The 72,089-nt window shown below is 33.0% G+C and overlaps 6 protein-coding genes across 8 annotated transcripts; 2 read left to right on the top strand and 4 right to left on the bottom strand.

Annotated features, from left to right (window-relative positions):
* Positions 1-21,792: 21,792 nt before the first annotated feature.
* Positions 21,793-26,342, bottom strand: LOC121115104 (probable phosphorylase b kinase regulatory subunit beta). Of its 2 annotated transcripts, XM_040709266.2 has the most exons (12): positions 26,177-26,285; positions 25,793-26,118; positions 25,175-25,715; positions 24,608-25,122; positions 24,292-24,548; positions 24,001-24,231; positions 23,737-23,924; positions 23,404-23,674; positions 23,202-23,337; positions 22,597-23,131; positions 22,172-22,532; positions 21,793-22,105 (listed from the first exon to the last, which is right to left on the bottom strand). In XM_040709266.2, exons 2-12 carry the CDS (start codon positions 25,989-25,991, stop codon positions 21,929-21,931), a joined length of 3,411 nt encoding a protein of 1,136 aa, XP_040565200.1. In that variant the 5' UTR covers positions 25,992-26,118; positions 26,177-26,285; the 3' UTR covers positions 21,793-21,928. The 2 variants fall into 2 exon arrangements, with proteins under 2 accessions (XP_040565200.1, XP_040565199.1); XM_040709265.2 differs by having other exon boundaries at positions 25,793-26,342.
* Positions 26,343-29,127: 2,785 nt separating this feature from the next.
* On the bottom strand, positions 29,128-32,953 carry LOC121115102 (kelch domain-containing protein 4). Of its 2 annotated transcripts, XM_071887394.1 has the most exons (8): positions 32,610-32,953; positions 32,271-32,517; positions 32,031-32,201; positions 31,115-31,350; positions 30,452-31,044; positions 30,286-30,383; positions 29,956-30,226; positions 29,128-29,646 (listed from the first exon to the last, which is right to left on the bottom strand). In XM_071887394.1, the coding sequence occupies exons 2-8, from the start codon at positions 32,376-32,378 to the stop codon at positions 29,513-29,515; spliced, it is 1,611 nt and encodes a 536-aa protein (XP_071743495.1). In that variant the 5' UTR covers positions 32,379-32,517; positions 32,610-32,953; the 3' UTR covers positions 29,128-29,512. The 2 variants fall into 2 exon arrangements, with proteins under 2 accessions (XP_071743495.1, XP_040565197.1); XM_040709263.2 differs by lacking the exon at positions 32,610-32,953 and having other exon boundaries at positions 32,271-32,537.
* Positions 29,399-35,095, top strand: LOC121115099 (peptidylprolyl isomerase domain and WD repeat-containing protein 1). The gene is made up of 3 exons (XM_040709261.2): positions 29,399-29,665; positions 32,948-33,299; positions 33,363-35,095. Exons 2-3 carry the CDS (start codon positions 33,042-33,044, stop codon positions 35,013-35,015), a joined length of 1,911 nt encoding a protein of 636 aa, XP_040565195.1. The 5' UTR covers positions 29,399-29,665; positions 32,948-33,041; the 3' UTR covers positions 35,016-35,095.
* On the bottom strand, positions 35,087-39,882 carry LOC121115101 (polypeptide N-acetylgalactosaminyltransferase 1). The gene is made up of 3 exons (XM_040709262.2): positions 36,072-39,882; positions 35,786-35,993; positions 35,087-35,712 (listed from the first exon to the last, which is right to left on the bottom strand). The coding sequence occupies exons 1-3, from the start codon at positions 37,228-37,230 to the stop codon at positions 35,172-35,174; spliced, it is 1,908 nt and encodes a 635-aa protein (XP_040565196.1). The 5' UTR covers positions 37,231-39,882; the 3' UTR covers positions 35,087-35,171.
* A 17,572-nt stretch (positions 39,883-57,454) lies between these two features.
* On the top strand, positions 57,455-58,227 carry Cpr51A (Cuticular protein 51A). The gene is made up of 2 exons (XM_040709653.2): positions 57,455-57,724; positions 57,800-58,227. Exons 1-2 carry the CDS (start codon positions 57,512-57,514, stop codon positions 58,106-58,108), a joined length of 522 nt encoding a protein of 173 aa, XP_040565587.1. The 5' UTR covers positions 57,455-57,511; the 3' UTR covers positions 58,109-58,227.
* A 7,554-nt stretch (positions 58,228-65,781) lies between these two features.
* On the bottom strand, positions 65,782-70,157 carry LOC121115098 (doublesex- and mab-3-related transcription factor dmd-4). Its single transcript, XM_040709259.2, has 3 exons — positions 69,967-70,157; positions 67,546-67,711; positions 65,782-67,479 (listed from the first exon to the last, which is right to left on the bottom strand). The coding sequence occupies exons 1-3, from the start codon at positions 70,150-70,152 to the stop codon at positions 66,830-66,832; spliced, it is 1,002 nt and encodes a 333-aa protein (XP_040565193.1). The 5' UTR covers positions 70,153-70,157; the 3' UTR covers positions 65,782-66,829.
* Between the last annotated feature and the right edge of the window lie 1,932 nt (positions 70,158-72,089).

Below are 72,089 nucleotides of genomic sequence, written 5' to 3'. Positions count from 1 at the left end.
ACTTTCATTGAAATTTATACGGACAATCAAATTATTGTATGATGAAAAATTGTCAACAGATACCTCATTTTATTTTTCAAAATATATCTCGGCCAACAGGTTTTGTTGGTGGAGAGCTGGTTCCAAAGGGGGATCAAGACCTATTTTTGTTTTTGTCTATTTTGAAGAATCTAATAAAATCTATATGAAGTATACAACGGTGTCAACGATTCTAATATAAATTTTTATTAGATCATTACTTGTTACTGTAGTCATGCTGATATGCCCACATTTTATCACGTTCATTCAAATTGTTCATTTGTTTGGCATACATTTTACACATACCTTTACAGAGCCCTATAAGTATAATACCAAAAATAGTTGAGGCCTTTGAGTTGTGTAAAATAACGAGGTTCCTTGACAAGCGGTTCACTTGCATAACTCGTGGGGCGTGGTGTATTATGGTATATTAGAAGGGGTACTTGACACTCAGGATAGCTGCGGCGATAGGTTTGAATCTCCTTACGGGACATCTGTTGGCCGAGGTATATTATGCAAAATGAAGTGGGGTCTCTTGAGGAAATTTTTTACCATAGAATAGTTTGATTGTCAGAATAAAATATATAAATTTCAATGAAGGTGCACACAATTATCAAACTAATTGTAATGAAATTGTATAATAATCAAATCCTCAATGATCAAATTGATAGCAATGAATTGTTTAATAATCAAATTACCCACAATCATTTTAACTGACAATATATATAAACGTAAAATGACCACTCAATTGGAAATTTTATAGATTTCCCGGGTATTTTGCACATTGCCAGCTCTATCGGGTATTCTGCAAAATGCCCAATTTACCATATTGCCCGTAATATATATATATATATATATTAGGTATCCTTTGAATAAATTTTGGCTGTCATACAAAAATAAAGGGTTCATCTTCTATAGTGATACATTTATTATAAAATTTAATAAATCGGAAATTTTTCGTCGATTGTCTTTGTAACTCAAGATTTCTTATGTAAAGTTTTGTTTCAATTAAAAACAAAACAAATGAGAACGATTAAAATAGAGCAAGAAAGGATTGAAATTTTTAAGCTGCTCTCATACGGCATCTCCCCATGGTCATATCCAAGGAGCTCGGGTGCATCTGTACCACTGTTTATCGTACCAAGGACTTATTCAACGACATCATGGTTCTGGGCATTGTGACCAGCACAGGCGAAGTTTACCCTCCCATTTTTAGGGAGAGGAAGGAACGGCTCAATGAATAGGTATGCTTACATCGAACTTCTGCATAAGAAAGTACTACCCTGTGCCAGAGAAATGTTCGGAGACAACTTTAACTTTACTTTCACTCAAGATGGAGCTCTGTATAATCGTCCCGCTAAGAGCCCAGCCTTCCTGAGAGACAACTTTCGGAACTTGTGAGACCTCAACTAATAGCCACCCTCCTCTGCAGACTCGAACCTCTTGGACTACTATGATAATAATTTTGTGAAATATATGTATTTAAAACGTCATTCATTTTAAAAATTGTGGGGAAATAATATGACAAAAAGATAGTCTTGGAATATTTAAGAGATAAAAAAGCAGTTGGTATGATTGACTTATTTGTCTAACTACCAGATTATTCCCGATCTTTTTTTTTTTTAGTTTATTTTTGGGGAAAAGCTTTTAAAATACATTAAGGGTAACAACAGGTGTCGAGACTTGTTTTCAAATCATGAACCAATTTGTTCGTTCTCACACTATGGATATAATTTTTTCGGATCTCACTCTGTGGAGTGATTTTCTACCCTTCCCATTTATATGAGTTGTACAGATAAGAAACATTATTAACTTCATATGAAGTCATTATAGCGATGTTCATACTTTGAAAACCCACATGACATTCGTCTATAAAATCGGTCTACACATAATTTTACTTTGGGGCGAAACTAGATCAATTTTTGTCTATGTGAGCGGTCCAGACTGATCTTCTTAAAAGGATCAAATTAATTCAGTCCAACAAAAATTACTCAGACAGGTTTAGGATTTCAAGATCAAAAATCAAGAATGTGACAAAGAACTTCCAAAGAAAAAAATAAATAGAAATACAACCTTCCAAGGATACATTCTTCCATGATGATCCCAATTATGTTGTTTGTCGGGGTCGACCCTTGTGAACTAAAGATTGACTTGATTACAAAGATTACTGAAAGACATTTTCCCATGTTTGCAATTTTATTAAAACAATTTTAATTACTAGTGAGGTTGTTTATTTCAATGCTATTATGTTTAATATCGTTTCAGCCTTTTACAAAAAAAAAAATGCATTTGTTTACTACTCGTTTATTGACAATTTTCTATTTAATATATAAAAATTTATGACTTGAAAAACAGTTAAATTTCTCTTTGATTCCTTAAGAGAAAATTCATGATAATTTCATTGTCAAAGTAATTATTTCAAAAATATGTATTAGAACATAACAAATATCTCATTCATATATATTTAATGAAAGATTTTAAAAGTAATTTGAGCAAAAAAAAAAACGTCACGCACAAAATGATTTCAAATTTATGTTGTTAGCTTATACCCATAGTTTTGGATATAGTCGTTTACAGGGTGAGGATTTTAAATCCTGCACAAGTTGAGACCTCAATGTCTTGGCAAAATGTACTCATCAGATTTAACCGACAAAACTATATAAGGAAAACTATAAAATTCTGAGATGTTCTCCAAATACGAACGCTGTGTGCCGATCATTGTGTTCCTCCGTGTTAGACTCACGCCCAGGGAGATTATTAAGTTTATGAAGCTACCAATATAAACTGTTTACGATGTTGCCAAGGCTTTCAAGGAGTCTGATGGGTCAGAAACCCCTGCAAGGAAGACTCGTGATCGTTTTGAGAGCAAAAAAAAAACCAAGTCCAGGCTGCTTAAATGCCCTGCATGATCGGCCCTCCCAGTTTACAGGATCTGAACCCCTTAAACTATCTGTAGAGCGTCATGGAGAGAGAATCCAATAAATATGTACACGACACTGTTGACTCCTTGTGGGGTTCCATACTCGAGGCAGTAGCCAACATGGACAAGGAGCTCCTTATCAAGGCCTGTGCCAAGTTCATGACCAGGTTGGAGGCTGGTGTTGAAGCTGGAGGGGTTTGGTTTGAGCAATTTGCTTCACTATGTACCCCTATATGAAAGAGCAAAATATATTTGAATTGTTGGATTAATTTTGGTATATAAATTGTAATATACATTATCACTACAGTAAAATATTTATGATAGAGTCAAAAAGTTATTACCCAAGTGTTCAATCAAAGTTCGTTAGATTCAATTTGTATACATAAATAATTTTCTTATATAAGCCTTAATTTATTCAATTATAAGTTCATTTATATACAGCAAGCTAGATAACTAATATTGTTACAAATGTGAATAGTTTTCTATTCAAATGTTTTATTTTTATATGCTCCGAATTCGAAAAATATATACTTTAGCTAATTCAATTTTAACGTTCAAAATGTTAGATTATAATATTTAAATTGCACAAAAACTACATTAAAGGACAATTATTTCCTTTGAGTAGGTATCTAATTTACAAAAACATTTTTGTATGTATTTTTACGTTTTCAAATTCACCATAAAGCAAATAAAAAGTTGAATCCTATTGAAACTAATTCATGGATATTTATACATGCATTGAAGTATTAGACAACCTGCAACTTTTTATAAATGAATAGCAATTATCCATCCTGGCAATATTCTCTATGATCATTTTCCATACACGATTATTATCATCTAATCCGATTTATTAAACATAATAAAATACTGATTAGACATTTTTCGATCTCTTACATTCAAATGATATCTTCTTGGGTATAATCAGTGGAAGGGCATAATTCTGGTTGGAAAAATTTGATAAATTTATCTACTCAAAAAGAGAAATAAACAAAAATTCTTTTATTTTTAAAAAAGATCAAAATCCTTCCCGTTAAAAAAAATATAATACTGAAAAATGTCAAGGGATCGTAAATTTTATAAATCTATGGAAGGTATATGAACGGCAGAAGCGGGGGCAAAGTCTGCAAATACAAGTCGAGTCTCAAGTCTTTGCATACAAGACCAACTAAGCAAAATATTCTCATCAAGTCCTAATCAAAAAAAAATTGAGCTCATTTCAAGTCCATAGTTATTTATTCGGTCCAGTTCATTTCGGTCTTAGGACCGGAGGGGAGTCTGCAAGATTTATTTTAAGGCTTGGTTTTTTTGATTTTTTGAAGAAAAAAAACTGCTTGATAATTTGATCAATGACCTTTTCTTAAAAGAAATAAATCTTTAAAAAGAATTTATCTTTCTTAATTCAAATTTTTTCCCCCTTTTTCATAAAACATTTTTCTTTGAAAACGGTCATTTTTCAAAAATTCCTTCATTTGGGGGAGGGGGGGGCTAGAGGAGCTTTTGCGTACGCCCTTGGGTCCTATAAGTCTTTGAGACCGATCCTTAAGACTTTTGTTTATAATGAATATCAGTAAGTAACGTATCCTTCTTAATTCATTAAAAAAATTCCTTTAGCATTTAACATTTTTCTTTCAAAACGGTTATTTTTTAAAAATTCCTTCATTTGGGGGGGGTTGGAGGGGCTGGTGAGGACGTTCTTGGATGCTATCCGTCTTTGAGACATGTCCTTAAGAATGTCGGTCATTAGGAATGTTAGTACTAGAAATGATTAAACAAAGAAGAAATAAAGTTGAGTGACGTCATCAAGAATATGTTTTAAGGACTCATATGCAGGACTGAACTGGACCGAGACTGAACTAGAAGGGACTGCATTCTTCAGTCCCGAATAAGAAGGGAAACATCACTAGCTTTAAAGATTTTCTTGAGCTCAGTACAACAGTGTTTTCGAGCTCAAGGCGAGTAGTGAGTCTTAGTTATCGAATCCAAATCAAAACGTGAGTAGTTAATTGTCAAAACAAGTCAACTAAAAATTGCTTAAACATGGACTCATGTCCTAATCTCTACCTCTGAAGTGTACCAATATTTACACATGCCCCCTCTCCTTCAAAAATTTAACGAGTCTTCCAATGGGTATATCTAATTATGTTAATATCCATGCCTCATGTATATATTAACAAGTAAGATTTGTAAAAAAATATAAGATAAAATATTTATATAATAGAATCTCATTAAATATAACGTTTATTTGCCATTTTTGACGATAAAAAATGGTTCAAGAACAGGGATATAAAATGATTTTTTTAGAAGCATTTATTGTATTTTGAATTATATTATACATTATAATTTATTGCAAAAACAAGTCGAGCAAGTTTGAATACATTCAGAAGAGGAGTAAACCAAAAATTTCTTCGACCTTCAATCTACAGAATAAACCTTTTTATGAATCCTTCCAAATTATGATGATTTCGGAAGAGGGACACGAACTTTTTACCATAACATTAATGTTTATAATTACTTTATACTATTTATATTCTTAAATATGTTAATGACCTCATTAATTAAATAAATGCATAAATGAACATTCCTTTGTCAACTCTCATTCAAAATAACTTAGTATTTCATAATAATATGGTTATATCATTTTTGGTCTTCTTTTTCTTTTTTTTTTGCAAATATAATGAAAGGGTGACCATATTTTGATATCCGAAAAGAGGACACCACTTGGTTTAAGGGTAGGGCTTTAATTTCGGACTTATTTTTAAATGGATAATTGATACACGACATTACTTCACAAACAAAACAATTTAAACAGTTTTGTAGTCAAGTTTTCTGCTTCCTTCAATATCAATGTTCTGAACGCTGATTATTTTGAATTTGAATAGGCTCTTGTTCAGTTGTGAAAAATTATTCTATAGCTGGGAATTATTAGCTAACTGTGTCTTTTTGGATGATAGGGTGGGTTATACAATAAAATAACGTCTAGTTAAGAAAAGAGTCTTTTGATTTTTCTTTTTTTTTTCATTTTTTGTACAAGATATTATGTATATTTATTTTTTTAGGTTCACAAACCTTTTTTCCGAAGAGAAACAGACAAAAATGCCCAAAATGAGTTATACAAGGGTCGTTTGAAAAGTCCCAGAGACGGCACTACAGGCGCGTATTAAGGTTATGTTTAGTTAGTAGCATCTTTTGGAAGAATACACACCAACTTTCACCCAGACCATTCTATTTATTTCTGTTTGGCATTCGTTTGAGTCGAGGAATCGGCCGGAAAGATTATGGCAACTGTCTCTTGGATTCGTAAAGAATAATTATCATCGAGTCTCTAGAAAAGGGTAAAACTATTACAAGTGCACGTCAGGAGTTGTGGCCACAAAATTAATGGAAATATGGTTCCAATTCGAGATGCCCACAGCACTAGCAATCTTATGTACTTTCATTCTTCTGCCATCCGCCACCATATCATGGATTTTATCAATGATTTCCGGAGTAGCCCCCAGAACGTTAAGCGTCACTTTTCCCCCTTATGACAACTCTGAAAAGTTTGAGATCACTTATAAACTGTTTTAATTGAAGGTGTAGCGTCCCCATAATATCTATCAAGCTTCTTTTAATCTCCTCAGACGTTTTGTCTTTAATAAATTAATGTTTAATCAACACACAAAATTCTTTTTCGCCCATTTTTTGAATATCCCTTCACTTCCTCTATTCAAACAAATGCCAAACAGAAAAAAAATAGATCGATCCGGCTGAAAGTTGGTGTGTGTTCTTCCAAGAGATGCTACTTACTAAACATAACCTAGATACGTGCCAGTAGTGGCATCTATCGTACTTTTCAAACGACCTTCGTAGTTTGTAAATTCTTCCCCACTTTGGAATTTTTATTCATTAATTGTTGGGAATTGTTCAATTCTTAAAAGGGCCAATATTAAACCAACCAATCCACGTTCAGAACACTGATCAAAGGACAAGAATGATAAATATCAAAGCTCACTACAAAATCCAAAGTATATTTTTATGTTAGCGAACTAAAGCTCTCAACAATTCCCGACATTTACTATTTCTATATTTGAGAAGAATTGGATAACTACCAAATTGATTGTGAGGTTTTTAAAGTTTCTTTTCGGAAGAAAGGTTGCGTGATACAATAAAGATAACGATGTGAAAAGAAGCTATCTTTAATTCAACCAATCAACGTTCAGAACAATGATTAGGATCAAAGAAACAGAAGCATTAGCGGCTGACAGAAAAATACACGATATACTTTCGTTTTATGGAAGTAACGTAATTTTTTAATGCGACAATTCGTTAACTTTAGTGTATATTGCAACATTTCTCCCAAATATAAACAGGAAAAAAAGAACTAAAATCCGTTGGGACTTGGAATTATCATTTTATACAGGGTGCGGCAATATAAATTCCTTTTTTATCATACACGTCAATCAAGCAATAGAAAAGGTTGGCTTTGTAGGCATAATTTCATTCTAGAGGCTAAATTATAAAGATTTTTTTTTGAAAATATAGACTTTTGAAATCATGCGTTTGAGTAGTAAAGAACGTGCGTTTGTCCTTGAAAATAAATATTGGCAAAAATTATTTAACAGAATATATATATTTTTTTTAATGTTCCTTTAATTGGATAGATGGAGTTGCACTGATTAAGCATAATTAAACATTATGGTATTACATTCACTCTATCAAACCAAGAAATCTTCTTTGGAGTCCATATACGTAAAGTATATTTCTTTCTCTAGGAATGACCGGGGCGCGACCCTACGAACATTAAGATCAAGAGAATAATTTATCCCGAGCTCCTTGTCCATGAGCAACTTCGGTCCACAGAATGTTGTATTGAATTTGACTATTTACAATTTAGTTCCTGAGTTTTTATTGGTGCGATTTATAAAAATAAGTGAATTGCTTAAATTTATAATATACAAAAAAAACTATTTTTTTACTCATTTTCATAATTTGAAATTTGCAAAATTCTTTGAACTCAAATTATACCACAGATAATAGTGCTAGAGAGCTAAAATTTTAGTCATTAAATCTTTTGTCAAACAAGAATGTTTAATTGGTGCGGTTTTTCCAAATCTGGATATTAGATTTGGATTTATTTAAGACCTTTGCAAAATTGCAATAACTAAGACCCTTGTAAGATGGAAATCCCACTTTTGACTCCAGCAATGAAAGAACCCCATCCCTTCTGTTGCAAGACTTTTTTGAATTAGTCTTTTGAATTTTTAAACACTTTTGCCCCCCCCCCCCTAGAGCCCTGATACCAACACCCTTGAGTACATCTCTAGGAGGCATGTCGAGGGGAAGGCCTGCAGTGCTCGTCATCCAAGCATCGAGGTCCTCAAAGCTACTGTCACCCTAGACTGGGACGACATAACAGGGGACTAGATCCGCAACGGATGGTAGTCTTTCCGCCACCGCATTGCGGCTAGGAGCGGTTACATTAATGATTAAAAGAGCTAAGACACGAATCTTTTTATAGATTTAATTTTCTTGAAATTATATTTTTAATTAATAAATTATATCTTGCTGAATTCTAAAATTCAAAGTTGTTAGATTTGAATGGACCACTCGGTAATTCGAATTCAAACAATCAACGTTGAGGACATTGATATTGGACGGATCCACATTTTCTCAGATCTCGATCGGTTCGGATCTTTAGACATAAATAACCTGCTAAATTTAGGGTACCCAAACTTTCAGATCCAGATCCGAAACCCAAATTAGACTGATACTTGTCTCTGTATTTTATCCGAAGGTTACATTTTTACTGATTATGGATGCCGAGACAATAAACAAGCCAATTTAATTACTAATACAATATAATTATTAGTTATTAATAAAATTATTGCTATAATAATATTGTATCTCCCAACCTCTCATCCGAAAAGAAACCGATAAATGCCCAAAATCAGTTAGTAGTTGAGTAATTCTTCCCAACTATGGAGTTATCATTCATTGACTGTTGGGAATTGTTCACAGCTTAACAAGAACTAATTATAAGTCAACCAATCCATGTTCTGAACGTTGATTCGATGAATTATAATAAACTCCTTTTAAATTGCAAATAATTGGCTGTCTACCACCTGATTTTTAAACATTTTTTCTGTTTATTTTCGGAGGGAAAGTTGTGTGAGATAAGGTCGTCTAGAAAAACCACAGGACGCAATTGTTTATGTAGACGATGTTCATATGTATAATATCATTATTGTTTATTTTTTTGTTTAAATGGATGTTTCCTTTGAATTTTATTATCGAAATGTGTATTAATATAAAATACATTAAATGGTAGTTTTCTATTTGAAAAATCATGGATCTATGTCCCAAAGCATAATAAGGGAAAACATTATTTCAACATTTTTACAACACATAAAGAAATTATATAATTCGTTTTACACGCTGTTACCTCACTAACACAAAAATACCCAATGTAATTTGTTGTCAGCTATCGATTCCCTCCTCTCGCTTGATACGTCATGGCTATTTCATAATGTATTCTTTTTGATAAATAAACAAAGTAATAAATTATTCTATACTTATTCTCCGTTTCCAAATGCACATGAATAAAATTTCTTGTTGAATCCCTCGTCGTTTATATACTTTATAATGCCATTTTATTATTTATATGAATAAATTTTGGCTATTATATAGAAATATAAATTTATAGTTACACTTTTAATCAAATATTACTAAGCAATGAAAATATGTAGAGAAATTCATAAATGAACTTAAAAGTTATCTCACTTTAAAAAACACAACAATCCATATGTTGCTTGTCTTTAAGTAACTTTCTAAGGCATATGCATATATTTATTAAGAATCTTATGTATATTTACACGTTTTGTCTGTTTTAAAAAGAGATTTAACTGTAATTAGCTTTCACTAGGAACAGTGTTTCAAAAAATGTGCAAACGAGGTTAATTTCCCCTTTACTGACAAGATGTTGTACTCAAATCCTAGAAAATTTAGAATTAGCAATCAAAAAAGATTTTTTCAAACCCCCATTTTTAAAGCAACTAATTAGATATGTTGTACACAAATTGAGATTTTGTACAGGTTGTACAATTTGTTTGCCTTACAGGCTCATCCGTCTAAAATACAACAGTTTTTGAAAATTACAAGAATTGCTATATATCATAAAATATCTTCAAATTTGGAAAATTTAATTTTTAAATACAATCAATGGAGATCACATTTACATTCTCGATCAATATAACCGACTTTTACATTAATAAACAGTTCCAGCCAAGTACGTAACTTTGCACAGCCCGACTCTAGGTTGGCTCAAGCATTGATGACGGCATCCTTCAGTTAGTTCTTTGTTGTGTATCGGACTACCGAAAGCTTTTCTTGAGGTGCCCAAAATTGTTAAAAGGCGTGCCTTTGTCCTATTTTTATATTTCGATGTTTAACCCTAAAGAACGTATTGTCTAAAGAAACTGTAAGCAAAAATTATGCAAAGTCAATTGATAAATAAGAGCTGCATAACCAAAAACATAGAGCAACGCAGAGTTGCAATTCTGAAGCTATCCATGCCTAGAAAATCCCCATCAGAGATATCTAAAGTACTGGAATGTAAACATTCTACTGTGTACCGGGTGACGACGATAAGTAGACCAAGAGCTTCTACAAGGTCCAAATCAAAGACAAAGAGGCCAAAAGAATTAATTGATGCAGTTTAAGGCACCATTGAATGCACAAGAGAGGAAGTGACCGTCAATGGCGTTGCTTGTGAATTTGACAGCAGACAGACCCACCTGGTGGAGCAAAACGTAAACATTAATGCCTACAAGAAAATTCTTCGTCAGGGATTGAAGCCTTTGGATCGAGTAAAGCATATGACACGGTGCAAAATCATACTCAACATGCTTGAAAAGCAAGACTCTTGGTATCCACACTACTGTTCTCTCCTTAACTTGAGTATTTTTGGTGTACCTATAAGGGAAGCTTTCGGGAGTCCGATACAAAACAAAGGACCACCTGAAGGACGCCAACATCACTGCTTGAGCCGACCTAGAACCCATCTTTGTTAAGAACTCCTTTGCAGTTATACGCCAGACTGGACTGGTGATTAAGGCAAAAGTCGGTTATATTCATTAAGAATGGGTGTCCCATGGTTGTATTTAAGAATTAATTTTTCTAAATTGGAAATTTTTTGAAATATAACAATTTTTCAAATTTTCAATAAGTGAATCAATTGATTGTTATTATTATTTGAATCTCTATTTCAATCTATAAACATTGATCCATTAGTTTATAAAGAATCCCAAAATTACATTTGGTTTTGTTGTGAATTTGAAATACCCAGTAATTTCGTACTTTTGAGTACCATTTGAATATAACTTAATTTTTACCTTAAATGGCCTTCCATTTCATTTACTTGTTTTCCTTAGTTTCAAAAAAAATATTACAACTTATTTATAATCTAAGGCTTATATTGAGTGATGATAAAGTTTTTTTTTTCTAAATGGTTATAAATTATAGGTATTAAGTACTATTAATTCATGAGCTTCAAGATTTACTTATTTATAAGTTTACTTCACAAATTTCAAATGTGCTCTATTGTCTATACTATCACAATTCCCCAACATCTCTAAAGTTTAAGTTATTATGTTAGTTAGAGCATTTAGCCTTGCTAGTCTTGTGAATAGTCAATGTCATCAGAGTAAAGTGAGAGGTTGTTTGTATAGCTGTTCTTTGGTTACAAGAACATAAATTACGTTCAGAAACTTATGAATATATTAGCAATGGAGAGATTTTTCCTTGGTTTTTGGAGTTTTTTAGAAAAAAAAATCCAAAAGTTAAAATATTTCGGACAAAATTCCAAAAATTCTCAAAATATCTTTTTGCAAAGAAATTTCAAATATTAAATTTTGTGCACAAAGACATTAAAAAATCCACAGCCACTCTACATTCAAATGATTTTTTTGGAAAAAAAATTCTAAAATTCACAGCTATTCAAATAAAATAAATTTTTTTTCCAAAAATTTCAGTTATTAGACTTTTAAGAAAAAAAATTTAAAAATCCACCACAGCCATTCATATAAAATTACAATTTTAGGAAAAAAAAATTTATTTTATTTGAATAGCTGTGATTAATTTTTTCTAAATAATTTAATTTTTTGAAATTTTTTTCCAAAAAATTTAAGTTTTATAATTTAATATTTGAAATTTTTTTCCAGAATAAAATTTCAAAAAGTCGTAGTTATGCACAATAATTTGTAAATTTTGTAAAGAAATTTCAAGAATTAAATTTGGGCATGTTACCTTTTTTTTAGGAAAAAAAATTACCCCTATTTTCTGTCAAATTTTTTCATCCTGACCAATAAATTTCCTAGTAAAAAACAAAAAATCCGTAATTTGGAGGTACTACAGCCCCTCCAGCCCACCCCCTGCGGATGCTTTTGCCTTCACTAAGACATAACTCAGCATTTGACCTCCTTCTCTAAATATCAAAATTTCCAATGAATAAGTTCATAATTACTAATATCAAGCGTTAGTGAAAGAAAGAGAGAAAAGAAGAGACTTCACTTTTTCATCAAATGTTAAATAAATGTCATATGAAGTAATAATTATAAAAGTAATTTGTCAAAAGGTTAACGATTCATAGCATATTTACCATTTATTAATAGAAGCGTATACCAACATTTCATTGTCAGGAGCGTCTGCAGGGGGAGGGCTAGAGGGACTGTAGCCCTCCCACCCTCAAATTAAAGACCTTTTTATTCTTAGTAGAAAATGTAATATTTGAAAACATCAAAAAATTTAATATTTTGAAATTTAATTGAATTTTTCAATTTTTTTAAAAATAGATATTAATTTTTGAAAATTTTCTACAAAAAATTTAAATTTTTTTTAAAAATACATATTAATTTTTGAAATTTTTGTACAAAAAATTTTAAAAAATTAAATTTTTCAATTTTTTTTAAATAGCTATGAATTTTTGCTCAAAAGGATCATAACTGGTGACGAATCATGGGTATAGCTTATGATATCGAAAAAAAGCCAAAAATCTCGGTACATGCAAAATACATCCAACTATTATGCCTCTCACAAACCAACTAAACATATTATATAGCCTTAAATAATAGTTATATATCTAATTTTTTTACTGTGCTATTTTAAAAAAGTAAAAAATATCAAGCATACCAAATTTGAACAGTAACCTTATTTTTTTAACACACCTTCTATATTTTTTGTGTTAGAGAGATAACTCCTTGTTTTAATTCCCAACAATTATTATTGAATAATAATTCCATAGTTTGGAAGAATTGCTTAAATACCAACTGATTTTGGACCTCCTCCTGTTTTTTATCAGTGGAAAGGTTACGTGATATAATCAAGTTAACGACGTGACATGAAAGTAAAATGAATCTATATATGTACAATCAAGGGCGTCTGCAGGATTATATATATATATATATTTTTACCTCTTATGGCCGGAATTGGATGGTTTTGATCTGAACAACTTTTACTTTTAACAAGATGGTACTACGTGCATCGTTCTTTTACGAGAAAAGTTTCTGAGCCGTCTTATCTCTCGAAGAGGTTATCGTAATTGGCAAGCAAGATCTTGTGATTTAACAACTTGCGACTTCTTCCTTTCGGCTACGTGAAAGATCAGGTCTACACCAACAGTCCAGCGTCGATTCAAGACCTCAAAGATGGAATTCATGAAGCTATTGAGGGCATACAACAGCCACTTTGCGATTTGATGATGGAAAATTTCTTAAAAAGGATACGGTATTTTAAGCTTTCCTGTGTTGGGCATTTGGCTGATATTGTTTTCCATTATTAATGGGATACCTTTCTCTTTATATTGAAATAAACATCCGCTCATTTATCTAAAAAAATGCCATTTTTTTCTGAGTATCAAAATAATACCTATTATTGGAAAACCCTATAGTATTAGTGTCAAAAAGGATTAGTATGATTTTAAGGGAGAATAATCTTATCTTCATTTGCATTCAAATGGCTTAGAAAAATATATGAATAACATTAAAAGTCTATTAAATCCATTCACTCAAGAGTTCGTTCTAAATGACAATCAATACCACTACGTACAAATGATATGAATTTCACAAATGCAGCCTCATCTTAAAAGCAAAAAGAAAATAAACGTGTATTCATGGGTAATAATAATTTATGGTTATTCGCCCAGTGCAAAAAACTAACCTGCTTTACGATGAAGTACATGCCCATATATGTAAGGGAGACTAAGGAGCAATTTGATTTATAACAAAAAGAAACTCAATATTATTATTTTCAATTGTTTATTCCTTTTAAGTGCCTACACTGAAAGGGTCAAACTGCTGATTCAAGAGATAATAATAAATCAATCAACGTGTATACACGGCTCAAATTCCATGAATACTTCTTTTGACACACTGAGATGATAGAGCCATAGATACATTCAAAATGGACTTTTAAGATCTATTGTGTATTTTATTATCTCTTTGACTCCATTAACTACAAATATTATAATACTACATAAAATATATCCTTTCTTTAAATCTCTTTGTACATAGATTTCAAACGGCGAAGTGACCACACAAAATAATTACTCTTATTTAGTATTATTATCAAGGCTATGAAACTCATAAAATTGTGGAAAAATAAGTATATATTTGCAATGGAGTTTAATTAATTATCTTAAGGCTATCTCTCTTTCTATATATATTTATATACATATATATAACTCTATGGAGTCAAAACAAATTATGGTTAGTGTTATTGTGTCTTGACGAGGTGTGTTTGACTCAATCTATATTAAAGAGGAATCCAGGACGCGAGAGAAAGAGGAGTAACGTGGAGGAATAAGACAAGGAGAAAATTACAAGGAACACATATATATTCTTACTATTCAATACATAGAATATGCTACTCTAAATACATTAAGGATGTCAGGCTATTTATGCTAGCAGATAAAACATAATACTTAATATATAGATACATATTAAATGATCATATAAGAAGAGGGGACAAGGAAGGAAAGAAGAAGATCATTTGTACATATACTACATCACCCCCTCCCCCAAGCACCAACCCCATACAGGTGCCATATTAAGTTCTGTTTTATAAATAGAACCCGATTGATCCACTCCATCCATAAACAGACGCAAACAATCCATATAAAACCATTTAAAACAGTACAATTTGCTTGCACACCGGCAAGGCAATTCTATCTAGCGCATGGCTCCGAGAGATACATCAGACCATTCTTTTTATCTCTACCGTCATCCCAACACGCGCACCGGAGAAAGGAGGAATCCACTCCTTAATGAGGTTTTAGGAAAACGAGCACCCTGCCCGTTTCTGGGAGAAATAACAATCTCCCTCGGTGTATCCTCATCCAACTCTGGATGATCACAAGCCCACGGCTAGTCCATGGGAGAAACTAAAACCTTATCTGAAGATACATTATCATCCATAAGATGACCATGAGCCATCGGTCCATCCAGAGGAGAAACCCCAACCTTCTCCACCTGTACACATTCTCCAAGGAATGGATAGAACGGGAGAGTTAATACATCGGAGAACCGAAACTCCTGAGGATTAAAACCCACACTGAGTTACGTGGTCCATGACTCAGACATACACATCACCTCTTGTAATTGACCTGAGTTCACTTTCATCCTCCACGAGGCACAAACCCTACTGTTCCGCCTTTCGGAGACAGACTAGAAGTCTCCCCCTCGACGATAAAGGGCTACCTACGTACAACACTGTAAGCTTCGCTGACGGTCCCACATCAGTCAGGTCACGTTGTCCTAATCTCATCCTTGTCGCCAATGTTGTGTCTTGACGAGGCAAACTATATCAATTAGAAGAATCCAAGACCATAGTTTTCACGTGACGTCAGCATTGTTGATACCGGCCATATTGGTTAATATTGAGGAAAATAGTGAATTATTGGATGTCCAAATAGGACCAACAAATAAAAGGACTTAAATCTATCTATCTATCAAAATTTCAATTATTGTCTAGTTTTATTATGTATCTTATCCTAAAATACATTTAAAATATGATATTACATTGTTATGCAATCTTATCTTACAGACAATAAATTTATCATAACAATGGAAAGAATAAGATATTTTTCTTTAATTAATAATTATCTTACTTTTCTTCTCCTTAATCGATCCAAAAAAAATTGTAGAAATTTAGTCATTTCATGGGTTTTTAGTACAAATTACTTTGATTTCATTCAAATAGCAGAGCTTCTTATTTGAATCAAGTAGTATACAATGCAGGTGTTAAGTCCTTTTTTTATTCTTCAGGCCATTTGATGGACATGAATGGAGATTTATTGGAAATTTGTTTACTTTATTTTGTAAAAATATCAACTTTGAGCCCCCAAGATAATGATGCAATTTATGAAATCGATGAAAATGCGGTATTAAGCCAAGTGGCGAAATGAAGAACACCGAATCAATATTTGTAAATGTAGTCGTCGACGTAGAGAAGGGACAACCAGAAGTAACCTTGGTACCATGTACAAAGTATGACCGCAAGTTCTCAGCATTTTTTTGCCCCTCCATTCCCCCATGTTCGCATTTAGTATAATAAAGTACTTGATTATAGTATTATTTTTGCAATTTTAAAACTCATCCTTTCTGTGTACTTTTTACTGTGTACATAGAAACTAGGCCAGTGGTTCTTAACCTGGGTTCGATCGAACCCCCGAGGTTCGGCCAGCCTTCTGCATACGCTTACGCAACTGTCCACCAGAGTTACCTGAGTGGGATTGTATCACAACAGCGTTACATTACTCAAAGCGGGGGGATACCAACATGAAAAAACAACAGTGGTAGACCCGCTGCAAGATTCAAAAAGTTTGTTTTCCATGTTAGATTACAAATATTTAGTTGCTTAGTAAAAATGCGTTACACAAAATAAATACTGCTCATTCGTGTTATTTGTGACGTTACGCTCAACTTGTCCATCTGTGGCTGCAGATGATTAAGCCACATTGATAAGTTCTATGAAGTATCGCATCTTCAAAGAGCTGTGTAAGGAAATGGGCTCGTAATTATAGATAAATATGTACCATTCGAATGTTCGGTCGTTATCCAGGAGAAAGGTGCTAAATTGGTTTTTTTGCCATGCGTATGGAATTAGCCCTGGTTTTGCGATAGTACGGGCATTATCACGCACTTTACTTCAAAAAAAATTAAGTTCATTCTCCCTTTGGCGTACATGGCACATATTTTCGATGCTTTCAATAATCTCAATCGATAGTTGCAGCGCGGTAGAGTCAACATTACTGAAGCCGAAGAAAACTTAAATGTATTTTTTTTAAAGCTACTTTTATGGAAACGGAGACATTTCTGTACCTGGAGAGCTGAAGCAAGCAATTGCCATGCACTTAGAAGAGCTTGCACAGTCTCTCGAGGGATACCACCACAAGTTCATATCCGGCACGGGGAGACTTACGTTTAGTGTTGCGGCAGTAGACGTTAACGATTAATATATCGATGAAATCATTGAACTTCAGCAGAGCCAGCTTCAAAAGCAACTCTTCAGAACAATATTGCTGTCAACATTTTGATGTCATCAAATCGTGCCATGCCCTCTTATTGCAAAGAAAGCCCTGGCGATATTCATACCGTTTGTAACAACATATCTTTGGGATAAATGTTTTTCGAGGATTGTCGAAATAAAAACGAAGAAAAAGAACAGAAAACAATATGAGAGTGGTACTTGCCAAGGTGAAGCCACGCATTTCTGAACTTGTGTCTGAAAGGCAATAGCAAAAGACATCTGAATTTGCAGCAAATATTAATTAGTTATGTTTTTGTGTGAAATTCATGTTTTGTTGGTTTTGTTCTTTGAACACAGTGTTTTTCGGTTGCATGGTTCATTTTGTACCCCAATCCAATATATATTTATGCTCTGAAGAAATAATAGTTTATTTTCCAATCATGAACGGGTTCGGTGAATGCACTGATGAAGCTCAGAGGGTTCAGTACCTCCAATAAGGCTAAGAACCACTGCCCTATGCAGAGTTAGAAACAGTGATTATTAGCTGGCTGGGTTTTTTTGGAATTGGTAATCGGAAGAACGAATTTTCTTTTCCTTAGCAGTTGTCGTTATTATTTAATTTATGTGTAGTGAACATCCTTTCTTAAATAGTTTCAATTATATTCAAAACCTGATTGAACACTCGTATGTGCTTATAAAAGACGGAGCGTAACACTGAGGATTTGTAGCGAAGTTATAATTGTAAGTCCTAGTTGGACTCAGAGTAGAATTGGGGATCGAGATAGGAGCCATTCTTCCAAATGTCCTTGCTTAGATCATTTTCTCCTTCCTTCTTTGTTACAGCTGGTTGTAGCTGATCTAATGAAACGTCATGAGCATCATTCTTTCTCTACTCCATAACGTTTTTCAATTTTTCAGAGTTACCATGTTGATTTTCGGTTTCTTTTTTTTTTTACATGCCCATTCTACACTGGATTTTCATCACTGGTTTGAAATATATAATAGGGTGGGGGAAAGAGATTGAAAATTTTCCCCGGAGCGCCAATTTTTTGAAATTTACATACTAAGAATTTAAAAAATACATCTTTTTCAGTGGTGCCGGAACCATAGTAGCCATTGGTCCCCACTTTTCCGGAATTTTTATAGGAATAGCTCAAAAAACTATAAAATTTCAAAAATTTCGAAATTTCTATTTTTCAATTAGACTCTTTCATAAAAAAGGTTACTCGTTTAAATTTTATACTTACTAAAAATTGTAACCCTATAATTTAAAAAAAAAAAAAGTTTATTTTTAACATCCTGTACCCTGATGACGTCACCATTATATAATTTGGATCCACCTCCCGCAGAGTTTCAAATTTTTTAGTGGGGGCCAAATTTGATTTATTTCCTTACTAATTCTACAAAATATACATATTCATGTAATAAATATTAAGTTTCAGGAGGGCATGTCTCCCTGGCCCACCCGCAAACTCCATCTATGTCTGTCAGAGAGTGGATTTTAGATTCGAGCCGGAAGTTGCCACAAAAATATCACAGATAGATTTGTAATCATTAGTAAATAATGAGTCAAAATAATAAATTTTAAAAATTCTCCCGCCCTCTAAAATTGGTACTGATCGGATCAAATGACCTCTTATTGTTATATCAAAATACGGTCATCCTAGGTTATAAAGTTTTATAAGTATTTTTAATGGTATTAGAAATAACAATTTCTAATACAAATTTGTTAAATGGTTAAGGAGTAACAAGGGTAAAGATCATTAAGATGATTGTAAAAGCCATTTTGAATGAAAAAATATTTCACAAATTATTATATACTACCCACAACACGACAATTGACACAAAGCTCGGTCGTTTTAATGAGGATTTATGTAAGCCGACGTTTTCGGCAAAATGATAAAGGAATCCCAAATGAAATAGAAATATAAGAAAAATGACTTTAATTGTCAAATGACCAAAAAGTGACATGCATCCATGACATAATAGTATTATTGAGGGGAGAAGAGCAATAAAAAAATAGGTAATACAAAAATGAATATTTAAAATATTTACGGCAAATATTTCTAATGTTCCATGATTTTGAGTAAAACACATGTAATAATATTTTTGGGAAGGCTAATCTTTAAATTTATGATTATATAAAAGGTAGTAATAATATTTTCCAGTAACCTTGAGACGAAGATATAAAAGTAATATTCGTGGAATCCTATGGTCACTTTGATTAAACTTAATTGCATAGAATGTTTTGAAAGCTAAAAATATAAGAACTAGACAAGCTGAAATCAATTAACTTGTGTGTTGGATCAGTCTAAAATAACTAAAAAGGCTGCAGTCCTATCAGTAGTTACTACTAAGGTTGATAATTTTGGTAAAAATACAAAAGCGTGCGAGGAGAAGAGAAGAAATACTTATGGCATCATTGATTAAATAATATACATCTTCTTCTATCAATCAAGAACATTATCTTTCCCGCCTTTATTATTCAATATTAATATAATATTAGATGCTGATAGTCGATAGAGAACTGAATAAAATGCCTAAAGTAACGTTGCCTTCTGTCTGTATTTCTGAAAATGGAGGCCCAGGAATTTGGAAAATACTTACCGGATGAGAAACAGTTGGCTTGTCAGATTTATTATATGTGCCTTTAGTCCCCTGTCTAAAATTACACGCCATTCATTATCCTCATCTCATTTCAAAAGTATGGATTTTTATCTATAAAATCAAGTTAACGATGAATACATCAAGTCAGACTTTAACTTTGATCTCACAAAGATGCTTATTACATGTAATATAACCTTATCTATTGCTAATCATCCTACGTTCAAAAAATTATGGAGAAATACACGGGTAAATTTTTCCCCTTCCCGAAGAACCATCATTAATTAATGGAGGATGTTGGTAATGATGTCATCTATAGAAATATCCCTATTGTATATTGTGAAGTTAAGATAATTTTCAGTATGTATAGGTCATCCACACCAAATTATGAAATGGAACTCTGAATTTTGTACCATCCAACAGTAAGTATTCATTTTTTTTAAATCTAATCATAAAATATGATTCTATTTTAGCTAAAATTATCAAGAATTATGATACGCAACTCATTAAATGACAAAAACAAGTGCTTAAATGTTCACAACAACGGGAGTTGTAGCTTTGGATGGTTCGCAACTAGTACAGTAATACAGTCAATAACTCTCAAATAAGTTCAATAACTTTGCCGATAAGAGAATTTCCGCTAGTGGGAATTCGAGGTTGCGAAACCAAATATATATTGGCAAACAAATGTACCGACTTTTTTACATTTTATTTTATTTACTAAAAAGAAATGCATAAGTGCTTATTAATTATAGTATATTTAGGTGCCATAAATTAGCTATGGTAAACTATTAATCCTTTTCTAAGGTCAGCTGAAAAATAAGAGCCTATACTGGTTTGCTTAGATTTAAACTTTTGTTTTATTATGAGGGATACCTGGGTATCACACAGTTTGTTAGCTATCTCGAGGAAGTCAGCCCTTTGGTCTTTAGGGATATTGTTTGACTCATTGGCATATAGATGCCATCTCCATCACTTCCTTGCTGGATGAGAGCTACATTGGCTCCTCTTTAGTCAGTTCTTCATTTGATTCATCTTCTGATGCTGCACTTGGACCTAACTCTTAATTTGTCTAAATTCTAAACAACTTTCTAAATAAACTTTATGTGTACACTTAATATAAATATGTATAAAACAAAACGACAAGCTCATGGGTTGCTGTATGACATTATCTGAATTAACTAGTTGATGCCAAACTAGATACATAAATATGTCTCATTTATGCATCTCATGTGGCAGTTCTATACATGCATATGTACTTAAAATTACTCTTCCGACAAGACTTCAGTTCCGTATATTGAATGTGTTTTGACCAATTTGTACCTCAAAAGGCTTCCGGATTATTTTGTACGGAATTAAAATTAATACAAAAAAAAAAGTCAAATAATTTAATGCAAGAGAGTCTCTTCCGGGTAACAGAATTTCCATTAGAGATAATTCCGTAGTTCGGAATATTTTCTGTATTAATCATTCTACAGTTCAGAAGAATTGGCTAACTATCAACTGATTTTGGGCAATTTTCCATTTCAAACGACGTGCCTGGATCGGAGTAAAAATGTCTTAGCAAAAAAATAAAAAATGGAACGAAGAAGTGGACTCTGTTCAAAGATTTTTGACAAATAAATATTTTTTTCGTTCAAGCGTTCTAAAATGAACGGCCCTGGTTTTCTGCTCAATATCCACGTCTGATATAAAATGATCACTTTTGAATATCGAATCACAGCATCAATAAGTATCAAGTTACAAGCATAGACAGTAGTATTGTTATATTCATAACTAAATATATTCTGGTAAAATGAAGTAATAAGATATATTACATATATATTTGTATAATCAATAGAAAAATAAGTTGAGTGATTAAAGGATCAAATTAAAAGACAAGTCATTTTATTGCATGCCACAATTATACTCTAGAGTTTTTCTTTCTGAAGTACCAACACGTTCAAACATGGATCCTTTAACAATTTTATTGATGACTGCTCGGACCATATATCCTGCTGTAATTGTAACAGAGTCAGAGCAGAATTTTTGCAGGATGTCAATCTCAGTTTTAAAGCACCCATCCTTAACAAATTAGTCCAAAAATATAATGATAATAAAATTAATTTGTTTTAGCTTAACTAAACTTACCTTGCCGTATAGGTCACAAGCTTCTCTGACAATCGTTTCAACGCACAATTTCTCACCAAAAATAACTTCTGGGCTTCGCATGAGAATAATATATAGCACATAAATAAATTCTATCACCAACTGTAAAAATGCTGGCTCATTATTATCCCTAAGTTGATGTAAGGCACTCTCAATAATATGTGCATATCGACTATCAGTTCTTTTATAATAATTGATGGTAGGTGTTTGTGGTATATGCGTGTTTCCAAAGTAAACTCCTCCAGAAGTCCTCTGAAGTACCAACCACATACATGTGTCATAAAAATCTGGTGGCACACGGAGGAGACATCCATTAATGGTTCTGACTTCGTATAAAGTTAAACTGAAGTAATAAAGATTTTATATAATTATGGGGGGATCAAGCATTAATCAAGCTTTTATTTTACCTCCGTGAATTATACTCCTTATTTGCTTTTTTGGAAAACTCAATTTGAAGGTCTCGGCTCTCTCCTAAGCAAGCAAGAAATGCATGTCTTAGTCGGCTAGGACTAATGGTTTCAATTGCTTCCTGAGTTTGATTGGGTACTTTAAGTTTTTTCATGTCTATATAATGTTGTACGGCCTTAAGGATCCACTGGATTCTCAATTTCAAAATCCCTGTGTACAAATGTGGTGAGGAGGATATACTTTTACCAATTTCTACAATGATTTCCTGTTGAAGCACTGTGCGAAGAATAAATTGATAATGAGGTTCACGATACAAAATATTGAGAATATCAGAAGGTGGAATAGGTTTGTCAATCAAAATTTCTTGACCCGATCCCATTCCCATCACTACTTGTTTACCAGAAACCAAAATAGCCGTAATGTATGGACTGATACTCTCCACCATTTGTTCTAAAAGAGATGAAGAATATCGCATGGCGGCCCAATATCGCATGCTTCCAGAAGTTTCATTCAACTTCTGTAGACGTTTCTTTACTATAAATTAATTATGTTTTTTTATTATTTTTATCTCATTGTAAGACTTTAAATAATTATATATTTATACCAGTATGACCGTCAATACAATAGTCGGGACCATCCCTACGTAAAATTAAACCAAGCATTTGTATGTTACCATACATATTATTACAGGACTGTATGGAGCAAGCGATGTCATGGGTACTTTTGTTTCTATATAGATCCTACGATAGAAAATATATTAGAACATATATCATGAAATATTATAAATGAATCTTTTAACGACAGACCACGTAGTTCCTATACTCTTCTTTGATGGTTGTACTTTGCTTTTTCATATTTGATAGAAGCGTGGAGAATCCAGATGCCTTTTCTACTTTTTGCACAAGAGGCTGAATATTTAATGATTCAAATACTTTTTCTGGAAGGAAATCCAAATGTTCAACACAGGAAGTCTCAATCAAACTTTGAACTTTTCCAAATCGAAGCCTAACACCATTTACATCTGAATTACGGAGATTTGAAAGTAATCCAAGCAATGTGGCACTAAACTTTTGGTCTCTACATTTACAAAAATATTATAATAATTTATGAGTAATTTAAAATAAATAAATACATTTTACCTCATGTGATCTTCAAGAATTAAAATACAAAAAGTTGGTCTTCCACACAATTTCCATCTTCGACTTACAACCGAAAGTTCATTTAAGATATCATCAGTTAAAATAGCCATGTCATAAGATAAATAAAATTCAGAAGCAGAAAATATCAAGGGATAGCAAAGAGAAGTTATTCCATTTATCTTGTAAACCTACAAATTAAGTAAAGATCCATAATTATTATAACAGTTATAAAAGATTTTTATAAAATAACGAATAATTACTTACTTTACTCGAACCTAAAATTCCAATTGGCCGATTAGGTCGTCCAGACAAATTCAATTTCCTATTTTCCCCAAGATAAGAATATATCTTAGTAATGTTACTATGAGACCAAATTTGAATGGGTTCAATCTCATCGGGAGTTTGGCTTTCAATACCGTAAGTCGCCAAAAGTTCTTTCAAAGGAATAGACTCTGATATCATAGCCACTTGAACCATTGAATCATACGTTGTTCCCTGAAAAAGTCGCAGAGAATAAGAAAAAAGCCAAAAGGGGTATCAAAAGGAAATGATTACTTCGAAGGTAGAATGCCTTGTGCCTTGCCTTGGACGACTTCTTGATGGCAATGACCTTCTTATAGGATCAATATCAAAAGGTTCGATTAAATTATTAGTGAGTAATTCCACAATGATCAACATTGATTGACCCCAAAGAAACACATCCTCACTCGAAGAGCCATTTTTACTTGGGATTCGATGTTGCGTCCCAGGAGCTTTTTTTTCTTCCTCAATCAGTAAGGTGGGTACAACGTAGGCTGCTGGTAAATAGGGATCTTAAAGAATATAATTTTATTTAGATATATTGATAGACAAATAATTTTGATTAAACCACCTTGGTTATCGTCATGAGACTCATAAATAATTCGATCTCTCAAAAGCAACTGATACTTTTCGATTTGTTTTTCATTCTTCTTAAAAATTCCTTCAATGATGAAAAATATAAAAAAGATAGGCCACTGAGCTTCAATCCCTTGAAATTCCTGGATTGTTCCTGGTGGATACTGTTCATTTGGAAGTAAAAAGTCACTTTCATTTTCTGTTAAATATCCATCTCTATAGAAACGAATGAATCCAAATTTTCCTTCTAGACAATTCATAATTCTATCCTTTGTTTCTTCGTAAATTGTTCCATTATGTGTAGCAAAAGCCGGGAAAGTTAAAACAGGTAGCAATCCTATATCAACACTCCGAGAATCAGATTCTCGAGGTAAAATAGCCTCGTATGTATTTCTGTTTCGGTTATGAGCATCTATATCTGAGTAAATAACAGTTCGAGATGTACCATTGATTCCCATCAGATTAAAGCCATTAATTGACTCTAAAGCAGCTTTGGCCATCCCTATCGAACTACAAAAATGAATGGACTGATTATGCTAAGTATTGATTTTTGTGAAGTTACCTAGCATGGAGCTCCCTTGTCCCATCATTAAATTTACTTCCTCGTTCCCATACTCCATAGTCAGGTATTCTGTAAGCCCTTTCAATATAATATACTAAATTTTGAATAAAACAAACTTCTTCCATTGAATATATTATGACAAACCCAGAAGATATAACTTGGCAGATAAATAAAATGTATAGAGAAACTACATTAACTTGAAGGTGATGGTATTCCTCCGAGCTGAAAATAGGCTCTCCCGTCTCAATGTTGAATTTAGAATGTAGAGAATTCTCTGGTGATTGGTTCTTTTTAAACGCTTCAATCTTATGGGCTTGTTTCATCCAACAAGTCATGATACCACGAAGGCAATTCACAACATGTCCCCTCAACTCAGTCCCTTTACCTTTATCAAAATCCAAATTTCGATAGGCAATATGTAAAGACCAAATAGACATAGCACAATAAATGCTCTCTTTGACAGAGCCAATGTTTTTAGTTGTTGAAGTTGCTGGAAAAAGACCAGTAAATGGACTTTGATATTTAATCAATTGTCTTTTAGCTAGATGGAGAGTAAAAAAAATAAGGATTATTTTGCTATAAGAACTTCTATTTCTAGATGTAAATCATTCAAATTACCAAGGCCATAGTAATAGTTGAGTTCAATCAAAACTATGTCAGCCTCAGGCAAATTATTGGATGCTGACTCTTGTGATTGGTATTTAAGAAGACTTTCATCATATGCTGAAGTGATGACTAAAAGAGGATTTGAAACTTTTCGTTCTTTAGATATAATAACGGATCCTTTTCTTTGACGTTTGTAACTCGCTGAATCCATTCTTTTCACTTTAAGGATGTAAAATGGAGCTATAGTATGTTTTTCGTTGCTTTCACAATCGTAATAGTAGCTTTCCTACAGCTCATGCATCCACCATTCTCAAATATTCTAACGCAATAATGTTGACCTATCTTTCACATTGTTAAAAAGAACTCAAAATATATTAACATGAATGATATACACACTTTGGATTTGAAACATGTGTAAAGAGCTAGGGAGTAGAGAATATCATGTAATATGTTCTACATTGTATACTACTAAATATATATTGATAAACAAAACAAGATTCTAAAATAAGTCTGGGACATAAAAAAAGAGGGGACTTCCTACAAAAATTTCCTGACTACTGTTGTGGGTGGAAAAATATTACTATCGTCCAGCTAATAGTAGAAAGAAGAATTGGCTCTGAAAGGAAATAAAATTGTGTATTTAATTATTATTGGATCGGAATTCCATATTCATAATTAATTGACAAAAATGCCTGCTACATGTTGTTCTCCAAAGTGTAGATTAGGTCACTCCGGGAATCCAAGGGAACCCAATAGTTTTTGTCAAGGGCTACCTAAAAAAATGAATCTCTCCTTCATAGTTAAATTAAGGCTATATCAAGATACCATATAATTATATGATTTCTTAGCAATTACTATTTACTTATTTATTTTTCCATTATATTTATGTTAACTTTGAAAAAAAGTATCAATACTAAAAGTTTATATTATTAGACTTATAGGAAAGATTAGAAACTGGATAAAAATTTACGATCATGTAGACAAAAAGACTATAAATTTGAAGAATCAGATTCTCTTTCGCCGTATCTTAAAGAAAGATGCAGTTCCATCTATATTTGAGGGTGTTCAAGAAGTACTACTCAAAACAAGTCCAGTTCTGAGAACTACTGACTCAAGTTTGGCTATTTGGTAAAAAAAAATTTAGTTATTTGAAGCCAATAGTCGATCTGGGCTGCTAATATTCTTTTCTATAATCTTTACAGATTTCAAAATGAAAAGAATCGTCAACTAAAAGCAAAAGTAACTTAATTTGAAACATTTTTTTTTTTTAAATCGTTTGTAGTTGTTAACCGTCTGATACTCATCTTATAACAAACGGAGATAGTATGCTTTTTGGATTTATAAATTGAACAGTTCCCTAAATTTATCATTATCTTCAAATATTTGATAAATTAAAATTTACTTTGTCTAATCATGACACAACTATAACCGAAGACAAATATAAACATATATGTCCATCTGAGAAAATTGAAACTCTTTGTCACTTAGGAAACATACTTGAATCAAAGCTTTATAACAATTATAAATACCATTGAAAATGAAGATAATAATTTTCAAAGAAAAATAAATTTTATAGCTGAATAGTTGAAGAATATATCAAAACTAAAACAGAGGAGAAGGTACATAATCAATGAAGTTTTTAGTTATGTTAATGCTATGGGAAAACTGTAGTCCTTATCTATATAGAAGAATTGTACATGATTTTTGTATACAAAGCTTTTCATACTTGAGAAGATAGTAGGGAGTTTTAAATTTAAATACAGGGATATTCTCTTCTACAAGTATATATCTTAAGTCCTGGTTATAGTCACTTCCGTCAAAACATCGAAAAGTAACAATAATTTTTGACGAAGTTTCTTCTTCTAGACGCACAGAGTTTATTGGTAGAAAGTTTTATGAAGCAGAATCTGATGGCACTCCAACAAAAACAATCATAATTATAATGACTACGCTGTCATTTTTAAATTTCAGTGGAAAATTTTATCAATGAACCCAACAAAATCATACATATGGCGAGAGAAAGATCATTATCGCATGGTTCAATGTTAAATTAAATTCATTATCTTAGATTTGTTATCGATTCTATTTCAATTATGTATTAGTTTTAAAATACTTGAGTTTAATTCAATCATGACATAACAATGCATACTAAGAAAGTTTTGAACTACATTTAATCCTAAAAGTAGTTTGCTTCAAACAATCCTTGTACATAGTCGGTATTAGAATTTATTTATGCCTCCTTATCATTTAAAACTCTCACAGCCACTAGATGTTATGAGTGGAATGAAACTGAATGAATGTTTACAATTAATTATTCATGAAACTATTCTATGTAATTATGTTCAACTTTATCACAATGACATGTTCTTAAATGCCGGGAGTGACAAAAGAACACGATTTTTTGTTAGATTTCATTCCACACATTCGCCAAGGGGCATCAATTTAGTATCTTCTATTTGATGAAGAAGACTTATGATCATTAATAGCCATCCTAAAAAATGAAAGTCAATACAAATTAGTAATTACAATACATATGGATTGACTATATTTGGTCTTGGATTGAATAATATAATTGTAATACTAAAAAGTTGACACCTTCCATTTCATTTCACTAATTAATTTGAGTGAAATCAGACAATCTTCTTCGTTCCTCGCTGCAGTCCGCTATGGAAAAGTGATCTTCTTGAGAAACTGAGACTTAGATTCATTTGTTTCACTACGACGTAGAAGATCATCAATGTGGTTGAATATCTTTAATAGAATGAATGAGAAACCTTGTCAAATTGACATTGTTACAAGTAGAATAAAGAATGTGCATTTGATTATAGTTAGACTCGGAGAAGAGGGACTCGGAAATCAAATTCTGTGAAATAAAGGAGCATTGATAAATTTGTTAAATGAGAGGCTACTCCAGGAGACAAATATACTTCACTTTAATAGTGGAAATATGGATTCCTAATATCCCGAAACACGGAGTAAATGAGGAGGATGGATGGCTGAATAGAAGTATATATCGATAGCTGACCCACACTATCGTAGAGACATTGAGTGTGAAGGCAAATTCTGTAGTAACTCCCCCTTTCTTTATTAATATGTTCCAAAACAGGGAGCACTTAAATAAATATTTAATTCATTTCAGTTTCCCTTGCAAGAACAAGTGGTGTGCTAAAGATTGTAAGTTTTTCTCCAAAGAAAAGTAGTTTTTCTTAATACACGGTGGATTTTCTTTAATCCACTCCCAAGAACATTTTGCTAATTTAAATCAAATATAAATTCACTATGTGGAGCACATTATACCTAACTTTTTTGGCATACTTTAACAAGAATTGAAAAAATTACATTATTGCTTAATAATAATACTTTTATTTTATTTACATATTTCCATGATTATGTACCTCAAGAGTCAAGACAGAAAAAGTCATTTTGTTATAATTTTAAGAGAAAAATTCAGAAATCATGACAATGCGATATAGTAGGTATATGAGATGAGTAATACGTTAATTTCAAATGATACAAAGGCAAAATAATACACATTATTAGTTAGATACAAAGAACATAATTACATCAAATAGTTGAGCATTCACAGTGAGTGTAAAAAGCTAAACGATAAAATGTTATAGACAACGCATTAAGTGGTCTACGTGAAGTATTAAAATTTCATATCAATTTTTTGTTTTAAAGTAACATAATATCAGAATGAATGCGTGCATTATTGTGTTTCATTAAAAAAAACTATCCGTCCGTATCCATTTCGTCAGACTCTTCATCCGAATCGTCATCTTCTTCTTCAGACTCAGATTCCACCCATTCCATTGAACTGTAATCCGACTCAATAATGGTTTCCCATTCTTCCAATTTCCTTAAATCTATGAAGAGAATAAAAAGGTACAGATTACATTAAAATATATCATGAAATTGGGATTTATATATAGAAGCAGAGGTGGGAATACTTATACTGCAAGTCCATTTTGTGTCTCAAGTCTTTACTCATAAGTCCTCCAATCTTTTCATCGAGTCTATTTCAAGTACTCAGAAAATAAGAAATACTCTAAAGAGTACCTAATATCTAGGGAAAAAAAGTTAAAAGGATCCAACTGGAGTCGCGAGTCTTAGATTTTGAATGACAGTCAAGTCTCGAGCCCCCCGGCTCTGCATTAAAGTATAATTATAACTACCTAGTGTATAAAAATCTCTTAATGTGATTTGACGACTTTTACTGTCCTCTACCACGCCACCATATAGATAGAGAAGTCCCTGTTTGACCACCAATCCAGAGCCATATCGAGGGGACGGTGTAAAAACGTTGGATTTCTTAGTTATATTTTCAGAAAGAGAGTTATCAGGGCTATCATTTGCCTGAGAGGATGATGATCCGACTGTACTCGTAATTGTAAATGCACCAGATTCAACAGTCACAGTGGCGGGCTCTTTTTCTTTTTCTTCTGTCTGTGCATGAATGAATGAATAAAAAATATTGAATAGGAAGATAAATTTTAATATATTACCATTTCAACATCCTTTTTTGTATCGCACTGCCCTGCTTCTTTTTCATTGTCATCTTTGGACTTTGTTTTTACTTTATCCCGTTTTCCTATGACTTCCACTACAATATCCAAAGACAAGATGAATATAAATATATATGTATTAAAACCATCCATAAACATTACAAACCTGAATGCCAAACAGCTCTTTCATTCTCAACAGACACAGAAAACAACTCGTTAAAGAACGTAGCCGATGCTCCTTCATCCTCTTCATCTTCCGATTCATTTTCCTCTTCCAAATCTTTATCAAGAACACCACCAAAGAAATAGTTTTTCACACCAGATAAACCCATTGCACAGGACATCCCTGTTCTCGGAGTAGGTCTGTACCCGATTTGTTTCACACTATGCCAACGCCACTTAGTAAAGCTTTCATCATGCTTATCAGGAACGATCATGTGCATATCAGTAAAAGTCCTTCCAACCTCATCGTCCCCATCCTTTTTCTTTCCTTTCTTTTTCTCCTTGCAAAAACCTCCAAACATTACGACTCCTTTCCCATCACTTGACAAAAATAAGTTACAAGCTGATCGGGGATCAGGAACCTTCGTACCACCCACATCTATTTTACTCCATTTATAAGTGGATAGATCAAAAATGTAGACGTCATTGAAATATTTGCATTCCCGAAGATTGTCATGAAATCCCCCAAAGACTACAAGATAGCGTTTGAATAAAATCATACGATGACCACTACGAGCCGATGGACCTCCAGCTGCACTAAAATACACGAAAAGTCGCGGAGTTAAATGAAATACTAAAAGAGAATGAAAAGGATTCGCAAATGTACCTGATTTTTTCCCAGCGTTTGGAAGAGAAGTGGAAGCACCAGAGATCCTTGTAGTGATAGAACTGTGTTTCACTGGGATTCGTAAATTCACCTCCAAATACCCAGAGTTGTCCCCCAGCAGTGGGATTAAGTACGGCTTGATGTGCACAACGAGGTGGAGGTCCACCAGGGGATTTAATTTGAGTCCATTCCCTTCGTTTTGTATTGTAAATGAGGAGATCATTGTTCAGAATGTTCTATTCATAATAATTAGGAATATAAAGGGGCTTGTATTATAATGTGATCATTATGATTAAGATATCTGTCCTTGTCTGGCAAAACAATGTATCTGACTTTAATCAAATTTTGCAGGGGAGCCCAAAACGTAGGTATAAGAATTATGATGTATCCTTTACTTCTAATAGGTCAAATTGTATTTATTCTTATATCAGAAGAGTACAAAGATGGTTCAGGTCGAGGGCCAAATTGTCGTATCTCAAAAATTACAACTATTGTCCATGTCATCCTAGAAGTCTTAATATTTAATGTGAATACTTCAAAACGAAGAAATTCAGACTCTTAAATGGTTTTCACAGAACCATTTTATTGTAAAAAATGAAAAACTGCATTATTCATAATGAAAGATGGGAGTTTCCGAGATTAATTATGTAAAATTAATATTTGAGTTTACGACAATTTGGGTCTCAACCCGCCTAATCTTCCATGAAGTAGTGTCTAAAATTTTAGTTTTTATATGAAGTGGGAGATTAATTCCGACTAATGGGGAGAATACTATTAACAAAATCAAATCTCTATTGATTTTTTTAATCAAAATGATAGAACTCCCCAAGAATATTTAATTTATGCCAGAAAGTGAGAATTAAAATTTTCCAGAGGAATTATATTGCCAGACATGGGCAGAGGAGTGTAGACCTACAGTTTTCCCGTTGTAGAATTCTCCCCCAAAAAGGATAATTTCAGGGTTTTCAGGATGAGCGGAAATAGAGAAATTACATCGATGAGAAGGAGGTTCCACTTTCGCCTCTTTTACTTCGGATCTCTTCTTCTCCTCTGCCTCAATCGATTTAACTACATCTTCAATGTTTTCCTAGTAACAAACACAAAATAAAGGTTGAAGATCGGTTTATGAATAAAATTCTGTTCATGATTGATTTACCTCTCCGTGAACAGCGAGCTGCTTCTTCAATTTAGAAGTTAGCTTCTTCTCTGTTTTAAGAGCTGTTTTCTCGGCTCCTTTCCCTTTCTTCTTCTTATCCTTTCCCATGTTGACGAACGATACGACTCCGTAAACAAATCGAGTTCAAATAAAACACGTGTTGAAGTTGGTGTTGAAATGTGAGATGTCAGATTGATTTTTAAACGAGTTGCGCCGGTCTACAATATACAACGAAATCCTAAATGGGCTATATAATAGCCAAAAAAATATACAAAGGACAAATATACAAAATATATAAAGGAGCAATGCTGGCAAAAAAAAAAAAAAAAACCACGCAACCTGTTGTAGTGAAAAACATAATCTTTTATGATAAATTCCACTTGGTAAACTAATATGAGCTTAGAACATTTACGCAATAAACTCTTTAACATGTAATTACTTTAATTTTTAGAAATAAATATATAGTGAGTTCATTATTTTTGCCTCAATAACAATTTTTGGGGATTTTAAATATTACTCATAAATGACAGAATTGCTTAAAATGTCACGTGATGTCGATATAAAATGACAACTACGACAAATATTATAGCCTTATAATATAAAAACTTCATATGAGTTTACCAACGGGGATTTCTCATTACTCATTAGTCATTAATAGGATGTTTTCACCACCATAGGTTTGGTGATTTGATTCATGGGACATAAACGTACACATTGTTTACGCCTGTCTACGAATAATAAATAATAAAGCTCATATATATTGTCGTCCTCATGTCGGGAGACGAAAAGCCTCTTCCCTCCAAAAGGAGCGCTGAAGAAGAGGACAAAAAGGAGGGTGCAGAAGATGATGAGGATGACTGGATTGGTCCTCTACCGAGTGAGGCGTCAGTGAAGAAGCGTCCCAAAATCTTGGAATATGAGGAAACCTACTTGAAGAATTTACCTTGTGCAGAATCTTACGAAAAGTCCTTCATGCATCGAGATTCTGTCCTTTTCACATGCGTTACAGCCAGTGATTTTGTGATTACGGTAAGGTATTAGTAGACTAAAGGCACTCCTATCTCATACATTTCTCTCTGAACAATTTACTAGGCAAGTGTGGACGGTCATGTTAAATTCTGGAAGAAACACATTTATTCCATCGAATTCGTGAAGCATTTCCGGGCACATCTCGGGAGTATTGCAGATATATCCGTCAACAATCCTTCGGGTACTCTCTTAGCCACAATCTCACTTCAGGATGAACAATGTAAAGTCTTTGATGTCGTTAATTTTGATATGATTAACATGATTCGTTTGAACTTTAAGCCCTCCCTTGTTCAATGGATTCATAAGACTGGAGATCCACTTCATCTTTTGGCCATTACGGAAAGGCAGTCTAATGTCATTCGGATATTTGATGGAAACACTCCAAGTCCCCCGCTCAAAACATTTGATCGCATTCATTTTAAGACCATATCTGCCATTGCCTACTCATCGCCTTTGGACATGATCATTTCGGGGGATAGTGGGGGTATTATTGAGTATTGGACCAAAGAAGAGGGGAAATTACCGTCTAATGATATCATCGACTTTGATTCCAAACTAGATACGGATTTATATGAATTTGCTAAACGAAAAACATATCCACTTAATATTTGTATAGCCAGTGATGGAAAATCCTTTGCATCCTTTGGTGCAGATAGAATAGTTCGTGTATTTAAACTCTCTGCCGGGAAATTATTCTTGACCATTGATGAAAGTCTTCGACATTACATTAATTTACAAACAACTAAAAAGTTTCTACCTCCTATGGAATTCAACAAAAAACTCTCAGTAGAAAAGGATATGGAGAAGAGTACTGACGAGAATTTATTAAGACTCAACTCCATTATTTTTGATAAGAGTGGACATTTTATTCTATATTCGTCCATGCTTGGTATCAAGGTCGTTAACATTGTGACGGGGAAATGTGTCAAAGTATTAGGAAGATCTGAGAATGTGAGGTTTTTGAATATATCTCTATTTCAAGGAATCGCCAAAAAGACAACAGAGGCTGCCCAAACTATGGAGACCATTGCTTCAGACAATCCTGCATTGGATGCTGGCCTACCTGATCCCACTCTATTTGTCTCTGCAAATAAAAAAAATCGGTTTTACTTATTCACAAGGCGGGCAGCCAGCTCTGCCTCCAATGACGGAGAGCGGGACATATTCAATGAAAAACCTTCTAAAGAGGATATCATAGCAGCCTCAGAGGATAAGGGTGTTCCTAAGCTCTATACTTCTGCCACCATCCATACCTCAGTTGGGGATATTCATATTCAGTTATTCGCTCAAGAGTGTCCAAAATCTGTGGAAAACTTTGCCACGCACTCAAAAAATGGGTACTACAATGGCCACATATTTCATCGTGTGATCAAACAATTCATGATTCAAACTGGTGATCCCACTGGAATAGGAACTGGAGGAGAAAGCATTTGGGGTGGAGAGTTTGAGGATGAGTTTAATTCAAAACTCAAACATGACAGACCCTACACTGTAAGTATGGCTAATGCGGGGCCTAATACAAATGGTAGCCAATTCTTCATGACAGTTGTTCCAACTCCTTGGTTAGACAATAAGCACACCGTATTTGGAAGAGTAGTGCGTGGAATGGAAGTAGCTCAGAATATTTCTAATGTGAAAACTCATCCAAAGACAGACAAACCTTACAATGAAATTACTATCATAAGTATTACAGTGAGGGACCCTCTTCATTTCTAAAACTCTTTCACTTAAACTATTTGGTTTTTTTTCTTTTTACATAATATATTATTTAAAAAATAAATACAATGTTTTTGCCACTTAATGACTTTTTTTATCACAGTTGTATAGTTAAGAAAACAGAACAAAGAACGACAATACTGTGCAAATTAGTCCCTAGAACAAATTTTCATAATCCAGCCCTAGTTTATTATACCTAGTAAATTCCCATTGCTGATTTGGATCTGATGGATTACACTTATCAACTGTTGCTACGCCGCTTCCAGCGGTCAAGCAGCGCCCAGAAGAATGCCGCAATATCTTTTTATTCGGATCATAATTCCAAGTCCCTGACATTTGACAATGGGCAACAATAACAGTAGAACCCTGAATTCCTAAGCAAGTATAGTCTCTTAGTATAAAGCGATTGCGGTTCATCATCCAATACTGATTACCACCTAAGTTGTGACAGGGAATAAGATCAACGGGATGCCCCATGTACTCCATTCTATCATTTTTGTCCATACAAACACCGGTGGAAGGATTCTTAATTTCTCCAGAGCCTATCAAAGAGTGGTAGGGGAGCTCAGACTTGCCAATGTTATCTAAGAACCATTTAAAGGAATTACAACCCAGTTTGTCTCTTAATTCCTGTCTTTTCGAAACATCTCCATAGCTTATGAGTCGTTCCTCTCCTTTCTTATTAAAAGCACCAAGTCTTGAGAGGAGAATAATTATAAATTAGTAAAATATATATAATATATGTGAGGTACAATTGGGTGTTGTATCACCTTTCGTAAAACAAATATTGGAATTCATCCATCCACACTTTGGCTACTCTTATTCCATTTTTGTTAATGTCGTCAGGAGTCACACGATAAGGAGAATGTGTTCGGAAGACATGACCAACTCGTGAGCAAGGGGAAATCTCTATGGTTCCCCCACACATCCATGCCTTAAAACTGAGTTCATAGTTTTCGCCACCCCAAACTGACATACCTAGGAAAAAATGAATAAAGGGTTTATATATTATATAGATGATACCCTAAAACTTTCTTATTCTCGAATTTCTGTTACCTTCATCATAAAATCCAAGAGTTTCAAACCAGTCCTTGCGTATACTGAATAATCCTCCAGCCATTATAGGATTTTTATGAGGAGCCCAAATATTTTCTTTCTTTGCTATCTCCTGTTCTGACAATTCTCTCCACTCAAAATCTAGTTTCCAATTCATTAATCCATAGAGATCCTTGTAAATAAATGTGTAATAAAAGGTAGTGTCATTGATGGAATCAATGACAGGACTCGTAATGAGTTGGGGATTGTTTTTAATACTGTGAAGGAGAGGTTCTAGCCAACCCTTTGAGGCTTCAATATGTGAATCTAAAAAGGTTAAAATTGGAGCTTTGGATTCTTTGATGCCAACCATTCTACACCTCATTAACCCATGTCTCTTTTTAAGATGAATAACTCGTGCAATCCCATTGAAATTTTTATCCACATAGTCGTCCAATTTATCACCTAAATGCTCCAATGAGGAATTATCATCCAATAGCAAAATTTCTTTAATCAAAGATCTAGGAGTTGAGTTAATTACAGTATGTACGGTTCTTAATAGGGTGGACATTGCCTCATTGTGAAAGCATATGATAATTGAAGTAGGCTCGAGAGTTTCAATTCCTTCATCATAATGGTCTTTACACCATTGACCTCTCCAATCTGGAAGTTGTCTATCCAAAGGAATCAATTCACTAATGAATTCGTCAAAATAGTGCTGCTTAAACATTTTTTCACGGAGATCTTTGGCTTTTTTGCTCATAAAACCCAATTCCACGCCGGATCCCATATGACCTGGTGGATTTTCAGACGACCATTTCCCTAGAGAGCCTTCAGGTAAATCTCGAATATTTGGATTAGGATGCTCTTCATGGGTAGAAAGCCAGACTCTTTTTTTGAAAGAGCCTAGAAATTTTTTAACCCATGGTTTATCAGACTTGCTATCAGAGTCCTGTCCCATTGCTTCCCATGGATTTTCTTGAACTGGACGTAGAGTGGGCTGTTGACGTGATTCTCCAGAAGATGTCTTTATCTTTCCACCAGAATAAATTTGCTGCAGTCCAATCCCAATTACCACCACGATAATAACACCAAGGATTTGGTTTGATCCAGATATTTTCTTGCCAGTGTTTTTTCTGGGGCTATAGTCTTGACGTGTGTTCTTTCGTTTTCCAGCCATGATTGATCTAGTTCATGGGCAGGAGATACCTCAAGTTTATTTTAATTTTTTCTAAAATATGTCAAAAAAGATACGTGGAGGAAACTTGGTTTGTCGTTTGATGACGATGTCGATTGTCGCACATTTATAATTATCTCCTTCTCATAATAAATCACATCATATACCCCTACTGATATTAATTAATGAATCCCTACACATGATAAGTCAATCAATTGACAATTTCATATAAAAACACACAGTAAGCCGGAGGGAGACAACAGCGAGATCACAGAGAAAATAAGAATAGGATTTTCTTCTTTTCTTTTCCCCTCATTTGATTATTATAGTAGTACTTATACATTTTTACCTAACACCCTAACGGCCTGGTAAAAAGAGAAAACGATCAGAGGAAGGATCGAATAACTAAAAATAATTTTTATATACGCTGTATTCACAACTCGAAATAAAGTATGGAAAGAGAAAAAACTCAGTATGTCTAGTCCTATTAAGCCTTAGATATGTACATATCATCAAACGTAATTCACTTCACCTTCATAAAACGTGTCATTACTCCTGACGACGAGTAATGATGTATATTGAGAACAAGTGGAATATTTAATCTCTTTATTATTGGTTCTTTTCTATCTACATATATTGACATGAATAATCTATTTCTGGTGTCTTTTAACTATAGAATATAGTCAGGTATGTTGTGTACAAATTACAGCAAAAAAGGAGGTGAATAATTTCGTGACCGATTAATACATTCTCAGTAAATTTATTCCGGGTCTTTTCATTCCCAGTAGTGTTGAATTGGTCTAAAAACTAAAAAGACTGGAATAAGACGGTCCTAATAAAAATTTGTCAGTCCTAAGATGGGCTCTTATGGGGTTTTTATGGTAACTACAATAGCTGAAATAATGTAGTTACTAACTGTTAAGCTGTTCAACATGGCAGGTCTATGGAATGAGGGGGACACTTTTCATTGACTCCTGAATGGTCAGAAGTCCTCCCATTTCAAAACTTCCAGATGTTATTTCTCCTCTGGTTCAATTTTCAAATCTTATACTTCAGGGTGTAACAACGAACTCCGGCGCTTCAGATTTCCGGATTTTTTTGGCATATATGATGACGAAAAATTGCGCAATGTTTTTGTTTTTTGTGTGTGTGTGGTGAAATATACATATAAACGTAGTACTTAGTAGTTAAACACCGCCATGGAGTCAACAACAGAAGATTTCAAGCCTATTACATTGTCAGAGGTAGAACGGAGGTGCGCTGTTGTGAGGAATTTTGTAAACAATTATCTGGATATTACCAATATCAATGTCTCATGACAAGCACAACAGGAAAAAGGTTAAAGAGTTGACGAAGGCCTGGTGACTCAGGATGGGTTCCAGGAGCACTCCTACGACTGGGTGTCTAGTCCCCCCAGAATATGATGGATTTGTCTGAACCTACATTGATTCAAAGATCAATAGAGGTCCTCACACCACCAAGAAGTCCTTCATCGACTCCATCGTCCTAGAATACATGAATTTAGATCGTGTTCTAGTTCCAGGGGTTGCGCATGGTTCAAACCCCGAATCGATGCTATTATTTTATCATCTTCTCAGTTTTTGTTTTCTGTATAAATCTTTCAAAAATGACCATTTTATGATCATTTAAAGTAGATGGATAGATCAAAAGCGTCGGATTTCGATGTCATGCCCTGTAATGTTTGAATTGAATTACATACGAACAACAAGAGTTAACGTGCTAAAATCCATTTGAATTCGATACATCGAATGACGCAATCGTCTGCGTAGTCGCTGAGAGTTGCAATAGTTAAAAATATTGAGTTGAAGTAATTCATTCAGATAAATATTACACAAAAGAAAATATAACTTTTGTGTATTTTTAAAAATAAGTGAATTAATTTGAAAATGGGATTTTTTTTTTGTCAAAAAAAATCGGATCTAAAAAATTCCATATTCGTCAAGCTCAATAAAGTTCAATAGGGCATGACTATGAGCGTTGTTTACATATATAACTTTGTAAGTAAGGCGACAGAGAGTGGCGCTGTATTGTGATAAAATAATACAACTCTTTGAATGATAGTTATAACTAAAGGGACTATAAGGGTATATCCATGAAAAATATTTTTTCTTATCTCAAATTCTGATTTGTTTATAATTTTGAATATTATGTGCTTTTTCATCTCTTGCGGAGTTCATTGTTATTTTACGTCTTTTTACTAAGATTCATCTGATGTAATTTCATAGAAGTCAACGTTTTGGACAGGGTGTTTCTTTAGAATAAACCAGAAATATAGAATATAATTCAAACCATAGTTCCTAGTATCTTCAATATTCAGTTCACATCATTTATTCTGATTCCAACGCTATGGAGGAGACTTGTTACACCACATTTTTATTATATATAGACGTACTATATATAATTATATTTTTTTTTGTGTGTCATGTTATACTTCAATTATCAATCACAGTAAATAGTAAAAAAAATATTATTTAAATTTTATAATAAACTATGCTCTATTTCTGTAAATGTTTTATTTGTTTATCTTATATATATGATTATAAGTATTTACTTTATGTTGACAAACTGTAATAAAAAGTAAAATAACTGCTTGAATATTATGTATTGCAGTTTTTACATGTTTCTTCCTGTTGCAACATGTCGAATCCTCCACTGTACCATGTCTCCTCCTCCCCTGTATGAGGTCTCTCCTCCAAGTATCCTACTTTTGGTTAGTTTCGAGAACACCAATAAATGGCAATTAATTATTGCACTACATCAAAAATACTTTTGAATTATTTGCCTTAGGTAACTAACTATGTCATGTTGCCCAGGCGTTGAATTATTTTTAAAATTGTTAAACTTATGACAGTTTAATAAATAAATGATTATTTTGTGTAACATTTATCCTCACTCTGCCCAATACATAGTTTTTCTTAACTTTTTTATTTCAACCACCTTGTCTCCTCTTTCCTTTTTAGTCTCTTTAATTAATTCTAACTATCACCATAGAGGGGACACCAGCGCACCTAAGCAATCTATACTTATATTAGCCCAGACTACAGAAAGTCACACCACATTGCGGAAAAATATTTTTTTAGTTTACTCATGCCCTATTGATCACACTTAATATATTACTCGTAAATACATGATAAACTAGAACGGGCATTCGGTAGAGCACAAACCTCCGCGCATGCTCCTTTTCCACCATGCTGAATTCAAAAATATGCAATGTTGAACCTTTAGAATTTAATATATATTGTATTTATTCTTTAATGTGTCATTTATGTATTTGTTTGCTGCTAAGAGATTATTTCAGTTATGCATCACAATTTGTTCAAAAGATGGCCGATTATACGTTTTTGACACCGATTTGAGATACGAGGTTTTATTTTTTAAATCCGTTAAGGTACCTACTACAAAAAGTGTCTCCCTCTTTCTAGGTAGTATTTTATACTACAAGAATAAAACACATCTAAATGTATATTGGACTGTATCGAAATGACAAAAGTTAGGAATTTGGTATCGCCAAATATTCTTTATTTTGCATTTTATTCCTCTTAGCAAGAAAATAACCATCAAACGTCTAAAAAAGGGTCCTTCATGGACGAGTTTTGATTTAAAAATCTGTAAAATCTCGAATCATTCCTTAAAATTATCGATTTGAATCCAGTTATATAATTTTTATTTTTTTAAGTATTATAGATAAAACATATATCTTGGAACAATATTTTTGCAATCTTTTTCTAACATGCCTCACAGTATGTGTATTTTAGTTCAAAACATGCTGCCAATAAATAAATATTATCTTTCGGTACTGCATATTACGCGCATGTATTATGATATTTTTCATCATTTTTATTACTCAAATCTCATTTCCTAATACCAAATGTGAAATATATTATTATAAAATATACTGTCATTGTTCATTGAAGCAAAATAAGACACCCTATTTTACTAATTTATAATTTTGGACTACAAAAACTGTGAATTAAACTCTTAGACCTTTTATTTAATATTCATAAATTTTTAGTGTTGATTTGTTTTTATTTAAGCTATTATAATTATTATATTCTATAAGTTTGATATTTTTCCTTTACTATTAATATTTAATTTCCTTTTTTTAATCAAAATAATCAATTAACTTTGAGGAATGACTACCATGATAAAAGGCTCAGTGGTGTTGTTCAAATCCTTGATATTAATAGTTGAAGTATTATCCCGATTGAAGTTAGGTGGTGAACTGTATGAACTGATATCTCCCAAATCACTTCCATCTCTTATTACAATACACTGCACTTCACGTTACCATTATGAAAAATATATTGTAATTAATAAGTACTGGCTAATTAGGAAAGAAAGAAAGAAGGAAGTGGGGGGCACAACTTGGAAAGGGATTCTGAGTTTCTAGGGGACCTGAAGAAGATCAATGAGGGCCCACAAAATCCATGAATCGCCTCTCTAACGAGTTTGACGTGGACGAGGGGACAATCAGGGGGGATGTGAAGGAGAACTTGGGGTTGTCCTCTTACACAAGGACACCACTCTACCTGTTGACGGACAGTCTGAAGGAAATGAGACTGTAGAGGTGCAAGAAAGTTCGTGCGTGGATCAAAGCAAATGGATCTACAGTAAAAAAATTCTCTGACGAGAAGATTTTCACCGTGGACCAGTTCTACAACCGTCGGCACGACCGTTGGCTTGGGGGATCACCAGCGGAGGTCAAGGGGGTGTTCTGTACAAAACATCCGGCCCAAACAATGGTCCTGGGGATCGTGGCGTCCGACGGCAAGAAGATGCCTCCCTTCTTTTTTAAGGCTGGGGAGAAAATCGGCCAGGAGGCCTACTACAAGGTGCTGAGGTTCACCATACTCCCATGGCTCAAGGCCACCTACCCAGAGGACAACTATGTGTGGACCCAAGATGGTGCACCCTCACACACATCGGCCAAATGCCAGAAGTTCTGCGCCGACAACATGGTTGATTTTTGGCACAAGGACATGTGGCCATCATCTTCGCCAGATTTGAACCCGTTGGACTTTGCTATTCGGGGTGTTTGGAGAGGGAGACTAACCGGACATCTCACCCGAACGTGGACTCCCTGAAGGCCGTCATTGTGAAGGAGTGGAACAACTTGTCCGAGAAGTTCACCATCAACTCCTGCAAGGCTTTCTTCCACCTTGTAGAGGCTGTGATTGCTGCTGAGGGTGGCCATATTGAGTGAACATGCTCACAAAGGTTGTGTCTCAAAGTTTTGAAGAAAAAAATATCAAAATTATTTATCAAAAAAATAAAGTTATTGACATTATTCTAAAATCAGTCATTCAATCCACGTTTTGCTTCCGAACCCTGTAGACATATTTTTAACCCAATCAGCTAAGAGAAGGAAAAACATGCTCTTCTTCTACTTGACACGGCGTGTAAGCATTAAACCAAGTAGCGCATCGAGCACCGTTAGCCTGAGGAATAGTATGGTCAATATTGGTCATAATACTTTCGCAAGATGTCGCTTTTCTATGTGTGTCACTCATTTATTTATTGTACGTACAACGTAATATTAACATGTCACGGTGTTATCTCGCTAACACAAAGATACCCTATGTATTTTGTTGTCAGCTGTCGATTCCCTCTTCTCCCTTGATACGTCATGGATATTTCATAGTTTATTCTTTTTCGTAAATACACCAAGTAATAAGTATACTTATGGTCCGTTTCCAAAAGAACCAAAATACAATTTCTTTTTGATCCCTCGTCGTTTATATAACGATAATGTTGATCATTTTATCATTTCTATGAATACATTTTTGCTATTTCCTCATAGAAATAATATAATAACTACTATTTTAATAAAACATTACTAAGCAATATTAAAATACAGTAATGGACAAAATACTATGTAGATTTTAATAATATGTAATTCATTTTAAAAATGGTGAAGAAATAATATGACGGTGATAGTCTGAGAGTATATAAGGGATAAATAGCAGTTGGTATGATTGACTTATTTAGCTAACTACCAGATGATTTCGTCCCTTTTTCCCCATCTTTTTTTGGGGGGAAAGGTTGTGTGATAAAATAAAGATAACGACGTGTTGAGTCATTGATTTTTTTCTTTAGACACATACCCTTTTTAATCATAAATATCATCAATTATATTTAGTTTCTCATTGTATTTCGGCTACCACTAATTTCTCTGGGCAATACCGGCTACAACTGCCAGTAATTAAATATGGCTTTATGAGGCTTACAAATTGATTTTTTACAATCTGCTTTAATATAAGTATTAATCTGTACAAAATCGCTCTTGTATACAACATAAATCATGATATATAAACTACAATTTGAGAATGAGCCCCTACTCTAAAATGATTTTGCTTTCCCTCAAGGAGTATTATCTCATAAATAAATCCTTGTATGTCATTGCATAATCATACTTGGATAAATGAGTCCAACTCTTGATTTACTTAGTTGATTATTGAATATGAATAATCAAACAATTGGATATTTTTGTGTGGAACCTCAACATCATATTTCTTTATTGATTTATTTAGAAATCTTCATCAATCCAGGTAGTACTGTTCAGAGAGCTAGTGTTGTGTCGGTTCTTATTTTTTTGTGTCCAGTCCAGTATTAGGATCAGCCTTGGGACAGTTTCTTAACTGTCAGTCCTTAAGTTTTTCATAAAATGTCGATGGTTTATAAAGCCAAATCAGGGGAAATAAAGGAATTTTTGTTTTTTTACTAGAAAATTTAATATTTGATTTTTTTATTCAAAAAATTTAATTTAATTTTTGAAATTTTTTTCCAAAAAATTTCATTTTCCTTGAATAGCTATGGATTTTTGAAATTTCTCTGCAAAAAAAATATAATTTTTTAAATTTATTTTAAAAAATAAAGTTTTTTGAAAATAGCTATTGAATATTTTATATTTTAAATTCTTTTAGAAAAATAAAATTTTTTGTTAATGGTTGTGGATATTTGAAATTTTTTTCCAAAAAATTAAATTTTTGAAATTTTTTTCCTAGAAGTTTCAAATTTGGAATTTTTTTCAACCCCCCCCCCCCTAAAAAAAATTAATCATAATATATTTATACATAAAATCCTACGGACGCCCCTGCAAATAAGATATATGAGATATGCACTTCGATTTTGCAAATATCTTGCAAAAAATATTCATTTTTTCATTAAAATACGAAAATATTATATCTTTAAGTAGTTATATAATTTTTCTATTATATTATGAAATAATTTAAAAAAGGAAACACACCCTACAAAAGGTCACGAGGGATCGATTTTAATTTCTATAAGGACCAACTAGAGGAACTGGACTGCACCACAGTCCTCCGTTTTTAATAAGAACATACATCACAACACATAGCCGTGGCTATATATATATATTTTTTTTTTTTTTTTTTTTGGGGGGGTAATTGTTTTTCCATATTTCTGAATAATATCCTATTTCTCCCCACTATAATATGGAAGGACTTTTTTTTAGAAATTAAAATGCAGTGTCTAATTTTTAAAATTACCATTTTAGGAAAATGTCTTTTTGATAAATTGTGTCCCTATTTCATTTAATAACACTTTTTTAGGAATTAATATTTATGTCTAATTTTAAAATGTAAAGCCTTTTTTTTTTTTAAATAAAAGTCATTTTAAAGAGAGTAATGGTAAAAGTCCATCCCATTTTTTCCGACTAAAATATGACCTTCTAAACATTTTGATTAACCTCAAGTTTGCTCTTATATTTAATTAGGGGATTACTAAAGTGTCGTAATCACTAGGGGCTGCCCCCAATATTTTCTTCAGTGGTAATATTCATCAGTAAATTAATGGTGGTTCAAGGGCGTACGCTTGGAAGATCTGTAGCTCGCCCCCTCAAATATCCAAACTTCCATAAAAAAGAAAATTCCAAAAAATGTAATTTTCTGTGAATAGCTATGGATTTTTTGCAATTTTTTCTTAAAAATTTAATAATTGAAAATACAATCAATTATGTTTAATTTATCATTGTATTTCGGGGATGTTTCCAAAGTGTTAGAAGGTCTCAAATCTGGGGCGCAGATGGGATTTTTAATATAGTGAGGGGCTATTAAAGGTCTTTAATTTTTTGTTATTATTTTTATAAAAGAAGTTGTAGACATCATTGCGCGCATTGGCACAAGATGGTGAGATCCTGAGTCTTAGCAAACGAACCAGTAGTTAGCAAACAACGCTCTTAAGTAATATCCTATTTGGGCAGTCATGAGTTCTAAGGTACTTATAACTAAGTACTAAGTACTTATTGAATTACTAGCCGAAGTACCCAGGATTGTGAGGAGTAATTCGGCTTCGACTATATCGAAGTTAACTCCCCCAATAAATCCCTCATTGTCTCTATTTTTCATGAGCGCACTCCCATGTAGCTACTTGGATGTTCTCTCCTTTGAAAGTATAATAATAACAGATTGATTTTATATATATATATAGATGTGATGAGTCATGGGGTACTTCAGTCTCTCAGCGCTCCCATAAAGTCACATTATTATTTTATAGGTATATCTAATACCGTTTACTTTTTTTTTTTATAATGAACTCTTTTAAAAATGAATTTTTTTTTGGAAAATTCATTTTTTCTGAAAAGAAGACGAAAACTTAATTTTTTGGAAAAAACTTTACAATATTGATTTTTTTGATGGAAAATATTTCAAAAATTCAGCTATACGGGAAAAAATAATTTTTTTGAAAAAAATTTCAAAAATCCAAAGATATTCTCAAAAAATTAAAACTTTTGGAAAAGAATGTCAAAAATCCAGAGTTCTTCACAAAATATTAAATTTTTGGAAAAAAATTTCAAAAATCCATAGTTATTCACAAAAAAGGAAAATTTTTGGAAAAAAATTTCAAAAATCTATGGCTATTCACAAAAAAATTTGAAAAACTTGATTAAAAATCAAATATTTAATTTTTTGTATTTAATATTCCAATATTACATTCTCATGTAAAAATAAAAAAATCTTAATTTGGCAGGGAGTGTACTGCCCCTCCAACCCTCCCTTGCGGACACCCCTGTTATATAAGGTGTAGTATAGAAAAATCTATTTCTTTTTTGAGCGATATTAATGGTTTTCTTGAAAATAGTTAGAGGTGTTAACTATAGACGGTCAGATCACCAACTGTCATTTTGACCCTCTCCCAAGAAAATAATCTCATTAAATATTATCAGATTAATTTAGTAATGTGTATTTAAAATTTTATAATTATTCTCAAAAATAAATACATTTCTTTTGAATTAAAAATTTGAGACAAAAAAACGTATATCGTTCGGGGTCTATATTTTATAAAAATTGCTGATTTTTTATAAGTTTTACGAATGTCATTTTGCCAGACACATTGCAGATAAATAATAAATAACTGAGAAAATTATGATTTATAATCTGAATTCTTTGTAATTATTATTCCCAATCATGTTACTCCAATTTTAAAAGATAAAAAATTTATTCATTTGCCACAAATTCCAATGATTAAGTGTTAATAATATTTTTTTTTGAAAAAATTTCAAATGTAAAATTTTTAGAAAAACATTTCGAAAATTTATTTACAAAAAAAAAGTAAAAATTTTGTATAAAAAAGTATAAGTTATTATGTATTTTGAAAAAGAATTTCAAAAATATGTAGCTGTTAACAAAAAATAATTTTTTTGCGAAGTAATTGTAAATAATATATTATTTTGAGAAAATTTTCAAAAATCTATAGCTATTCCCAGAAAATTAATTTTTGGAAAAAAAACATTTTTTTATGAACAGCTGTAAATTTTTGAATTTTTGTTTCCAAAAAATTTATTTATTGTAAATAGTTGTAGATTTTTGAATATTTTTTTAAAAAAAATTAATATTAAATTGTTTTCAAAAAAATATCTAAAATCCACAAATGTTCACAAAAAGTAAAATGTTTGGATAAAACAATTTAAAGTTTAAATTTTTGGGAAAAAAATTTCAGAAATCCATGACTAATCTCTAAATTTATTTTTTTTGTAGAAAAAGCTTTCAAAAATCCACAGCTGTTGACAAAAACATATTTCTTTAAAAGTAATTTTAAATAATACATTATTAAGAGAAATATTTCAAAATTCCTTCCTTGCCCAAACTAATAGTGTTTTTGATGTTGATTGGTTGAATTCGAATGAGCTCTTTTTTAAGCTGTGAAGATGCCCAACAATTATTAAGAATAAGTCCGTAAATGAAAATACTTGTGTATCACACCAATTGCATGAGACTTGAAATCCCTGGTTTGAAAATCCTCTCGGCACCCCTGTGAAAAATGCAAAATAATTTTTATTGATTAATATTTAATACAATGTGTGCTGGAGATCGTGAGATTGGGGGAAAATACGTGTGTTACTTGGTAAATTAATATAATTAACGTTTATACATAATATAGGATTGCGTTACCCTCCAATACTAATTGTACTGAACTGATGAAAATATTATTTTTTATAACATATCATATAAAATTCAAACTACAATTTAATATAATTCATTCACGCAATCTCTCATTCTTGATTGCCACTTTTTGTTTTTTGTTTGATTCATTTAATCTAACTTTTAAAATGTAGGTAATAGGTACGAATATAAAAGTGGGTATCTATATACCTGTTTAGCCTTTAGCTATATGATCAATTATTATGTATATATTATATATATTTAGACCATGAGTAATGTAGTTACTATGTTCGATCCCTCAACACGTATAAATATATACTTGTCCACCTTTTCATCATTTATTTGAAGTCAATCTAAAGGATGTCAGACAAAAAATATTCAATGTAGCATTGCGCAACATTTAACACCAAATATGAATGTGGATAAAAGGTTTGTAGTAGGAGTATAAATAGAGATATTATCGAATCAATAAGGATTTTCAGGAGTAGGTAATATCTCTTATGTATTTGTTAAGATGTATAATGAAGTCAAAAAGTGATGAATAAGAATATGTTTGCCCACTTGACGAGTAGGATCTATTGGTTTAATGAGTCGTTCTCACATTACTTTGAGGTTATAATGCTGATCTTTTGTGATGAAAAGGATTACGTGTACGGAGTATAAGGGAGAGGGGGGGAGGGGGGTAACAATGATCACTCCTAACTAGTGTTGCGTCAACTAAGCTGTTCACCTCCAAAACATTCTTGAAGTTGTCAGATTTACCATTTTGAATTTCCTTCTTTTTTTAATGCCCAAAATGCTCCCGATTAGTATAACTGTTGATACATAGAGGCCCCTTTGTCTAAAAAGCAACGCTCATTTAAATGGCGCGTCTTTGTACCATTGTAATATTTCGATGTTTAACCATAATTACTTAATGTAAACAATTGTCTAAAGACAATTTGCAAAAAATAAGCAAAGTCCACGGCGAAATAGAACGTCATAACTACAAACATGGAGCAACACAGAGCTGTATGCGGTGCTTATAGGCACCATTGAAGGCAGAAGAGGCAATGTGTTCGTCAATGGCCTTGCTCGTGAATTTTACAACAGGCAGACCACCATGCACAATTTGGTGAAGCAAGACCTAAACCTTAGTGCCTAGAAGAGAACTCCTCGTCAGGGTTTGGATAGAGTAAAGCGTGTGACCTGGTGCAAAATCCTTCTCAACGAGCTTGAAAAGCAAGACTTTGGGTCTTCCCACAGCCCCAACTGTTTCTCTCCAGGTGTTGTATTTTTGGGCGCCTCAAGGGGAAGCTTTCAGGAGTCCAATACATACACAAAAAAAGGAACAACTGAAGGCCAGCCACCATTATCACTGCTTAAGCCAACTTATTGTCGAGCTTTTGTAAAGAACTGCTCTACAAAATTTCCGCACCAGGCTCGAACTGATCATTAAAGCAAATTGCAGCTATATTGATTGATAATGTAAATAAGGTGTTCTTTGATTGTATTCATGAATTAAATTTTTCTTTTTGATGATATTTTTTGACATATAAAATTTTTTGTTATTGTCAAAAAGTGTTGGATTTTAGACGGAGGAGCCTGTATACACTCACTTTTCTTTATTAATATGACGTGCCCGCACACTCTATTGAGTTGTTTTTCTTAGATCAAGTATTTACCCAGTGCTAAGATACACTCCAAAATGACTTTTGTCGTACACCCCTTTATATACAGACAGACAAACTTTCCTTCTTTATTATAGATTGACTTTTTAATATTTCCCCTCTTAGTCGTCATTTTACATCAGAAAACTAGTCCTAACTTTATATAATTAAGATGTGCTACCCTTGAAAAACAAGCTTGAATGATAAAATAACCAACTACAAGTTTTTAATGGCCTGACATACTTCAAAACTCCCACTTAATTAAAAATACGAAAAGTAAGTCTAAAACTTAATTGCAGCCTGCAGGTCAGCATGTGTTTGTGTCTTTTATGGGTGCCCACACCGTCGGCTAAGGAGGCTGAAATTTTGCATGGGATCCTCTTTTGAACCTGGTCAAGCTAAGACGAGGGTGCTGATTTTCAGGAGGAGGGTATATAAAGGGAATTTTTGCAAAAATGAACTAGTTATTAAGGCTTATTTTTTCGACAGTTTGTGTTCCTCCTTACAATCCCAATAAATACTATTAACTACTTTTTTTGCAAGAAAATTGCTAAACAGTTTATTGAAATTTTCTTCGTGAATTTCGATTTGGAAATTTCTTGACAAAAATAACGGATGGACTTCTCATCTAAAAAATTTTTTCATGCATATATGTGGTTGATATATTATTTGAAGTTTATAACACTTTTTTTTTTTTAATTCATAATAATAATACGTTTCATATAATATACAGATGCTATATTATAAAATAATACATTAATCATTTTAAGATACCTAGAATACCATAACGACCATAACTGCATCGAAGGTTTCAAAACATTGAGAAAATTACATTGACTATTGTCAATGTGATTCCCGCTCCCTCCTTGGACCAAGCTACGTCGGATAATCCATTTCTAGTTATATTATAAATCATAATTTATTCAAACCAATTAAACAATGCATCTCAAATTTATTATCTCGCAATTTATTAAACAGGATCTAGGCTTTCAAAAAGCAGAAAATCACAAACATGATAACTATGAACCCTAACTAATATAATATAACCAACATATTTACCATGAGTATGTATTTTCAGCCTATCTAGGTATTTATTGGTATCAAAGTCAAGGGATCTCACAAAACATTTCAACAATCATCAACGACTACAATGCATTAAGTGCACTCGTGGTCATATTCATTAATATCCTGGTTATACCCCTGAGTGACATCCTCATATATTTCCACATTCAAATCTACTCAGCATGTAGTGCCGTGTCTGTCCTTCGTTTGACCATCATTTGCTTCCTTTTTGGAACTTACATCATGATATTTGTCCTCAAATACATTCATATTTTTCATTATGCAACAGCCTCTCGACTCAATATGGAATTCATCAAGATATACTATAATATATGTAATCTATTCCTATCCACCATGACCGCTTTTCAAAGTTTGGCCAGGTCTCCTCGGATCAAATATATGAAGGACTGTTATGGACGGAATGAATGGGCTACATGGAATCCACCTAATATAAAATTTGGGATCTACGCATTTTTACTCATATTTGTACAAATCATTTACTTTGTTCGACTCAGTGTGAAGGGCAGGAGTGTCAGGAGACAAATGAATACAAATAGAGGACCTATGGTAATATGCTCAAGTAACTAAATACTTACTAATTGATTTCTATGTACCCAGGTTGTCAAAAATGATTCATTTATTTCCATTCACATCATGAAAGACGTTGGATACTCCATCACGTTTGCTATTCTCTGCATTTGCTGTCCAATGTCTGGCATTCTTTTGAGCCCTACCAATTGTGTGGGACTCTCCACAGTAACACATTGGATCTATGCCCTCGCCGTGACTATTTTCATTATTCCGATGTACTATAAAAACAAAATCCTTCAAAATAAGGTTCTAAAAGTTTTAGGCATGAAAAACAAAAGGGTTCTAAAATAATTTTTGAGCTTTAAATACCTCGGATCTTGTGTGAGAAAAACTACTGCACTTCTAACTCAGTATATCAACAACGTCTTTATATGTGTGTCCAATTCGGAAAAGACAATTAATAAATGTTTTGAGTCTGTTCATTATATACTTGGTTAATTCTTGAGGCCTAAAGGAGTTTCGTATTAAGTCTAATGTTCCGTTAATTAATGTAATGCATAAATGACGAAGGGGAACACTCATTATGTAAAAATAAATTCAACCCAAAAATGAATTTATCGATGAGTGCAGAATCAAAAGCTGATCTCAGTATTTCTCTCAGTCATCTGAATTCTGAAATATATGGGATTATAGTAATTCGGGGTTTTTACAGTTCAAAGTCCTTTTTTACCCTTAAAACAATCCCCAAATTAAAAGTAATATTAATAAAACTTATGTAAAATTGTTTTTTTATTACTGTACAGTGTTTTTATTGGTTCTGTATCTGGTTCTGAACTCGATATATTTCCCTTTTTAGACTGAAAAATGATGAAAAACGACACTCTTCTTCAGACCCTTATAACTTATTCATAATACATAGTGATGAGAAAATCATAGCTTATATTATAGAAAAATATTCAATGTATAATTTTAGAAAAAAAATATTTAAAAAAATATGTTTCTCCAAGAATTATTGTTACTTTTTGTACTTTTTCAGTGATCCCATTTTGAAATATAAAATTATCTACTCATTATGAATGGATCGCTTTATTGTTTCGAACCTGATATATCATTCCCAAGGAAATAATCCTCTCAACTCTCTCATGGGGCCTGGTAGTTTTCCTTGGATGAATTATCCTCCCGTCGTCCCTCGTGGAATTCGGAATCCGAATTCGAACATCTCTTGAGATGTTCGAACAAGTTAGAAGTACTTTCCTTCAATTATCTCGATCTTCTTTTTTCGAGGCATGCCATAATGAAATTGGCATTGAAACAGGAGAAAATATGATGATAATGTTGACTATTTGCTAGTCCACTCCGATAAAAGATTTGATCACTACAAAAAAGAACAGAAAGCCTTGGAGATGTATATTTTTTTATAAATCTTTTATTTAAATCATATAATTAACATTTTTCTATAATATATGTAAACTATAATATTCCTCATCACTAGTGATGTCCAAATAATCTATACATCACGGAGCTCAATATACAAATATAGTGCAAATAAAAATGCAGAAAGAGGCAAAACATGCAAATAAATCTGATAAAATAGGATTTATTCTGTTAATAAAGCGAATATATAACTAAAATTTATCAATCAAGTAGGTCCTTGTACCATTAAATTATCATCTGGTACGGCTAGGCATCGTCTTCTTAGAGTACTTCTCCAAGAAGTATTTGAACGCTCTGTTGTTAATCTTGTCAAGGGAGATATTAACGTAGACCAAGGCTTTAACTAGGTCAGTATTGAAGACGCCATCACTGTTATCGTTGGAGGGGATGACGTTGAGCACCTACTGTGTAGCCTTGTCTCCCTTGCTGTTTAAATCTACTTTATTCTTGTACCTGGTGCACTATCCATGCTATTCTACGACACAATTCATGTTGGTATTAGCTCTAATGTTGCAAAGATTGCATAGCAAATACTTTGTTTCAGGCAAATAAGTCCAAATCGTCGAGTTCCTTAATGAGCACTGAGGGGTCCACTAGCGTAGGCATGGTCAATTTAAAAAGAAGTTGAACGGGGGTAATATTTTTGTATTCGTTTGTTTGTTTGTCTATCTCTTGGTCACCAGAATGAGGGCAAAATCTACAAATCAATTTTGATCTAACTTGTTACGAAGATTCTATATGGTCATTGTAAGGGACCATTAAATTTTGAGAGGTCAAGGTAGCACAATACGTTAAAAATACATAATTGACAACAGTTTTAGAACATATTGAGGTACAGAACTCAAATTGGTGTCATATGTAGATTTAATAAAGATGCTTCATTTAGCTAGATCAAAGTCACACAAAATGTCAAAACGCAATATCGACCATCCCTTTTGAACTGATTGAGATATATAGCTGAAATGATCTCTTTGTGGCACACAATATACCGGTAGTTGCATAAATACATGAACTAATTTTTAAACGCTTATATCTCGAGGTTCCGTGACCGGAAATAAAAAATTCTAGCACAAGTAACTCGGTAAATCTTTTGGCTTTGTTTTTGTTTTTCTTACTCGCATCAAACAAAGTCGTTTACGATGAATGACGAGGCCAAACGTCATATGGTTGCCACTCTCCTCCGCGCCGGTAGGTCTGTCAAGGATATAATCAAAGATAGACAAGGTCTACTTCCAAGGTCCAGAAGATTGTCAATGGGGCCCTTTATCTTCCATCAGGATGGGTTCACCTGCCCATACCTCTGGAAAACTCAATTGGCTCGCTGCCAACATGCCATTTTGGAACAAATATATTTGGTACCCTCAATCACCTGATTTGAATCCCCTTGACTACAGTGTGTGGTGGTAAATTGAGAAGAAGACCTGTGCTACCCGCCACCCGAATTTGGACTCATTGAAGACCAGCGTCAATGAGCAATGGGAAGTCATGGAAGACCATTACATCATCAATGTGTGCATGGCCTTCCGCGGGCACTTGGAGGGTGTCAAAGCAGATGATAGCGGTTATATTCAGTAATTATATTAAATTTTATACCAGAATAAATTATCTATTATATAATTCTCAAAAAAAATACGTTATACGAATTTTATTACACATTTAATTATTTGCCACAAATAGTCCGTGTATTTATGCAACTACCGGTATATACATTATACAGTATTGAGACAATAAGCGTGCACAATTTTTCTAAATAGGTAGCAAATTTTGATTTTGCACCAAAATTTCGGTGCCAAAAATTAAGTGATGACACGTAGTACTATCCTGCTGAAATTGCATTTTAAAATCGAAAATTAAGAATACTTTATCAGTCCTGATTAGAAATCAATGGGAAGCTGTCATTTGCTTATATCAAAAAGGAAATAAGACTTATAAAAATTTTCGGATCTTAGATGGTCTTATAAGCATAAGGGAAATCTATAAAATCCTAAAACATTATCAGTACACTGGAAGTGCTCAACCAATACCTCGTAAAAAGAGAATTCGCCTTGTGAAGACGCCTGAACTTGCTAAATCTGTAAGAATAAGAATCTATCAAAGCTGTGTTTCAGACAATAAATATTATAACTCATTCAATGTTCCAAACCTCCTTAAAAAAGTCACGCGAGGTGGTCATTTCGTTTTCTGGGACGAAAATATTTTCTTTTGGGAGGCTATTAAAATAATCAAGGGCATATCTTCCTAGCCAAACATAACTTTATAATTTCAGAAAATAAAAAAATATTTACTAGACTTGTCAAACCTCCATCTGTCTTGGTCTGGCAGTAATTTCTTCCAATAATTTTTCGCGATCAAGGTGTCAAAAACAATTCCCAAATATATATTGACAACATCCTGGAGCCGGCAGTGAATCCTTGATTCGTAGAAAAACAACTAAGAATAAAAAGGTATGTTTTTGTAGTAGAAGATTTTGCTCCCAGTCATGCCTCAATCAAAAAAATACAGCATTGGTTGTTATCGAATATATGATTTTAGCTTAATGAAATTTGGACGCCTTGTTCAACAGATTTAAATCCTATGGATTATTTTACTTTTTGGCGAGGTTAATGAATCCAGCTGTCAGGATGTTAGCTAATGTTATGGTTCGGTACGAACCGCGGTAGACCCTTTATGGTACGTGGTTTGGCACAGCATAATAGTTTTTTTTTTCAAGTTCTTTCCATAGGTATTTTATAATTTATTTTCTGTACAAAATAAATTATCCCTAAATATACTTTACTTCTCTAAAAAACAAAAGTTTGTATAAAATGTTGATGGGTTCAATAATAGTATTATTCATGAATTTATAAATTTATTTGCGAAAAGATAAGCTAGTCTACTTGATTTAGTAATAACCAAGACCGTTTACCAGTCACAATATCACCAGCTGTTGAAAATAATATTTCACTTGATACAGATGTACCTGCAGTTGCGAAATATCGTAAAGCTAACTCGGAAACATTGGAAAGTGTATCCCCCCCACCAGTGGGGCTTCGTCAACAGGAATAGACTTTGTAAGTAATTATATCTTTTTCTACTTCTTTTGAATAATGCTTTATTTCTTTTGACTCAGATTCGCAGGTATAATATCAATAGTACTTAAAGCGCAATAGATATTTATTGCGCCATAGATATTTATTGCGCCATAGATATTTATTGCACCATAGATATTTATTACGCAAATTATATTTTCAATTTTGTAAAAAAGACTAACCAATGCAATTGCTCCGGTTTAATGTATCTTATGTATAATATATAAACCAAATAAAGAATGATTAAAAAATTAATCAAAATTTTATTATTTCAAAATATTCTATTAGTGATTAATATACGTACCGAACCGAACCGCGGTACAACCCATATCTATACCACTCCTAATATCATATATGAAGTATGAATTAAATATAGGTATACTAAATTTAATTAAATTCAACATATTTATATTTTTGTCTTCCAATTGGAGAGGAATTTATATTTCCAGGGGCGTCCGCAGGGGAGGCTGGAAGGGCTGTAGCCCCTTCCCCAAATGATGGAATTTTTCAAAAAAAAACATTTATTAAATTTACTAAGGATTTTTTAATTTTTTTTCAAAAAATTAATATTTGAAATTAAATTTTTAAAAATTTTTCTCAAAATTTTCTGTCAATAATTATAGATTTTTAATTTTTTTTTTGGTCACTTTTGAAACACGAATCAATGGTAGTAGTAAAAAAAAATATGAAGAAACACACTCGACAATCCAATCCTTTTGATTCATTTTGCTTTGAATACAACACATTTTAGATAAATACTTGTGGCAATGATCAAAATTGTCTCTTGGTTTTATATGTTATGGCCGAAAAATATATAGAAATAACATGCTTTTAATCATTGAATACTAAAACCATAAGAAAAAAAGACTGAAAAGAATAAATACATCTTTTTATGTACTAAATGGCGCAAATGCAAAGATAAGATATTGAAGAGTGTATTAAATTTATTGATTAATTGGTTGGATGTCCATATGTATGAACCTGTATCCAACCACCTTTCCTATGAATTAATATATTTTCATTTGAATTTCATATCCTAGCAACACTCTTCCAGCCTTAAACTTGATGTTGTCGTTTTGTAAAGAGTCTCACATGCCTTCCATTATGTGAATCTCATCTCTAGTAATGGAAGGGACATTAAATGTACAGATGACATGAGTAAATGTTTCCATAATAGAGCCTTTGTTACAGTAATTTCCTAAAAAAATATAACTCAAATCTGGTCTAACGGCCACCTGTTTTAAGCGTATCACTGTACTAAGTGGCCATATTCAGTTCACAATTTTAGAATGGTTACAAAATAGGAAGCCTGGTTTAAGAGGTCAGCTTTCAGTTTCCTTTGTCTGACCACTTAGTACAAATTTGACCATATTTGCGTTCTGATGTCTCTATAGGTGAGGGTTTTTGTCATAATTAGTTAGATATGAGCTTTGTTTTTTACACATGGAGTATATGCAACGACACAGCCTCCCCAGGGTCACGCAAACTCCATTTTAATGCAGGAACCCGTGCAAAATTTATATTATATGTTTGTTGAAATTGTATTAATCCCCTTGATAAAAGGGTATTTCTGTAAATACCAATGATAGTAATTACTAAAGGGAAGCTTTGTTGTATTTTGAGCGAAAAACAATCAATACTAGAGATCTCCTAAATATTAACCAGTCAGCATTTCAATTAATTCTAACGTAATTGTCCAATTCATTGCTCTAACTCTTCTTAAACTAGCTGAAGGATTCAATTTACAGAGGTCAAATGTCTTTGGATTTAGAGATTTATATGTGAACATCCAATTGATAATATCTAACCAAACGAAGTTCTGATATTGTAATATTTATTCACCTCCTCAAACAAAACAAAAAAAAAATGCCAAAGCGTATAAAAGGTAGATGAGGGTCAAATCATTATCCTTTATAGATGTGTATGCACTCATTTACCAGGTTAGGAGCATTGACACTTTGGAACATAAACACAATTAAAAAGGTGAAAATAACCCTTTTAAATTGTTTTGCTGCTGTTTACAGGGTAGAAACAGAGATTTCTTCGAGCCAAGAATTTCACTAGAAAATCATTATCACTCAGGGACCCAAAGAAACCACATAGAAAGCTCTCACTCAACATGTTGTCTATCCTAGTTCTCACCCTCCTCTTAAGTACCTCCTATGGACTCCCAATCGACTCTCTACCCGAAGGGACCAACAACATTGTTAATGAGGATGCTACAGTACTCTTAAATGACTCTCCTGTAGAAGAGAGTTCCACTCCCATCCAGACCTTCGATTCTTCCTCCTCCGACGACTCTTCCAACTACAATTTTGGATTCTCCATTATTGTAAGTATCTTTTGATTTTATATATAAAAAAAATCATCCAATATCTCTCTTGTATATACCTTATTTTCAACATAGGATGGAATCAATGATGCCTCTATTGAGCGGACAGAGACGAGAGAAAATAACAAAGTCACGGGTGCCTACTCCTACACGGATGGATATATTAAGCAAACTGTTGTGTATGTAGCTGATGAGTTTGGCTTTCGAGTGATTGATATGAATACGGAGGAGATTGGTGATGGTCCTATTCGTAATGAGAGTGGAACTGCCATTGTTCAATCCTATATTGATGGTGTGGAAACAAATTATGCTGTGAGGGCGGAACCTCAAGGCAAAAATGATGGTTTGAGCTATTCGGATGGGGGAGTTATCTCTGATGAATAAGTTGGGGTTTCCTTGGAAAAAAACTATGAAACGATAACACTGGGCATTAAAACCATTATACATAATCTAATTATGAAACTCTATTATATAAATTGAAATACATATATTTTACAATGCAATAATTGCGTTTGATTGAAATGATTAATTATAATTAAAGTCTTTCTTGAAGATTATAATTAATTTTTAGAGAAATTGATATTGAGCACTTATTTACATAGTTTTATAGCAGTCATTTGCAAATTTCTGAAAGATTTTTTAGAAATAAAAAATGTATTAGATCAACAGTGAACAACCTTTGGAGCTTCAAGTACCGTTATGTCGACGTATAATATGAAATAATGAAGTGTTCCAATTTTTATACGGAACCACCCTTTTAATTGACCATCAGTTTTCGACCGCTGTCTTAAATCCATTGCCCACCACTTATCCAATCTTTTTGTCTATCTAACATAAATCTTTAGTTTTAGGCTATACATAGCTGTACATAACTATGGTAATGGGAAAAAATTCAAGCAGCCTTTAAGATTGAGAGAAAAGGAGCACAGTTTCTGTTAATTTTTGAACGTGTGAGAGCCTCAACGGGGAGGGGTAATTAACGAATAACAGCTACCTTTTGTCATATATCCTGAGCTATTTTGTTTCCTTGAACCACAAGTACCTATATCATGTCAATTCAATGTACATTGATGCTTGGATCAGCATCTTGTAACATGAGTGCGTTTTCCAGAGTAAAAGTGTTGATTTTCGATGTGCCTAATGCAAAGGCTTATATCGCAAAGATACTTAGTGATAAGGAATAAGCATATACATACTTAAGACCGATGAACGATATTTTTTTCTGTTTAACATCAAGATCCCCAACATTAATGGTAATGGATTTGATTCGGCGTTCAATCTTGTACGCTATTGTCCAAACGGATCCATTCAGTTTCTCAGTATCCTGAAACGTATTATCAGAGTCTTCATGGTGAAGTCTGATCATCAGCCAAAATATTTGGAGTAGTTTTATTTATGAATGTTGTATTCTAGTTATAGTGAATGTGTCCAACATTGAGTGGTTTATAATGCTTTTAAATTATTTTTTATATATATTAATGTGAATGGCAGTAGAAAGTTTTAATTTTTTTGAAATAATAAGATCCTTAAAGTAAGTACTTAATATGTTAAATAAAATAAGTATCGTCCTAGAAGGTCAATTTTTCAACTAAAGTGTTTATTTATATTTTCGAAATGTAAACCTATTGTTTATATCTTAAATATTTGTGTATAATCTGTAAAATTTTTTATTATATATGAATTATAGAAACGAATGAAAACATAACAATAAAAAAATCATTGAACAGCGGACACAGTATTAAAATCAATAAAAAAAAATGCTAACGAGTCCTATTCCTAAACAGATTGAAGGGCAGAAAATGACCACTTCCCATGTTGTAGAATACAGACTAAAGAGTTTGAGTGAAACATCATAGTGTCTATTTGACATGGATTAACCTCTGGAGAACTGTCCAACACGTCATCCTTTCATTTTGTTTATTTAAATCCCATGTTATGTACTGTATAGTAATTCGATAATGCAGAAGGGGGGTACACACTTTACAAATCATTCTAAATTTAAAATAAGTAAATTAAATAAAAGTGTATAGCTGCACAATGGCGCAGTTAATCTCAGCTAGTAAATAGCACTCGTAATTTGAGTTAGAGGGGCAAGTTTTGGTGGTTCATAACCTGGTTTCGATCGAATCCTAGGGGTACAGTGAGTCAATCTGAAGGGTTCGGTGGAGACCAAAACCCAATGACACGCTCTACTTCACCAATTAAGAAGGGTTCGGTGAATATTATTATAAAACTACTGGGGTTCACTACCTCCGACCAGATTAAGAACCAGTGGGTTAGACTACCCCTTTTTTGGGTTGATATACCTCCGCACAAGGATAATATAAATACAAAGATATACTATAGCGCTTTTCCGACTAATGACGTACATCAACCACGCTTTTAAATATTGACTTCAAAGGGTATGATAACTGTTACCAAGAGTTGCTATATATTGCCTTCCTTTACTGTCACTGTTAAAGTACCACTGTTATACTCATTGACGTCAGAATATGTCTGTCTTGCCGAGCAGTCGGTACGGTACATCAAATTGAAAATAATGTCATAACCTTGTATTTCTATTAAGCTTAACCCCCCCTTCTCCTTAAAGTCATTTTCTACTATTGATAAAAAAACACCTGAACTTGAGGCTTCACAGATCATATTTGGCGTTGTACAGGGAATTTTAATTTGAAAAAAAAAAAAGATTTTGGTTCAAAATTGGCCATTGTTAAGCCTTTTGATCCGTCCCAAATATGATCATACTATGAGTGAAATAAGTAGTCATATATTTCTATATTTGGTTTATCTGTAAAAATACTGTGCATATTGGTTATAAAATTTAAGTGGTCTATTAAGATATGATCAATGGTTTGAGGTTAACCTGTATGATGGAAAGTAGTGTCTCTAATTGTTTTATTACTTCTCTTTACCTGTGATAAAAACAGGAAGATAACAATAAATTAGTTAACCCAAACAAGGATAAAATAATGTAAGGCTCGTGTAAAAACCTTTCATCTCGGACTTCAATCCCTTCAAAAGAAAATCACATTGCAGGACAATCTGCTATCTCTTAAATAGGCAATAGCCAGAGATCAAAGTTAGTCAAAAGAGTAAAAATTAATATGACTAATTTTAAATAATAAGTAAAAAAAATATTGAATGCAGAAAGAAATAATCCAGTGGGCCTTATTTCATCAGATGATAATTAATGTGTTGACGACAATCTACATATATAAAATGATGACGGATGTAAATAAATAAATTATTTTCATATACCATACTAGGCTTGAAAAAAAGATGGGACTATTTTTTTCAATACAACTCATTTTCAGTGTTTATCAAGCTTCGAAAGACAATTGTCAAAATTTAATGATAATCTGTTCACTACTTCTTGACCGGAAAAAATACTGTTCAAGCTAAGGAATGGTTTGAAGGGCGTTTTTGGGGCTCTGCTCCATAAAGCAAAAAGTTATTTTGAACAAAAAAAATCTTGTTTTCTTTGTTAAGCTCAGGACTTTTCCGCCCATGATATTTTATGTATAAAGTAGTCGTAAAATAGTGCTTACTTATATATCTCATATACATGAAATTTTTTCCACTTTCTAACTTTTTTTTACCACCAATTGTTTCAGGGCTATTTTTCCTATAATCACAATGAAAATAGCTTAGGAACTTTGTCTACGAAGGAGAAAAATGAAATGTGGAAATTTTAAAAAATACAAACGTTTTTGAAACTTGGGGTCTCATGGCACCCCAAGAAAGTGTTGGGGGTTGAATTATTATATTATTTATCTAGGGTCATTTTACGAATAATCACGATGCTTTATATTTCCCCTATTTTCTTACATAAAATGTTTATTGACTGAGTAGAGAGTACGTATGTTTCTAAAAATCAAAAAACGAGGGAAAAAAACCCTTCATACATTAAGAACAAAATGTAAACTTATGTACAATTTTGAAGCAAATACATTTATCTTGACATATCTTTTTCGTTTGAAATATTACAATTTGTAAAGAGAAGCATCTACACAGTACAGTCATACCTTGACATACGAGTTTAATTCATTCCTGGACGGAGCTCGTTAGTCAGAAAAAACCCTCATCAGTCAATGCAAAGGCGTAACGTCGTCAACTCTCAAAGAGTTTGTGTGCCGATACAACTTTGAGCTCAGAGTCCAACTCGTATGTTTGGGGGACTCGTCGTATCTGAAGGAATTACTGTATGTTGTTGCACTATAAGTTATAACTTATAATAACTAAGTAAGTAGACCATCTGGACTTGGTGTCGAATCATCATGACAGGTGATGAGAGAGGGGAACTGGGTTCCTCTTCCCTTACTACTGTTTTACTTCGTCATTCTTTATTTTTTAGGCATCATGGATGGCCGACGGGACCAGAAGAAGAAGGGGGTATCCATTTCATTAAATTAGTAAGCAAATATTGACCCATTGCACACGTTGAAGTGTCATCACTAATGGATTATTATTGTTTGTTAGAGGAAGAAAAAGAAAAGATGTGTAATCCGAGAGGAGCCTCATCAAAAAAAATAACAACCAACCTTTGTAAATCTCAGAAATGACCTTAGTTAGAAAAAAAATATATATCATACAAAAAACGTCAGAGGAAAGAAATAAGAGAGATTTGGAAGAGTAAAATTTCATCGTGTGAACTACCCTCTACGTATATGTACTACAATATGACAGTGAAAAATAAATATGAAATTGGAATCAGGGAAATCATCAGTATTTTTTCCCCTCTCCTTTTTGACGTCATGTCAAAAACACCTTTTTTTTTATATATCGCAACCTTTCCTCCATAAAAAAGAAACAGAAAACTTCATTACAATTATATTATATTCGGACAATCAAACTATTGAATGATTTAAAAAAAAATCCCAGCAGCCGCTTCCCTGAGCAACATGGATCCCTTCCAATATCCAAAAATACAGCACAGACCACAAGTAATGTAGGTGGACTTTCTGGGCCACAAGGCAGGTTACATTCTTCCGCCGTTGCTTCTCTAAGCATCAATGCCCCCCTTTTAATATGCCGAAATAAACCCGGTACAAAGATTGTGCTGTTTAACCGATGGTAGAGTATTATGGGATATTACAAGGGGTTCTTGATGCTCAGAGAAGCTGTGGCGGAAGAATTTAAACTGTCTTGGGATCCATCAGTTCACCTGCACTACCCGTGAGCTGATGTGTACTTTGGGATATCAGAAGGATTTATTGATGCTCATGGAAGCAGTTAATTGGCCAAACTTGTAGGCCAGGTGTATTATAGTACATTAGAGGGGATCCTTAATGCTTGGAAACAAGTCGGCGGTGGAGTTTAAACTGCCTAAGGACCAGTACTTTACCTCTACAAGGCCAGGATCGGTGTGTATTTTTGGATATTATAAGGGGTATAGGATACTCAGGGAAGCGGCTGCGGTAGAATTTTGTTTATCATTCAATAGTTTGATTGCCCAAATATACTATAATTGCAATGGAAAGGAACTCGATAATATTGTGTTGCAATGAAATTACTCACAATCATATAACTCAGAATGAAGTTCGTTACGACTATTTTACCATGCAACTATATTATGATTTTGTCCCCAAAACATTTTTACCACAATCATTTTACATTGAACCATTTTAAACAACCAGCTACAGACAATAATTACCACCCAGTGGATAATATTTTTTTGAGTCTGCTCATCCCCTATTCGAATTCAACCAATCAACATTAAGAACAAAGTCCAAGAGAAATGAAGCACTATTATCGATAGCTGACAACAAAATACAGTGGTTATTTTTGTTAAGGAGATAATGCCGGGACAAAGGAAAAATTACAGCTGAAAATTACAAGAAAAAAATGCTCAGTCACAACAGCGTTACCTCTCCAAGACAAAAATACTGTATTTAGTTTGTTGTCAGCTGTCGATTCCCTCATCTCGTTAGATACGTCATGGGTATTTAGTTATGCACTCTTTTTGTTAAATAAACAAAGTAATAAATTATTCTATACATATGTTCCGTTTCCAAAAGGACAGGAATACAATTTCTTGTTGATCCCTCGTCGTTTATAATATATATATATATTGGCCATTTTATTATTTCTATGAATAAATTTTGGCTATTATATAGAAATATAAATTTATAGCTACGCTTTTAATAGAATATTACAAAACAATATTGTTATACAGTATAGAATAAAATACTATATAGATTTTAATCGTGTCATTTCATACACAGTCGTTAGTAAGATTATTTATTTAATGTAATTAACGAATAATAACTATTCTTTAATAATAATTAATATTTGGCAACAAGAAAAATACAGAAGGCGAGCTACCATATTTTTTTTTTCTTCAATTTGCTCCTTTTCGTTTTGTTAGTCGAGATTAAGAGTGGATAGAAAGGCTAGTCGCGGCAAAACCTCTATTGATTTTGAACGATAATGATGACTGAAACATTAGGAATTGTGAAAAAATCATGCTTAAAGCAAAGTTTATATCACAAGAAAATGATGCCTCAGTGATGGAATATCTTGATTTTTTCCACACACTTATAGTTTTGAGAAATGGAGATCCTGGCAAATGTTGATGGGATAGATGGTGCCCTTGTGGTCCTTCTTGAACATTAAACAGCCCCCATAGTATTGTGGCTCAATAATTATTCTGCCTTACAAGAGTTAATTCGAATTCAAAGAATCAACTTTTAGAACACTGATTAGGACAAAAAGGAAGCATAAGCATCGACAGCTGACAACCAAATACAGTGTATATTATTGCGTTAGAAAGATAACGCCTTGTTGAACAAGAAAGGAGGAAAAAGGGTGGAAAGTTATTTAATAGATAATTATCTGGCTAAATTTTAATTGTATTAATAATTAAGTAATTCCCTTTCTATAGAACCTATATCCTATACGTGTACATAGAGCTACATCTAGTTATAAAGTTATTGGCTAAAGAACAATATACTTTTATACATTTCGGAGTATATATTGGGATAGTACATAGATAAAATGCCCTCTAGTCTGCATGAACAACCAATTGGTTATATCAAATTACTTCTATTTGTCTTGTATATAATGTATGAGTTTTTACTTTCTCTAAACTTATTGTTTATTTAACAATCCCCCCCTCCCCACTTTACTTCTTTTTTTTAAGAGCTAATAGGTTTTTATTTTCTTAGACGTTTATTTATGTATATATTATATGTATTTGAATGACAGATTTTTGATGTTTTAACCCGATTTCCACCACAAAAGAAAACACACAACAATAGTGAAAAACATTGAAGAGGAATAAATAATATAATATCCTTCTTCTTCAGGAGGGTTGATCCGGCCACCTATGGCGTCTACGTTGTTTTTGATACCCCGAGTATCTTACATACTTATATATGTTTAGCCCTTCTAGCGTAATTGCTTTTCACTCTGTTGATATTAATACTACGAACAACTTCCTCTGGTTATTTGTGTATGGAAATAATTGGATGATTTTTTTTTTTTTTACTTTTTGATAATCTCATTAAGGGGAGAATCCTTCTCAAGTGGTTGTTAATCTAAACTCTTGTGGAATAGTCCATAGACATAACATAAACTAGTTACAAGACAACGTCCATACAATACGGCAACCCAGGGTTGCTAAAAGCACCAGTTAACTTCAATAGATCCCTTGGATACTTGAAATATTTCCCCACTCTAAGAAGTTGATTTGATCCATCACAAATGAAGTTATTTTATCATTTTTTGAAGTGGCATATGCGATTTTTCCTTAGCCTTGTTCATTCCGTTAAAAGGGTCAGTTTATTGGAGATTACGTAATTAAGCATAGATTTATATTCAAGGCACACACAGCGGCCATTGTAGACACAAAAGTGTTGTTGCATAGATCACTGCTTAGGATGATTATTGATCATGTGGTCTCATTTTGCCACTTGGACTGATCACAAGCCTCTGTACTCCGTGTATTAGCGTACAGAGACTTTTTTTTATTATATATAAATTGATGAAATGCGAGTTTTTGTTGGACAAACAGTTGAACTTTAAAATGTTAAATTAAAAATAAATAAAAAACGATATAAAATTTCTAAATTTTGATTCAAGAACCAAAATATATGAATATTTTATTTTTAACAAAATCCTAGACAAAAATATGTATTCAGTAACTTATTAATATTTAGACAAAAAATATCATCTCGTAGGCAAATGGTAAAACGAAGAACACATAATCATTTTTGGTCTAAATTTAGTTGGCTATGAAAATAGTTACTTGTTTGCTAGGGGGCGCTGACGACAACATATAATTATAAATAACTACGCAAACTCCATGAGTTTAAGTTTCTAAATTGAGTGACATGGTGAATTGTACAAAAGGTAGAAAAATTGGGGGGTACAAAGTTTGCCCGGACGTCAAACTTTCTCTTTCTATCTCAATATTGGAGGCAGCGACAGCAGAAAGTTGAAATTCAATTATAAAAACCTTTTAATCAATAAATATGACTTTGCTAGATGAAGCAACTTGATTATTAGAGTAGGAGGAGAGGGGCTTGGAGTCGATCTGTGGACTGAAGATGAGGCCGGAGGTGGTTATTATGTAAAGTACATCAACTATTTCTACGTTGTGATATCCACCGGCCTCCTTCCTTAGTCATTGGATCTACTCTGAAGGCCCTCTCCTCCTCTCTATACTTCATAAGAGAGGAACTCATAACCTTCTCCACATAATAAGATCCTCCAAAGTGATAATTGTCCGAATATCTCGAAACACTCTTCCTTATCCAATGGCAATAATATATTCTTCGCTTTCCAAAGTTATTTCCTTAGTATTACAAGGTTGTATAATTGAATTTCAACTGCCCCTGTCTCCAATTTTAAGATAAAAAGAGGATGTATGACGTGTGGGCAAACTTATACAGTGTACCCGGTGGTGGCACCCTAACATACGAGTACATTTGTACATAAGAATATACGAGTTTGAAACATGAAAATTGGTGTTTTTTTTCAATAATTAATATTATTATTATAACTATTCATTAATCACATGCAAATCTTCCAAAATATGTTTCATGATGAACAATGATGATCTCATTTGATCACTCACTCACTCACTCAACCTCTCCTTTTCCTTTAAAGTCCTTCCTCTTTTGTCTTTTTGACATCTCCCTCCAATGGAGACTTTTGTGACTCACTATTACTGCTGTTTGGCACCAAATGCTGATGAAGTGGCGTCGTTAGATAGAGAGATGGAGACGTATGAAAGAGTGGCGGGAATGGAGGGGAAGGATAGCTTTGCTGCTGGTAGTGAAGTATGCCTTCATTGTTGAAAAATGATCTTGCGGCAGCGACGTACATTTGATGATGTTGGGGATGAAAGGGAATGAAAGTACTGGAGGGTGTCTGAGTTCCCCGTGGAGGATCCACAAGGATTTTCGAACACATTTCCAGTGCTTTGACTAAATCCCCCGAACAATCCACTTGTAGAATCCGCTCTAGCAAGGATGGAGACTTCCCTGGAAATATTTGGCAAAGGATGTCCATGGGAGAAGGATCCGTGGTAGAGACTACTTCAGGGGCTTCCTTTCGTGATGAGGGCGATAATGGCGAAGATGTGGTAGAGGATTCCTCTGGTTCTTGAATGGTGATTTGAGAGGAGCTGGGAGTTGCAGGGGGTGTTGTAGAGGACTGAGGTTGAGGGATCTCATCAGGGTTGGATGAGGGATGGGGAGGTGACGTTTCTGAAAAGTCTTTGAGTTTATCCATTCTAAATTTCTCCACCTCTAAAGAAATCCATCATTGTAACTATTAGAACTACTCGGCTAACAACTGCAAAGGTAGATTCTTACCCTTTATTCGACGATTTGCGTTAGAATGCTCCTGGGATTGAGCTGCTGCTAGATTAAGTCCAAAGATGGGACCAGACGGCAAATATCCATAGGATTCTCCTGTGGCCATCGCACGTATTCCAATGGCTATGGCGTCCTCTGCCGCTTGTTGTCGTTTCAATGCAACCTGAAATCATTTATGAAAATGAGCATTTTACAATGAAAAGATAAAATATATCTATATTTCTGAAATATAAGTCTATCCAAAAGCTTATTTTGAAAGAGGTGAAATCCCCTTCTTCACTACAAAATCCAAGGGACTTGTAGAAGGTATAATGCTCAAGAACAGTAGAAAATTCTAAGGAGATAGGTCCAAGACAATTTTAATTTGTAAAAATATTTTAGACGTTTGGTTATGGAAGCTAGAAAACAGAGTGTTTCGGACGGATTTCAACCTATTTCAGCTAGGACTTGATCGGTTTATCGGCGATCAGATTAAATAGTCCAATTTTAAGCAGTTTTAGGATCCTCTATAAACATTTTTAGTCTTTTGTTATACTATTTTTACTCGGATACCATAGGTTAACTTGAAGGAGGGAATCGTCCAATAAATTGATTATTAAGGGGTTTCAACCCCTTAATAATCGGAATGGGTATTAAAAATCAATGTCGTTCAAGTCCTAATTGGAATTATTTCGCTCTCAATAGATTGTAATAATTTGTAAATTATAGTGGAAAAACAGATTTATACAAATAAACACAGCACTTAATTAATATTGAATTACTTTAGCCTGTATTTAAAGTATTTTTTTGGTTTTTTAAAAGATATATTTGGTCTATTTTCTGTTGTTTTTAAAATAATGTTTTATCAATTATCATATTAAAAAGGAGGATTTTATATTCCATAATTAGGAAAATCTGTAAAATTTACAGTAAAACCTAGTTTAACGGTCATACCCATTTTTCCAATTTAGAATTGTTACAATAACTGAAACCTGGTTCAAGGGGTCACCTGGTCACTTTTTCAGTTTCCTTTGACCGGTCGCTGAATTCAAGTTGTTCTGGACTATCAAATTGCTAATTACAGTCAAACCACATCCAACAGCCACCTGTCTTAAGTGTATAATTGTACTATGCGGTCATATTTAGTTTTCAAATTTAGAAATGTTACAAGATAGTAAACCTGGTGTAATAGGTTACTTACATTAAGCGGTCTCTTTTTCAGTTTATTTTGTCTGACTGCTTAGTACCGGTTTGACTGTATTATCAAATTTCTAACTAAAGTCGAACCTGATCTAACACCCAACTGTTTTAAGTGTGTCACCGTACTTAGCGGCCATGTCCAGTTATCCAATTTAGAATTGTATCAAAATAGTAATTTTTTTTAAAGAGGTTACCTGGACTAAGCCGTCGCTATTTTAGTTTCTCTTACATGGCCACTTAACACAAGTTTAACTTATTGTATATTTTGTGAAATTTATTATAAACTTTAATAGTTAAATAGGTCAAAAATTTCAAAAACTAATGAATTTTTTTAACAAAACTAGAAAAGATTTATACAAATAAAATACAATTATTTGCATTGTAAACAAACACACACCCAAAAAAAAAATACACAGTTAAACAATTTATTTAGTATATATCTTATTACTAGAGAAAATAATTTGCTGCATTAGGATAAAAGTGTCCTATGTTGTCATATTTCAAAAATTGGGGTATCAATTCTTTGTTCAATTTTAGATTATTTTGAACAACTATATACAAAAATAATTTTCGCATAATTCTTATTATATTCATATTAATTTATTTTACGGGGCACTAGGTACACTTGACTCAGGGCCCGGTCTTGGTATAATCTTGTGAATAATTATATATGTATATATATAAAACGAATAATTTTTTTTCCAAAAGACGAAAAAAATACATAAAAGATGACTTATTTTGTTTAAAAAAAGAAGGTATTCACCATTTTTTTGAAAAGGTCATAAGAAGGCTTCTTTTCCATATAAAAAAAGGTATGATGTTGGAAATAAAATAAGACTTTTTGATCAATCAGACTAAAAAATTTTATTAAAAAATACAACTCGAAAAGTTGCATTGCCTTTGTTTTTTAACATTTTTGAAATGTCCAGATAACAGATTCATATTCTGAGGTAGTGATATACCCATAATTAGTGTTGTGAGGGTCCTTATTTAAGAATGAATACTGTAGTCCAGTTCAGTCTCGGTCCGGTCCAGTTTAGTCCACCATATCAGTCCTCAAAACTAATATATTTCGGTCCTAGATGACATCACTCATCTTTTTATCTTCTTTTTTAATCAGTTCTAGTACTGAAAGTCGGAAGGACTGATTGTCTTAAGGACCTGTCATGGGGACTGGATTGTACCGACTAAATAATGACGAACACAACACTACCCCTAATGTATTAAAATGCTCCTTACCTGTGCAGCCATGACCCTTTGCCTCTCAGCAATCAAATTACACTTGCAACAAGAGCAGTCCTTGTAGGCACAGTGTCGTTTATGACCTTTCAACCAGGATATAACGCCATGATTTCGACATCGAGCACATTTAGGTCTCCTCACGGATGAGGATGAGCCTAAGCATCTCTCCGATTCCTCTTCCATTTTATAAATGTAGGTAGATAAGTGTTTCAAAAAATAGGGAAAATTCGCGTTGGGATTTCTTTAAAATAAAATAAAAGAGCTCCACCTCTTTCTAGAAGCAGCTCTCCTATGTTTGTATGCCTATGTCTTCGTCCAATAGAAAGTATCCCCGCTCATTTCCCCAAAGGAGGGAACAAAATAATCCCGTATGCTCTCCCCCCATGTTTTTTTATATATATTTAAAGCTCTCTCCCGCACTCTCTTTGTATATAAACGTTTATATACTCAAAACTTTTTCCCAGGATTTTAATTTGATAAAAACAATAATAATAATAATTTTGAGGTCTTTTTTCTTCCCCTAGACTAGGGAAGGTTTCAAAAAACATATCATTTGATGATGACAAGTCTATTTAAAGAGATCCATCTACTCCTGTATTTTACGGAGATCAGCACCACCCTTGAAGGAATCACAGTTGGATATATGTTCAACTTTCATACGTATCCAAGTGTTAGGTTGATGACAATTCTTCTCAACGTTCTCCACTTCTTTTTTTAATATTGATATTCACAACTCATTTGATTCATTCCACTTGGTACAATATAGTGATGTCACGGATGGCGGATTCGAATCGGTTTGTGAACCAGTTAACTAAGGAAAAGCGGGTTATCTCCAAACTGTTTTTGAAAATATGTAAAAGAAACGGCTCTTGCAAAATGAACATGGTTCCATGTTCCTGAATTTGTACTTACCAACCATAATGAATGAAGCGTCATCCATTCATCTAGTTGTGTTTTCCTTAATTTAAACTTATTGTATACAAAGCATTTAAGATAAAAGAGGTGGTACCCCACGGCTATTCGCCGCCCTAGACACAATAAAAAAATTGTCTTATAATAATTAGAGAAAAAAAAAGAAATTACTTGATTGATCAAGTTTGTTTAACGCCCTTCTAATGCTCACCACCTAGGTAACCGCCTAATTTAGAATATAACAAAAGAATAGGTCTACCTAAAACCCTTCCTGCTCATATCTGGTATTATATAGGTACTATTTTTACAGAAAATAAGGTAAGAAAGAACGGAGAACGAGTCAGAACCTAATCAGAACCACTATAATCTAGACGATGATCCCTTAAGAACTAGAAACCGTTCGAGAAAAGGACGGCATAGAACCCAAACCGCTATTTAAGTTTTAGTCCATAACTACTACATTATACAGGTTGGAGCAACATAATATTCTTTCTTATAATGCCTTGTGATCAGACTGTAGAATTAAAAATGGATTGGGTGTATTTTCATTCTAGAGGGTAGATTCTAAAGCTTCTTGGAAACACAGTCAGTTGTTATCGTACGTTTGAGGAGTGAGGAACGTGCGTTTGCTACCTCACATAAATATTGCCACCAAAAAGTGGTTTGAAATAACATTTTATCCAATTAGACTAATGGCAAATTACTTTTGAGCGTTTATTTGTGCAATTTATGAAAATAGTTAAATGCTTCTTTTATTTTTGATTTATAAAAACCCTTTTTCTATTCATTTTCATAATTTGAAATTTACAAAATTCTATTAATGCAAATAACTTTATGGAATATGATTCTATAGAACTCTAATTGGTGCAGTTTGTTCAAATCCAGTAATTGGAATCGGATTTAGTTAGGAAACCCCAATATTTTTAAATGTAAAAAAAAAAAAAATACTACTTATTTAGTGAACGGATCATCCACAACTATAAAATAAAATATTTTTTATTTAATTTTGCATCTTTTTGTATAAAATAACTGTTCCTCTAAAATCTCTTAATAAAAAGTTATTTAAAGAGAAAAGAAAAAATGAAAAAACAAATTGAATTGAAAATGATGGAGGTTATCTATATTTTTGAACTGTGTAAAATAAAACTTTAATTGTGTTATTATTATGAAACCAAAATTAAAGTTTACTTAGAAATTTCCCTTAAATT

Source organism: Lepeophtheirus salmonis, chromosome 3 (assembly GCF_016086655.4).
Source record: "Lepeophtheirus salmonis chromosome 3, UVic_Lsal_1.4, whole genome shotgun sequence".
Classification (NCBI taxonomy): Eukaryota; Metazoa; Arthropoda; class Copepoda; order Siphonostomatoida; family Caligidae; genus Lepeophtheirus; species Lepeophtheirus salmonis.
Note: the sequence above shows the minus strand (reverse complement) of the source record. Positions and strands in the feature narration are given on the sequence as shown.

What these genes read in the sequence shown, in the direction of transcription:
- LOC121115104 (XM_040709265.2), bottom strand. Translation starts at nt 25,991, where the DNA reads ATGGATTCAGCGAGTTACAAACGTCAAAGAAAAGGATCCGTTATTATA. An exon ending in ATTCTTGAAGATCACATGAG is followed by an intron (nt 23,675 to 23,736) that starts GTAAAATGTATT and finishes TTGTAAATGTAG; the next exon opens with AGACCAAAAGTTTAGTGCCA. An exon ending in CTTGTGACCTATACGGCAAG is followed by an intron (nt 22,106 to 22,171) that starts GTAAGTTTAGTT and finishes TAATTTGTTAAG; the next exon opens with GATGGGTGCTTTAAAACTGA.
- LOC121115102 (XM_071887394.1), bottom strand. Translation starts at nt 32,378, where the DNA reads ATGGGAAAGGATAAGAAGAAGAAAGGGAAAGGAGCCGAGAAAACAGCT. An exon ending in AATTCTACAACGGGAAAACT is followed by an intron (nt 31,351 to 32,030) that starts GTAGGTCTACAC and finishes TATTATGAATAG; the next exon opens with AACATTCTGAACAATGATCT. An exon ending in CAAAAAAGGATGTTGAAATG is followed by an intron (nt 30,227 to 30,285) that starts GTAATATATTAA and finishes ATTCATGCACAG; the next exon opens with ACAGAAGAAAAAGAAAAAGA.
- LOC121115099 (XM_040709261.2), top strand. Translation starts at nt 33,042, where the DNA reads ATGTCGGGAGACGAAAAGCCTCTTCCCTCCAAAAGGAGCGCTGAAGAA. An exon ending in CCAGTGATTTTGTGATTACG is followed by an intron (nt 33,300 to 33,362) that starts GTAAGGTATTAG and finishes ACAATTTACTAG; the next exon opens with GCAAGTGTGGACGGTCATGT.
- LOC121115101 (XM_040709262.2), bottom strand. Translation starts at nt 37,230, where the DNA reads ATGGCTGGAAAACGAAAGAACACACGTCAAGACTATAGCCCCAGAAAA. An exon ending in TCTTGGATTTTATGATGAAG is followed by an intron (nt 35,994 to 36,071) that starts GTAACAGAAATT and finishes ATTTTTTCCTAG; the next exon opens with GTATGTCAGTTTGGGGTGGC. An exon ending in CAATATTTGTTTTACGAAAG is followed by an intron (nt 35,713 to 35,785) that starts GTGATACAACAC and finishes TCTCCTCTCAAG; the next exon opens with ACTTGGTGCTTTTAATAAGA.
- Cpr51A (XM_040709653.2), top strand. Translation starts at nt 57,512, where the DNA reads ATGTTGTCTATCCTAGTTCTCACCCTCCTCTTAAGTACCTCCTATGGA. An exon ending in ATTTTGGATTCTCCATTATT is followed by an intron (nt 57,725 to 57,799) that starts GTAAGTATCTTT and finishes TTTTCAACATAG; the next exon opens with GATGGAATCAATGATGCCTC.
- LOC121115098 (XM_040709259.2), bottom strand. Translation starts at nt 70,152, where the DNA reads ATGGAAGAGGAATCGGAGAGATGCTTAGGCTCATCCTCATCCGTGAGG. An exon ending in AAAGGGTCATGGCTGCACAG is followed by an intron (nt 67,712 to 69,966) that starts GTAAGGAGCATT and finishes AAATGATTTCAG; the next exon opens with GTTGCATTGAAACGACAACA. An exon ending in CGCAAATCGTCGAATAAAGG is followed by an intron (nt 67,480 to 67,545) that starts GTAAGAATCTAC and finishes GGATTTCTTTAG; the next exon opens with AGGTGGAGAAATTTAGAATG.